At 32.7% G+C, this 72,089-nt stretch overlaps 3 protein-coding genes across 5 annotated transcripts; all 3 read left to right on the top strand.

The window, feature by feature from the left end:
• The first annotated feature begins 26,079 nt into the window (after positions 1 to 26,079).
• Positions 26,080 to 33,140, top strand: LOC132716673 (uncharacterized). 3 transcript variants are annotated; one of them, XR_009623850.1, is made up of 5 exons: positions 26,080 to 26,723; positions 28,031 to 28,269; positions 28,833 to 29,041; positions 29,757 to 29,916; positions 30,408 to 33,140. XR_009623850.1 is itself a non-coding variant. In XM_060699992.1 (4 exons), the coding sequence occupies exons 1-3, from the start codon at positions 27,933 to 27,935 to the stop codon at positions 29,895 to 29,897; spliced, it is 687 nt and encodes a 228-aa protein (XP_060555975.1). In that variant the 5' UTR covers positions 26,869 to 27,932; the 3' UTR covers positions 29,898 to 29,916; positions 30,408 to 33,140. The 3 variants fall into 3 exon arrangements, 1 of the variants encoding a protein (XP_060555975.1); XR_009623851.1 differs by lacking the exon at positions 28,833 to 29,041; XM_060699992.1 differs by lacking the exon at positions 26,080 to 26,723 and having other exon boundaries at positions 26,869 to 28,269.
• Positions 33,141 to 35,514: 2,374 nt separating this feature from the next.
• On the top strand, positions 35,515 to 57,001 carry LOC132716672 (uncharacterized). Its single transcript, XM_060699991.1, has 18 exons — positions 35,515 to 35,631; positions 39,466 to 39,534; positions 41,492 to 41,848; positions 42,352 to 42,574; positions 43,039 to 43,258; positions 43,773 to 43,857; positions 44,468 to 44,556; positions 45,210 to 45,285; positions 45,532 to 45,773; positions 46,603 to 46,672; positions 47,701 to 47,898; positions 49,029 to 49,160; positions 49,975 to 50,174; positions 50,777 to 50,876; positions 51,482 to 51,680; positions 52,442 to 53,501; positions 54,051 to 54,219; positions 54,675 to 57,001. The coding sequence occupies exons 2-18, from the start codon at positions 39,480 to 39,482 to the stop codon at positions 54,818 to 54,820; spliced, it is 3,621 nt and encodes a 1,206-aa protein (XP_060555974.1). The 5' UTR covers positions 35,515 to 35,631; positions 39,466 to 39,479; the 3' UTR covers positions 54,821 to 57,001.
• Positions 57,002 to 59,468: 2,467 nt separating this feature from the next.
• Positions 59,469 to 71,354, top strand: LOC132716671 (centrosomal protein of 72 kDa-like; the record flags this gene model as incomplete). Its single annotated transcript, XM_060699990.1, is given in 13 exon segments — positions 59,469 to 59,594; positions 61,650 to 61,777; positions 62,043 to 62,080; positions 63,772 to 63,926; positions 64,514 to 64,672; positions 65,538 to 65,663; positions 66,881 to 66,927; positions 67,521 to 67,737; positions 68,331 to 68,491; positions 68,786 to 68,999; positions 69,634 to 69,848; positions 70,494 to 70,608; positions 71,240 to 71,354. Coding segments are annotated over 13 exon segments (1,754 nt in total), but the record flags the coding sequence as incomplete, so codon positions are not given.
• Positions 71,355 to 72,089: the final 735 nt, after the last annotated feature.

The following is a 72,089-nucleotide window of genomic DNA, read 5'->3' as shown; positions in this document are numbered from 1 at the left end:
ACTCTTTAATACAATTCCATCAAAAAACAAACATCATTGATTATTTGAAAGAGATAAACATGTATTCTAGGATCTAATTGGCTCATTTTTATTGTCATTTACAAAGTTTTACATAAAATTTTCAGCCTATTATAGCTTTCGGCACGATATCGCCATTTATGTTTTGACGTGCCGTAAAATTCCAAACGAAAAACTTAGTTAATTGGTAGCGTAGGAAGTTTACAATATTCTAGATTACAAAACTTACAAACCTACTACGGTTATCTCTATACGGTAAAATAGAATATATAATAAAGAGGTATACATATATGGCGCATCCGTTCCATGAACGCAAATGTAATGTCAATAAATCAAGTTTCTTTCTTTATTATTAGTGAAGTTTAATAAGGTTTTATATCCTGATCACGGAACGCAAATGCAAACATATTTCATTTGTTTACAAACTACTGATACTAACGTTTAAAATTAAGCTTTAAAAGCTGTAGTTATGGATTTGTTATGTTGTTTTTATTTACATGTGATAATGCTTACCACATTTGTGAAAGTGTTTCGAATTCCATTGCATTATGATGCAGCGTTATTAAGTTTTAGCTTGTTATGATAATCCTTCAATGTATGACAGATTTCGTTTCAATGTCATTAAATGGCAGTAGCTATACTGTCTATTCATACGGACATGTTATTTGTAAACATATTGACACAGTGGCCTCGTAACACTATAAAGTTTATCTTCATAATGAAATACTTAATAAGGATAGAAATATCCAATAATTTATTTTTAGATCGATTAACCTTTCATCGATTTTTTTACTTGTTATTATATATCCTAAAATATGTTTTGGCATGGTTTTCTTTATAATTATGGATGCTTCCAAATACTGCAATTGAGGCTGCACGCGCTTAACAGATTTCTTTTTGAAATGCACATGTTAGTGTCTACTATATTCTCTAAAGCACGGCATTAATCATTTGTTAATTAGCTTTTGTACTACGTTATATAGAATCAATAATAATGGTTTTATGAATGTTTTATGATTGATGACAACCATTTATAATCAATCTTATATAGTTTTACGGCACCATGAACACCTAGCAAGGAACGCTCTGTTTTGTGATTGCTCAGTATTAATATCTTATTAATAACTTACCTAATTAATCTAATCTGCCTTACGAATCAAATATCATACATCATAATACACAAAAAATAGACGGCGTCGGCATAAAGGTAAATTAATACAATTACAAAGTAATACAATTCCATCAAAAAACATCATTGATTATACGTTGGAAAGAGATAAACTTCGAGTTCTAGATCTAAACTGGTGTCCTCCATTTTTATTAGTCATTTACAATAGACTCTTACATAAATCGATTTTTAAGCCCTATAGATATAGCATTCGCACCGATTATCGCCATTTATGTTTTGACGTTGCCGTAAAAATACCAACACAAACAAAAACTTGTATGCAAGGTCTTAATCAATCACAATTCTAATACATACTGTACTTTGATTACAAGCGATTTCAATGACTCATTTTGAAGTTTTCATCTACTTCTATCTTTAGTACTACATGCGAGGTTTTGAGATTAATTTATCTGTCTATCGCGTTCCATGTAAATGTTTAAAATAAGAAATATTAATATCTCTAAGCACAAAACCATCATTTTTTGATATCCAAGAAGCTTACTTTTTCAACACATCGCACTTGTAACTGGTGTAAATTCTAACATACTTCATTCAACAATAGTGGTTAACCCTCTGATTTCAAAATGTCTCGAACAAATGTTCCAGGGTTCAAAGAATAAAAGTACTGCGGAACAACAGATAAACATATATAAAACCTCCAACTCTATGATAATAAAACGTTCACATATGAATCAATAAACAAGACAGGCGTTTAAAACAATAAGTATCGTTCTAGTCACTCAAGAGTAAAGAGATTCTCCAGTTTGATACGCCCACACCGTCCGTGCTATTGAAACTGTGTCATCTTAGTACAAGTAAAGAACTCAAATCGGTTATAAAAAAAGTTTACCACGCACCTCTAGAAATTCTTACTAGACCTTGCTGCACAACATTCAAAGAATACGATAATAATGACCTTCTTTGGCAAGCTATCAAAATCCATTGCTAGAACAAAAGACATAGTACACATTTTGAGAAAAGACCCGCCAACTCTTCTTATCGCTAAGACTCACTACTTAAGGTATGAGAGTTTCCTATGCAGCGAAATTTTCCAAAATTACTTCGCAGTTGATCTTTACATGGCTAATCCTATTTCTTTGAACTGCACAATATTCTCTACAACGCCATTATAACTCCCATCTACCAAATTGGCTTTTTCGTCCCATGAATGGTATATTGCGTCAATAATCTGGTAGAAAGCGCTTATGAACTGTGAGTTAATTGGATTGTAATAACCATTTATAATTGAGCCTGGTTAATGCACACTATTTACCCTCACACAATAAACACTAATTAAATTTGCAAAAGAGCCGCTCGTTGTATTCGTGACAATTGCTCCGGTATTTACAAAAGCACGGAATCGTTACTATTCTTAACTTACAACAATTGACAATGTTACCAGGCTCGGCTCATTTGGCACTCATGATGGTACTTCTGCAAGTCTATCCTATACTATACAACCGGCTTAATGCAGAATTTCAACATTTAAACACGAAAAACAGTGCACATTTGGCGAATTCAGAACAACTCGTAGATAGAATTCCATCTGGGCCGCGCGTCATCATAGAATCTTCAATGCGAAACGTATGTCCGCGTTCTATAGTTGCCAAAGAAAAGCTAAATAGCAGATGGAATCTTTTGATAGGGGATATCGATGTCTGCATATCACAGACAAGACATCGTAAAATACAAATGTTCTACCCTACTAATGGCATTACTACCAGTATCAAATAGGGAATTTCTGGAACTTCCCAAGTTGGAAAGAAGCGTCAAAATAACTGAAGAATTAAAAATACACACATATTCATCAAACACCAAATAATAAAAAATTATCTCTTGCCATCACTCCCTGCAGGCGCGCACTCTCATGCATAAAAGACGAACGATTCGACTCTCGCATCCTCAGAATAAACTTACAAAAATGTATCATTTTCCCAAGATACTTATACACATCTCCTAACAAGTGACAACATGTGTATACTAAGAACCTTGCGAAAATTTCGTGTTGGTCTTACACTTAAAGTGTGTATTGCTTTTCTTGTTATATTCATTTTGAATAAAAACTCTAAAACTTGACATCAAAATTTTCACCACCAAAAAAATTCGATTTATACGAATACATAAGATACATTGTAACGGTCATAGGTTAACATTTTATTTAATTGTATTTCAATATCGTGCCTGATATTACAGTAAATGCAAATATGATAGTAATAGAACAACGACTCATACATACTCAACTGTCCTATTAAAATGTAGTTCGACATTTCATTGCCAGGTAACTGAAAAAAACGTGTCCGTTTCGCGTGGCCGTCTTAACCTTACGAGCTGGCAATAATTGCACGCCCTTGTTAAAGGAAATTTCCGTCGTGTAGAATCTTACGTAGGAGCGTTTTTTTTCCGCGCGAACAAATAAAAACTCCGGCCGCAGGAAGCTGTATAATTAAGATGGCAAAACTACGAGCAGCTATTTTAACTTTTAAATCCAAAATAAAAGATTTCAGATAAATATGCTGTATTTATCAGATGCGAAGAGTTTTCATTCTGTTCGAAATTTTGAAAATAACTTGTTTTTGTTACTCCACTTGACCTCGACGTCATTTTCGGCACGGGAGAATTTATTAGCCTGCTCTTTTTTTAAACACTGTAAACCCTGAAAGTTGTTTGTATATGAGCGGACTGTAGTTACAAGTTATTACGTTTTCTCTATGCAATGGTAATAAGTCAGGTTTACATCAACGCAAAATCATACCTAGGTATGTTTATATCGTTACAATTAATGGCGTAAATGTAGCCGTTTTCTTCAAATGCAAATTCTGGGACAAAATTTAAGTAAAAAAATCGAACTGCAGTTTAAAGCAGCTATCTGAATTGAATTGGCTGCAAATGCCAAGCGACATGCTTAACGTTCACTTTCTATCATTATATTAACCATCAAAGCGAATTTATTTACTATATGATGTACAGTCAATAAGTGTATGAACAAATAATTTTTACTCGCTGCGCTATAAGTGATTTTAAATTTAGTAAACTTGTTACTTTATTTGCTCTTTCAAAACGGCTTTTCGACAGTCATGATTGTGAAAAATATGTAAGTTTCATGAAGCAATACCACTTACTAATATTGCACCCGTGGACGTCAAATCACGCAGGTTAAATTTGGCCCTATATACGTATATATATAAATCTTGTAGGTACATTTTTGAATTTGTGTAAAGTATCTTCATATTCTACGTAAAACGTGTTTTATTCTATTTCAGACTGGCTGAAATAAATGAGAAATATATGTGCTCTCAATTAAAGAAATCTGAGAACACATGGACGTGCACTTTCAGGTACACTTCCATTTGTATGCTGCAGAACAATTTATGCTTTGAATGCCAGTGGTACTAAGCCACAGGTACTTCTTTCAGTCCAACTTTTTTAAAAATCTTGCGGTACAAAATCCATCGTATTAAGTAAAGGAAATGCAATCGGTTATAAAAAAAGAAATGTTTATTTTAAGTCTACCATGCACTGTAAATCTACCAGGCACTGATTAAAGTTATAAATTATAATGGTTTTATACAGACTATGTAAGACATGTTCAAGAATGTATGATACATAGCGCCAAGGGAAATTCCGTTCGTGAAACTCTATGTTTAATAGATTATTCTATGCTCTATTTCCGAAACGTATTGCTTTAAGCCTTTTTAAAAGTCCCTCGGCTCTAAATAAGATGTTGTTTGTTACAGTACGGCCTCGCAGCTAATATTTTTATATAGTTAAGATATTTTCTAGGCTTCAGGTGTCAAGCTTTAGAATTAAGAAAATTAAAGTAGAAATGTTTTACAGGCGGGATGATAAATACGGAAAAATGTTGTTGACCAGATAGATCACATTATTCTTTTGGTTTATCACTTCACATTACAGTACATGTAACCATTTACGAATGCGTCTGTTTTGCTTAGTTGTTCATTTCTAAGGTTCCTCTAGTGGCTGAGGGGTTTCATTTACGGATTAAGGCATCATAATTGTAGTCACCGTATTACCCTACGTGATCGTAAGACGCGACAAAATGGGTTCGAATTATTGCATCTCTAAGCTCCAGCAGGTGAAGTGGTCATGATCCCTTGTGTTGCTTTGAAGATTGTAACATCCGAGGATAGCCAAAATCATCTTTCCTGTTTCGGTGGCATATGACCTAAACTGTATTAGTGCGCCGTAAAACCAAACAAAACAAACAAGCAATCATTTCTCAAGTATAACTTTCCATTTTACCTCCAATAAAAACCAATATAACAGGTGTAGGAATAATAGCGTAGGAAATTGATAATATTTTATATTACAAAAGTTACAAACATACTGCGGTTGTCTCGATACGATACAATAGAATATATTTAAAGATGTATACAAAATAAACAGCTCATATCTTCCGAGAACGCAAAAATGTAATGTCAATAAATTAAGTTCGCTGTTTAAATCCATACTGTCATTTTCTTCATATCGTTATCACGTTAACGGAACTCAAATGTTTTATTAAGAGTCAGACATATTCTGTTTGTATAATAACTGATAATACGCATTTAAAGTTATACATAAAAAAGCATTACAAATATACAACATATATGGGTTTGTTGTTTTGTTCCTATTTACATGTGATAGTGCTTTTCATATTTGATAAAGTGTCTTTAATCCCGTTGCATTAGGATGCGGCGTTTTTAAGTTTAGTGTATTATGTTAATTCTTCAATGTATGACAGATTCCGTTTCAATGTCATTGAATGACAGTAGCCATACCTTCTATTCATACGAATAAGTAATTTGTATAAATACTGACACAGTGACCTCGTAAAATTCTAAACTTAATCATGATGAAATACTTCATTACGATAAAACATCGATGGAAATCCATGAAAACTTATCAAATCACATGCATTCATTTCCAATCATTCATTTTAAACCGATTAACCTTTCATCGATTTTGCACTTGTTATTATCTATTCTAAAAGATATTTTAGCATGTCTAACTTTATAAATATGGAAGCTGGTGTTTCCAAATAATGACATAGATGCTGCACGCGCTAACCTAATTTCTTTTGAATTGCACATGTAAGTTTCTGCAATATTCTCTAAAGCATGCCATTAATCATTTGTTAATTAGCTTTTGTACTACGGCATATAGAATCAATAATTATGGTTTTATGAATGTTTTATGTTTGACGACAACCATTTATAATCAACTACAATCAACCTTACGTAGTTTTACGGGCTCCATTAACACTAAACAAGGAACGCTCTGGGGTTTTTTCGATTGCTTGGTATTAAAATCTAAAGTGCTCGGTATTAAAATCTAATTAATAACTTATTTAATTAATCTAATCTTCCTTACGACACAAAAGGCGACATGCACTTCTTTTTTACCTGGCACTTTGTATGTTTCCAGAGAGAGAAGCCCATTCGGTTTGATTAATTTACATTCGAAGAGTTTTTTTTAAAAATTAAAAGTTACAAAAAATTTTATTTGGTTTTTGTAATTTTTTGTTTTTTACTTAATTATCAGTTTTGAAAAAAGTAATGCATGCCACCGTATTAAAAAATACAGATACTTTTTTAATTTTCATTTTATTTTTTATCAATAAAAAATTTTTTTTCCAAAATGCTTTCATTTTCCCAAGAAATACAAATTTACCGTAATAATATGCGAAAAGTTTTTGAAATTGGGTTTACACTTTAAAGAATGATTCAATTTTTGTTTTTATTTAAGTTAAAAATTTTCCAATACGCTGAAAAAAAAAAATGAGAAAATGTTTTTTTAAATAAAAAGATCATAAAAATTTTTAAGATAATTTTTTTTTTGAAGCCCAAAGAAATTTTCAATGTGGCAGTTTTTTCGATCTTTTTTCATTCTTTACAGCAGTAACTAATTCAAGCTACACCGCTGTTTATCATCGGCTTTCTGAATGAGAATCAATATAGAAATGCTCGATCCACGAAGAGTTTCTTTCATTCAAAGCATATGGTATTCAAGAATTCGACTTCTTTATTACGTTTTTATTTTTACACTTTTAGAATTTTACTAACCTCTCGAAAGCAATACTGTTTTTCGTTTTTTTAGCTTGTTAAATCAAACGTCAAAGAAAACGTGAGTTGTCTTGAACAAAATGTTAAATTGTTTAGGTCTTGCCGGTAAAGTATTCACGTTAAAATGACTTGAAGGAGAATCAGAATAAAAGCAATAATTCTTGCACTATATTATATACAGTATCATGTGTATGTAATAACATATCTCACGTAAATAGTTTTAAATGTTTAAAGTATTTTAACAGATCACCCTACTTAACATGTAAAATAGACATATCTAGAAACCCTTAAGAAAATCCAAAAACGGCAAAATAGAAAATATTGCAAGCACAGACACAAGGGGAGTGGAACTCAAAACGCCTTAAATAAAAATAAATTGTATATTTGTCAATCCCAGCACATAAACCTATCACATAAACTTAATACGATATAAGCTGTTTTGAAAAAAATATCTCAACGTCTATAGACAATTGTATTATTATAGACGTTGAAATATGATTTTTTTATTACTTTTTAGACGATTTGTTGTAGTGGAATTCCTTGTAGTATGTAATAATACAAATTTTCTTGTGTGAACAACATCAAACAGGCTGAATGTTCTTTCAAAATTCCATTACGTTAGCTTTTTAGAAAAAGTTATCATTTCATTTATAACTAAATGGCTTCCCAAATTTTAAAATGGTTTTGACATTTCAACGGCGATGTGATGTTGTTGCTGAGTCGATTTTTAAACAAACATTATTTTGCAGAAAAAAAACGTTTTTAATTGTGGTTGTTATTTCTTTTGTAATGGTAAACGCGTAAAATAATAATCTATTGCTAAAACTGATGCATTATTTATATAAATTAATAACTCATCTTTATTTCAAAGCCTTTTTTATTGTTTTAGTACGAAAACCATTTTTGCACTAGTTATTAAACTTGACTTCAGTGATATACTGTTTTTTAACTTTTTTATCAATTCTTATAGGCTATGTTGCTGGTTCCAACTTATTAATTTTGTAGGCTTCGAAAATTGGTTCTTACTCAATCACAATTCTAAAAAAAAATCTGGAAACAAAGTGATCCCTCGGAAGCATTAATCACAACAAAATTACAAGAGAATTGCAGACTCGGTTTGATTGAGTCTGTACATGAGGGATAACACATGTCATTATTGTAAGCAAAATAATGGCAAAGCATCTGTAATTAAAATGTTCAATAGCGAGTTCCAGGGTCAAGGCACATGAATATTACAATATAAAAACTCAAACTTATAACATAGAAGTACGCATAAATTCATAAACAAGATAGTATAAAACAATGAGAGGAACTAGGAAAACAGAAAATAAAAAGTTCTACAGTTGATAAGCCGCACATGTGGTATAAACTCCGTTTTTACAAGTCACGCACTTCTTGAATTTATAGATCATAATGACCGTAAACAAAATATGAAAGACATAGTTAAGAATAGCTAAGTATGACATATAGCACCAAGAGTACTTTCGTTCTTGAAAATGTTTCACAGATTATCTTTCACGCTTCTGAGATATAACTCTATTTAAAACGTATTATTTTAAGTATAATTCTTAAATGTCCCTTGACCTTACGGTGTCATGTATGGCTTACAATGTGGCCTTGCAGCTTATATTCTCATATAGAAAAAATACCAGTTGATAAACATTTCTATATTCAATACATTTGTTTAGCTCTAGAATGTGGAAAATTAAAATTATTATTTCTTTCTCTTCAAACATTACTTTAGTAATGCAAGTGAGGAGAGTGGTTCTTAATAACACTTTAGTTTCAATTAAACACCGATGCTAGGCGAACGTATACGGTACATTGCATTTTCAACTGCCATCCATGAAAAAAAAACGATTCTGCAACATTTTTAATTTTTGTCACTTTGGAAGTTTTTACTAGATTTCCATTTTATCTATCAAAAATAAAGCACATACATTTAAATTATTATTACATGTATATGTCACACTTTTGTAAATGGCTATGTCAATATATCCTTTTCCTACTTGCGGTATACTAGTATGTTTATTTAATTGCATCACGCCTACACGTACTGTCACTGCCATGTGACAACTTTGCACTGATCAGTATATAAAGAACCAGTGAATTTCATGAGATAAACAGTAGAGAAATCTATAGACCTCATTACGTTTACGAGGATCCCCCATCTTTAAATATATTGTTCGATCATCAGATGATACTACCATGTGTGTATGTCGCTAAATGCGTCTATGTTTTGCTTTATGGTTTATTAAGTAAAACCTTCCAAATTACCTCAAATGAAAAATACTCTATAACTGGAGTAGGACGAGTGGCGCAGAAAGTTAACAATATTTCAAAATTACACCACCACAAAAATGCTTACTGCATTCAGTTGTCACAGTCTGTCTGGATATGATGATATGAAATCTATTTATAGATGTATACATGTACGCACGACGCATCTTTTCCAAGAACGCAAAATATAATGTCAATAAATCAAGTCGTTAATAATCTCATTTTCTTCATCTTTGATGAAGTTTATTACGGTTTAATATCTTCATTGATCTTGATCACATCTCAGGACACTACTGGTATTCAGGTACTTATTTTTTGCTGGAACAAAGTGTCGATTACATATAAAATGTTAATTATTATAACAAATAGGTACGTGTTTAAAAAGTCCCAAGTAATTCATTTGCCATGAATATGTATATCACCCGCTAGAAAGGAACATATCATTTTGTGTTCTTTTGTGTTTTTAGTTTTTGATCACATTACCATAGATCAAGTACCAAATTTAATTTTACTAAGCGTTTAAAATGACACAAAGATGTTGGCATTTTCATTCTGCATTCATAATGAGGCCTCAGATGTTTTCGTCTTCATCCGGATGATTTAATTAGTTTATGATTTGTGTTTTTATCAGTAAATAATCTTAATTTACGTATGTGGAGTTGTCATACAAAAACATATTGTGTTTTTTTTAATTGGCATAGCCCTCGGTGACAATAACATAACATGAATGCAAGAATGATTGAATATTTCCATAAGAGACAAATGCTGGTCCTATTGGTTGCCTCTCATTACATCAAATGTCAGATTTTATTGGAAAGTATTAAAGTGCAATTAATAATATCAATATATTACAAATAATTGATGAACAAACTTTTTATTTGAGTATGAAACCATTATCAAATTCACGCTAAACATAAAGGTTTCCGTAATAACCCGTATCCATAATATAAGGACTCCTTTTTGTATGATTAAACTTTATGCATTGTTTTAATGTGTCAAGTAGTTACATCCTCTTTTAAAGTTTTGCATTTAATTAATATCCCTCTTCTAATAAAGCATGATATACATTTATCTGAATCCATATAAGTTTCCGCTATGATTAAAATGCGCTCGTCATACATTGATATCTTCATTAGCTCTAGTACTATATTGTGTCAATCAATCACGGTAGCTTGTTAATGTTTTATTATTTGTGGCAAGCATTTATGATTAACCTAACATAAAAGTACTAGTTTTACCGAAACCATTTTCATTAACATCTGTATTATAAAGAAACGCAATATTTTCTAATTGCCTGATATTCAAATCGTCACGTAAACTAAATCTCGCCTAAAATGATAAGTAAGCATAGAGGTTACGTGCTTTATACAGAGCAGTATACAATTTTCAAACATGCAGTGTCGATTTCTTACGAAATAAATTCTTTATTCTGAGATACAAATACAACATACTTTCCACTAATTTACCTCAAGACTGTGCGAAATGTAAAGTTGTAATTTTTTACACTGAAATAGTTATTGATTTTTATGTTCCTTACATACATGTTCTCAGAATTATAAGTAAAGCATTAGACATAAAGAAAGGATTTAAACATTCTTATAAATCTCTTAAACTGTTCAATTGTTCATAGCTGTTCTTTGTTTCAATAGCAGAGAAAAATACCGAAGACTCAATTACACAGTATGTAATTGACGATAAAATATTTCTTTCTGCTACTAACTTCTATTCTGCAAATTCAAAAAATTCTGTGAACAAATAAATGTTTCTGAAAAACAATATAATAGAATAGAAAATGAAAATCGGTTTGAGTGCGGTTGTAAGCAAAGTATAAGACATAAAAAAAGAATTAAACATTCTTATTAAACTCTTAAACCATTCAATTATGCATAGCTGTTCTTTGTTTCAATAGCAGTGGAAAATACCGAAGACTCAATTACACAGTAAGTGACGATAAAATATGTCCTTCCGCTACTGACTTGAATTCTGCAAATCAAAACATTCTGTGTACAGATTTAAGTATCTGAAAGGCAATACAACAGAATAAAAAATGAAACTCGGTTTGAGTGCGATTGCAAAATAACTTATTCCACTGGCACTGTTTTCAATTTTGTATTTAATATTCCGAATTACGGTTTAAAAGATAATCACAAAGCAGCAAAACATTTAAAAGTAAACCAAAAACATAGCAAGTTGGCTGTGTCATAAATACATGAAGTATATACAGTAGTTGCAACATGAATGATATTAAAGTTAGATTTTATCATTTTCCTTTCTTGGGTAAGCGGACCCATAAAAAACTAAATAAGGCAATGAAAACAGAAACAAAGCACCGACTTGGATTTTTTTGTGTTGAATGTCCGGTTTGTATTCAATTTAAATGAATATTCATAACTTGTATTTTGTTTGTTTTGTTGGGTTTCAAAATAGAGATAGAAAAACAAAATCCCTAAGTCTCATTAACATTGAAAAGGTCATAAGGTGACTTTACAGTTTTACTGGTAAAAGAATTTTGAATGCCGTAAATAAAACTTTTATTTTATATGATATTAGACTTCGGACGTTTTAATTTTATTATTTATAAAGATAAAGGTTTCAGTGGCTTAAATGGTATTGATACTGACGTCTAATCAATGGCCCCTAACCGCTACATGTGAGTTGTCCTCTCGTGCTTGAGACAAAAAGACCAATTATTCCTCGGACAAATTGATCCTGACATTGAGTACAACGTCTCAGTCGCAGGCACTCGTTATTATGATTGAAATTCAAATTTATATTAATGTCTGCGTAGAAAGGGCAAATCTTAACCGAAAGGACGACTGTGTCTTCTTTTGCCTTGGCGATTATACAGGCCCATATCTGCACAGTAGTACATGCTTTTTTTTAATCAAATATTCAATGGTCTTATATTTTTGAAACGATTTTTTTCTGTATATGAAGTTAAATATATACTACAACGTGCCTTCTGAATAAAATTTTAATAACAGAATATTAAGGATAATGTAATATGAATGCTCTTTTACATGGTTTTATATAATTTCTTCTTTAAAAAAAATTGGGCAGAGGCCTTAGTCTTTATAGGTATGTAGGACTAAACCTTTTTGTAAATTTGAAGTGATATCATGCCTTTGCAAAATGTGTAGATCCAGTAAGAAACCATATAAGTGTTATGACACTTGGATGAAGTACGGGGTGACTTTAGCACCACCTTAACAACATTTACACTAATTGACATGAGAATCTCAAGCTTTGCGATATCAACTTCATTATGTCTCAAAAAAGAATATATAATAATAATAAAAAGAGTATTACAGATCCATTTGCTGTCACTTATTCCATTAAAGTGTCAGACCGTATTAACCGCTTAATAATTGCAATTTCATTCTCAATAATATATCACCGTACAATATAAAGCTTCAATTGACATACCGTGTCTTAAAACTCAGTGTAATAGATTGCGATTGATATTTGATTCAGATCAGTTAAGCTGATACAAATACTCTATGACAATATTAATGATTCTATCTTATACGCCAATGTTATAATTTCCACGTGGGCTATTTCTTAATATGACAACTTTCGCAGCTAGCAAACATTGAATTGCTATTATTTTAGAGGAAACAGACACTTATTTTAATGTTCCTTATCAAAGAATAGCCCTTATAGCCATGCGAGAAGATTGATGGACATTGTCATTAATTTAGCAACAATAGTGCATTTCATATTTTAGAGATAGATGAGATAAAACATATCAGACTTATGTCTGAAAGTGATTATTGATGTTTGTATTGCGAAAAAGTACTTAAGGTCCTGATACCATTAACTGTAAAGCAAATTCATCAAATGGTAATTTAAAGAAGACTTAAAACGTAAACGTCTTATAAGTCAACAAAACGGCGCACTAGGCATTCATGAAATCACTAACATATATTCTAATGTTATGTAAATATTCAAGTGTCTTAAAGACCGTCGATTATCTTACATTGTTTGTAAGTTAATTGTGTTGTAACCATTACTCATTGTATCAGAATTTCCTTAATGATAAAACCATAGCCTCATTTCGTAAGAATAACTAATTTGCATTAATACTGACACATACTGTGAAAAATTTTCATTTAATCATGATAAAATATTAAACTAGGCGAACTTGTTAAATCAGACACAGACATTTGCAACCGTTCTTTTTTAGACCTGTTAACCTTTTATCGAATTATTGAGTTATCATATTGGTAACGGATGTAGGTTAATTAGGCATATTTCTCTTTTTGTCATGCAGAAGTTGCTGATTCAAAATACTTAGAGTGATGTTTTACATGGTAACCTAATTTCTTTGAACTGCACAATATTCTCTACAACACGCCATTAATCATTACTAAATTGGCTTTTGTATCACGGTATATTGCGTCAATAATTATAGAAGCTTATGAATGTTTAATAATTGAGTGAAACCATTTATAATTAACTTTGTTTATCCACACTAGTTTTACCCTTACAATTACCACTAATTTATGTATTACAAACGAGCGAACTTTTTGAAAGTGCATGGTATTGATATGTCAAATATATTTTATATTCTTTACTTACAAAATTGACAATGTGACAGGCCCGGGTTGATTGACCCGGTTCATGGACGGTGACGGTATTTGCAAGTTAGCACTGGCATAAGCAGAATTCAACATTTCAACATGAAAGTGGTGAAACTTTGATGTGTTACTATGAAACTTTTAATGCAGCACGAAAGTGCCAATCCATATATGTCCTTACATTAAAAAAACGCATATGTCTAAAAATTAGAATACAATAGGTGAAACTAAATTAAATGAAAAGAGGATCAGAGGTTATGAGGTTATGATTATTATACAGTATTCAAGTAGGAATACTGGAACCACCCACGTTGAAAAGGTCAGAAATAAGGAACTAAATTGGTGGGCGTTGATCTTTAAAGAACTCTTTCATTAAAATAATTCATCTTATAATACGGTAATTGTAACTGTAAGTAGGTTAAGATATATGATTTGTAATGAAATGCACAGTTGGTAATAGACGCTGAAATACTCATTGTATTATTGATTGTAGTTCGACATGTTCATGTCATGATAGAAAAGAGATAGTTTATGAGGGAGGGGCGTTTCTATACTATAGGCAAATTCTACGCTTTGTCAAAAAATGTGAGCGGATAATTAACATGAGTGAGAAAAGCGGAAGGGAAATTTCCGTAAAGAGGAATTTTATTGGACAATGAAAATCATTGCGGAATGCTGTTGAAAATAGAATATAAAATAGAATATAACATTGAACGGTTATTAAAATAACAAAATAAAAGGTTTCAGAAAATAGGCTGTATTTATCAGATGAGAAGAGTTTTCGTTCTGTTTGAAAATTTGAAAATGTCTTACATGTTTTTGTTACTCAGCGTGACTTCGACGTCATATTCGGTATAATTTTCAAGATACATATATTGTTCAACTAAAAAAAAAGAAAATAATCGTGATCGAGTATTTTATTCCTACTGTAATGTCTATCTTCCTATGCTATGCAATAAAACGTGTTTTATTTTATTTCAGAATGGCTGAAATAAATGAAAATATATATGCTCTCAGTGCGAGAATGAGCTTAAATATTAAACAGTTTTGAGAATACATTTAGGTACACTTCAATTTGTATGCTGCAAAAACGTTACACTGGTAAGTCACAGGTAATCGTTCAGTCAATCTCGCGGTATAAACTCTATCTAATAAGTAAAGGAAATGGAATCGGTTATTAAAAAGAAATGTTTATTTTAAGTCTACCTAACACTGTAAATCTACCAGGCACTGCTTAAAGTTATAGATTATAATGGCGTTAACCAGAATATGTAAGACATTTTCAAGAATAGCAAAGTATGATATATGGCGCCAAGGGAAATTCCGTTCGTGAAACACTATGTTTAATATATTATTATATGCTCTATATCCAAAACGTATTGCTTTAAGCCTTTTCAAAAGTCCCTAGGCTCTGAATAAGATGTTTGTTATAGTACGGCCTCGCAGCCAATATTCTCATATATTTAAGATATTGTCTAGGCTTCCGGTGTCAAGCTTTAGATATTGGAAAATTAAAGTAAATACTTTTTTACAGTTTGGATGGTAAATAATGAAAAGGTTGTTGACCAAGCAGGACACATTATCATTTAATTAACATTGCACTTTTGGTTTAAATAAAAAACATTTTCAATTTTGCCACATTGTGAGTTCTCGTGTTTACTAAATTTCCTGTTTCGGCGCCATATGACCTAAACTGTGTATGTGCCATAAAACCAAACAAAACAAACAATCCTTCCTAAGGTAAAACTTTTCAACTTACCTCCAATAAAAACTTATTTAACTGGTTTAAAAAGAATAGCGTAGGAAGATGACAATATTCTAAATTGGAAAACTTACATACTGCGGTTATCTCTATACGATAAAATAGAATATATATAAAGATGTATACATATACGGCGAATCTTTTCAAAGAACGCAAGTGTAATGTCAATAAATCAAGTTTCTTTCTTTATTATTAGTGAAGTTTAGTACGATTTTATATCCTGAACACGGAACACAAATGTTTTATTAAGAGGCAAACATATTACATTTGTTTACAAACTGATAATACACGTTTAAAATTATACTTTAAAAAAATTTACAAATGGATTTGTTGTTTTGTTTTTATTTACATGTGATTATGCTTACCATATTTGATAAAGTGTTTTTAAACCCGTTGTCTTATGATGCAGCGTTATTGAGTTTATTTTGTTATGATAATCCTTTCAACAGTGCATGACAGATTCCGTTTCAGTGTCATTAAATGGCAATAGACATACTTTCTATTCATACAGACATGTTATTTGTATAAATATTGACACAGTGACCTTGTAAAATTATAAACTTTAGCTTCATGAAATACTTCATTAGGATAAAACATCGATGGAAATCGATAAAAAAAACTTGTCAAATCATATGCATTCATTTCCAATCATTCATTTTTAGACCGATTAACCTCATAAAATTTTTACTTGTCATTATCTATCCTAAAATATGGCATGTTTGTCTTTATAAATATGGAAGCTGATGCTTCCAAATAATAATATAGATGCTGCACGCGTTAAACGGATTTCTTTTGAACTGCACATGTAAGTTTGTATTATATTCTCTAAAGCACGCCATTAATCATTTATTAATTAGCTTTTATACTACCGTATATAGAATCAATAAAAATGGCTTTATGAATGTTTTATGACTTACGACAATCATTTATAATCAACCTTACATAGTTTTACGGGCACCATTAACACATGACAAGGAACAGTCTGTTTTTGCGAGTGCTTGGTATTAAAATCTAATTACTAACTTAACTAATTATTTTAATATTCTTTACGAAACAAATGAGAAACATCATAATACAAAAATAAAAATCAGACGTCGCCATAAAGTCGACACGACATGCACTTATTTCATTGCACTTCTCGTATGTTTCATCGAGTGTCATCTTTTTTTGCCACTATGTCATAAAAAATGTTATATATAGCGTTTGGATGTGACACTGTTTATTATTTGCGTTCCAAGATACAAATGCATATTTCACGTGAGAACGTTACAAAAATATACGAAATGTTACTTTAGTACGGTTCTCTTACAGTTAAAATGGTATCGTCTCTTCCTTACATGCATCATGTATTAGAAAGATTGATGCATTTTACCTTTATACCACCATTTAAAAATAATACGAGATACTTTTCGATTTGGTTCTGATTATTTATTACGACAAGATCCTTATACACATTCTAAAAAATGACAACGATATCAATGATGTTGCCTTACACTTGAGTGGTCTGATGCCAGATGGGACTAACCCTTATACTTTCGATTTTCAGAAAATTGCCACTGAAGGTTTCCAAATCCCCCAACAAAATATATTTCAGGGAGACAATATTTTACTTTTACAAAATAAAATATAGACAAAGAAGAATTGTTTCTCAACTGTTTATTTGATACTGCTTATGTGGCTTTTTTTAAAACCATGATTTTGTGGAATAGTTCATTCTGGCATTTGTGTATAAGTAACATCACATGTTCATATGCCAAAGTGAACTAATCCAAGCTATTGAAGTTTTAAAAAAATCAAACTAGTAAGAACAATTGAAACTGAACAACATTAATTCAAATCATCATCTGATTCATCACTGTCCCAGGTATCCCATAATGGCGCTTTATTAATCATGTCTATAAATCTTCGAGATCGGAATCCATTTGTCTGACACATATAAACTGCTTGAAAATCCAATCCAAATTCAATATGTTGATAAGCTTCATAGAAAACACACCAAGCAGGTGGTTTCTTCCATTTAGGTGAGAATTCTAAAACCTTCAGGTGGCTCTTACTAAGCAATAAAGTGCACTGGTCAGGCGATAGATATGTACTTCGTTCAATATTAAGTTCTGAGATATTGACAACTTGTGGTAAGTCAACTACAATAGGTTTATTCATCCGAAGGCATTCAAAATTTGTCATTTCAAGTTTTTTTCAGTCCTGGGTGACATGATAAATGATGTAATTCTGAAGAATCAATAAAGTTGCATCCACTTATATCTAAAAAATTTAAATGTGGCATACATTTAACAAAACTTAGACTTTGCACTAACAAATTCCTGCTTAAGTCAATGCATGTTATACTGCTGCAACGACACAACTGAAATTGAAAATGAAGATTTATAGCAGCAGGGTTTCCATTGATATCATACATTTGACCTTTGGCGCTTTTGAATTTCAAAATATTTATATGTTGAGCATGCAGATCAAATAAATGTCCAAAACTGTTGTCATCATACAAAGAATCCTGTGGTATTTCCATTGTGACATTTTTCCACAACTGCTTTTCGTGTGCAACATTGTAAAGAAATTTGCAAGTGACAGCAACCTTGAGCAATTCTTTTGTCGCCAAATTTCCAAGAACTTTCAAGAGCAACTCATTCGGCAAGTCTGTCAGTCGCACTGGAATGAGAAACAAGAAAATTATTCTAAGTTATAGCCAATACTGTTTCCACAAAGATCGTCATTCTCTATAGATCTGTCAACTTGTAATGATTTATAAAAACTGTGATGCACAAGTGGAATGTAAGGCAAAAGTTCCTTAAGGTCCTTTGCCTTCTCTTGACTTTTTTTCTTCCATTTGGATATAGCAAACCAACTTCAACATCAATACCCGGAACTTCCTGTCCACGGCTTCGTCGTTTGGGTGCTAAGTTGACCTCATTAAACTCTGTTTCTTCATGTGTGTACTTGTATTGCATTATGTATGGTCTTGACTTCTGAAACCTTATATGCCTAATCTTAAGCCACTCTACCTTTTCGTTGTTGGCATTCTTTTTTCTGTTTATAATGGATTTTTCTAAATTTTCTGTTGAAAAGAAATCATTGCAAGACATCTCTATGACTTTGAATGGGTGCTTGCTTCTTGATTTACGTACCAAATCATACCATTCAGTCGGATAATACATGTTAGGAGTATACTTAAGGGAACGTTCAATGTCTCCAAAATCACTATCACAAGGTAAATAGGAATGGCCACTAACGAGAAATTTATGGTCAACAGTTTCAAGAGATGTGGTTGCAACTAAATGCATCCATAATAAACAAACCTTTATGTTTCGGTTCTGTCCACCGCACGAATCAGACCAGGCAGTCAGATGATTGATTTCACTATCGAGGAAATTCTTTGTAAAATATTTCAAACATGAAGAAACCTCTTGAGCCCCGCGTGAAGCAACAGCTTCATGCCACATAAACATGTAACTTTTTTCATCATCACTTTGATATGAGTGTATTCTAGGTTATAAACCCATAACTGTCTCTTGTAGTAAGCCAAACTGGTCTGAATTCTAGGGGTTGGTAAAGTTTTTTGAAGATCAAATGTGATTGTGACTTGCTTTTTATCTGTTTTGACTACATTCTGATCAAATTTAAGGGCTTCACGTGCTATTTTACTAATGTTTAAATGCTCAGTATGTCTTTTCAATTTCCTTCCGTTTTTCGTTATCATCTACCATTAGTGCTATTTTATTTGCATCACATGTTTTGCAGGAATCTTTCTCTGGTGTTTTAAAAAAAATAGTTAAAGTTATCATAGAAAACTTTGTTATACATTGACATGCTTACATACTCAAAGCTGTTTTCAGAACACCATTCTCTATAAAGAGTGTACATTTTCGTTAGGTTTAGATCTGGTGAAAGATATTGGCGTTCAGTATCTCTTCTGCAATAATGTGAGGTGTACTTAGAAAAACTATTAATATGGGTTTTGACTAAATCGACTTTATCTTGACTTACTTTATTACTAGGTTCATGCCTCTCTCTCAAGTCTTTCAGGTTTCCGCTTTGCATTTTTTCGATAGCTCTGTGTATTCGAGCACTATCGACCTGTAGAGTGTTCATAAACATATTCTTACAAATTCTTTTCTTGGTACCATTTGAGTCATTAAGGTAATAATATCGAGAATTCTGTCTTCTAGAATTTCTACCTTGGTCAGTATACCTCCTTTCCACACTGTGGGACTTAACATGTGCATTTATGTAGATTGTTTGTATTTCCCATCTACCACTCCCGTAAAATGTTTTAAAACTCTTCTTTCTTGCTTCTGTATTGAGAATAATGCTACATTTCATTGGACAGAAACATTCATAGTCTTTAAAAAAATTTCTCTGGCTTTATTGTGCCACTTACTGTAGTATAGGATTTACCTTTGTTTCGTTTCTCCTTTCTGACATTTTTTTCCCATGTTTCAGGGGCCCTCCTTTTTCTCTTATTGTTATTAACGATAGGTTCACTAACAGAGTTTATTGATCTTGTTTCTTGGGAATCAATACTGTTTATATCTGCCTCAATAATACCTGTGTTTTTACAAGCCGCATCAATATCTGTATGTTCCACTGGATATTTTACATGGTAGTTTTGGTCAACTTCTTTTTCTTCATTGTTGTTATTTATATCTTCCTGTGATATTTCATAGTCAGAATTTTCCTCATCTGTAACAGTTTCATTCATTTCGTTATATTCAACAATATAAAAAACAGAATGATCTTTAAAGGTCCATATACAGGCGATAAAAATGTTTGCACTGAAATGCCCGTATACCCTGAAAATTATAATTTGTGCTCGCTTTAACGCTATGTTTGTATATAACGCAATTGATGTCACGTCAAAATGTTATTACACAAGTGTAATATTGTTTTAATAAAATGTTTTTTTTTTTTCACAATCCTGTGATGCAGTTTATGTAATAGATATTTTCATTTTATATTATACTTATCAATGAAATATTAAGAAATATTGATGAAATAAAATGTGCATTTTCATTTTCCGTATTTTCACTGGTGTCTTGCCAGACTACTTTTTTTCTAAATTCCTTAAAAATACAAAATTAAAAGGGAATTCTTTCTAATAATTACAGAAAATTTAAGTTTTTTCTATTAATACACGATAAATTTTCATCTTGTTGTAGAAAAATAATCATATTTCACTCGTGGCCACAGCCACTCGTGAAATACCACTCGATGAAAATAAATTCTGTATTTGTAGGAAAACAAACTTGAATATCCTTTTTATACCATACAATAATTTAACAAACTTATAGTAATCTGCAGAATTATAATTTTCACAATAACAGATATTATTGATGTAAAACATTTATTTGTGTTCATTAATATAATTTAGAAGTCTTTCCTTTAACCTTTTTTCAATTTTGGTAAAATAATTTTCAATTGGTTTGTTTACAGTACCAAAAGTGAACTAACCCAATAATAAACACCATTCTCTTTGTATTTTGTAAATTTCTATAGTGCACTAACCCATTGTTTTTAGATAAAGCAAAACCAAAGGTTATAAATGCATGATTTCATGTCTGTACACCTTCTGCAAAATGGCACCATTATGAATCATCAAGTTTCTTTATATGTTATACTATGTAATTCATTTAAACAAAACTCCCACCACACCATGCTTTTTTTCATTTTCAATGGACTTAAGAAAACTACTAAATCTTTAATAAATTATACAAAATGGGTTTTACCACTTGGAATATAGTCAGGGTCTTTCACCGAGTCGTCACTCTCCTCTTGAAATATTTCTTCAAGAAGAGTTTCAGTTATTTTCCCATTTTTGCCATTTGTTCATCGAGGCATTTTCTAGTTTCCGCCATTTTGCTGGATAGTTCACTTTGGCACAACAACATACACACTTATCAAGCACTATTGGTTCCTGGTTCGCTCTGGCAAACTTGTATGTAAAGATTTACTGTTGAAGTGGGATAGTTCACATGTTTAAATTTTCCCACATTTTTTACTATAGGAAGCTGGGAACCAGACTAAATAATAGAGATTTTTATGAAGAGTACTCATGGTCAGAGAACTCATTTCTTAAGATTTTGTGGGTTAGTTCCCTTAGGCATAAGACCACACACTTGTAAGGCTGACTTAAAATGGTGGTGTTTGGTTACTTATGTACATTTTCCAAAAAATAGATAAATACAGAATCCCTAAAGAAAGCCCAACACGGCAAAATTGAAAATGTTGCAGGCTCGGTTTGAGTGAGCCTGTTCATGGACGGTACTGGAAAGTGCAAGTTACCGTCCATGCCCCCTAGCACCGGCTTAAGCAGAATTCAACATTTAAACATGAAATAGTAAAATTGTGAATTTAGAAACATCAGCAGATGTGTTCATACGGCGGTTATCATGGAACCTTCAATCTGACACTTCCGTGCCATTCCATGAAAAGCGGCGTATGGTCCCCAAGTAATAAAAAGCGTGTGCCCTAAACGAGAAAACAATGGGCGGAACTAAATAAAATGGAATTTTGAAAGGGGATCAGAGGTTATGAAGCCTGCGTATCACAGATAAAACGTCAAAAGACAAATTTAAAAAGCAGGCAACATATCCTAAGGGTGATTCAATATTATTCAAGTAGGAATATTGGAACCACCCAACAAGAAAATTCCGTAAAGTTGAAACTAAAAATACCACAAGCACAACAATAATGTCGTGCTGAACGATCTTCAAGGATCGAAAATATAACATCATTGATTAAATGTACGGGGAGACATTTTACAGCCGCCACACGGCACAAATAACACGGATGTGATCATAAAATAGATAAATACAGAATCCCTAAAGAAAGCCCAACACGGCAAAATTGAAAATGTTGCAGGCTCGGTTTGAGTGAGCCTGTTCATGGACGGTACTGGAAAGTGCAAGTTACCGTCCATGCCCCCTAGCACCGGCTTAAGCAGAATTCAACATTTAAACATGAAATAGTAAAATTGTGAATTTAGAAACATCAGCAGATGTGTTCATACGGCGGTTATCATGGAACCTTCAATCTGACACTTCCGTGCCATTCCATGAAAAGCGGCGTATGGTCCCCAAGTAATAAAAAGCGTGTGCCCTAAACGAGAAAACAATGGGCGGAACTAAATAAAATGGAATTTTGAAAGGGGATCAGAGGTTATGAAGCCTGCGTATCACAGATAAAACGTCAAAAGACAAATCCAAAATCGAGTGAAAATAAGAAATTGTTAATTAAAATTTGCAAAACAGATTGGTAGCTGTTGACTTTTAAAGAACTCTTTTACCATATTGAACTCATGATTAAGAAAATGTTGCAACGGTCTTGCCGGTAAATTCTTGCATGTCAAACAGGATTATCTACCGTTTACACCGGTGCTAGAAAACCCTGTCTTACACCCCCATGTAAGACAAGTCGCGTGCTTTAAATGACGTCATTGTCGCGCGCCTTTAATGAATGAATTGTGTTCTTAGGATGACGTCACTTAACCGTTATGAATGAAGTTGTGAGTTCATACGCTACTATAAGCAAAAGTGCGTAATGAGAATATTAGTTTTCGTAATTTCTGTTCTGAAAATAATTGATATGTAGAGCCTCGTTACCGCCGTAAACAGTTACCCTCGAGCTAGATAATATTATTCCGGTCTGTACCGGCAGCCAGTGTAAGATTCTTATATTCTTGCATCTCAGACAGGATTATCTACCGTTTTCACCGGTGCTAGAAAACTCTGTCTTACACCCCCCCCCCCCATGTAAGACAAGTCGCGTGCTTTAAATGACGTCATTGACGCGCGACTTTTATGAATGAATCGCGTTCTTAGGATGACGTCATTTTTCCGTTATGAATGAAGTTGTATGTTCATACGCTACTATAAGAAAAAAGTGCGTAATAAGAATATCAGTTTTCATAATTTCTGTTCCGAAAGAAATTGACATTTAATATGCAAGAAAAAGAATCAAACACCGGCTGTTGGTACAGACGGGAATATATCTAGCTCTCGGGAAACTGTTAAGCGGAAACTCGGCAGAGCCTCGTAACCGCTGTAAACAGTTACCCTCGAGCTAGATATTCCGGTCTGTACCGGCAGCCGGTGTAAGATTCTTATAGTATTCACATTTGAATGATTTGAAGGTGGTATAGCCGATATAATAATTCTTTCACTATAATATACAGATTCATGTATGTATTAACATATCCCACGTAAATATTTGTATTGTAGAAGATGATTCCACTAAACATAAAGAGAAAGAATGTTTTAAGAAAATCAAAAACGGTAATTTAAGAGAAAAATGATGCAGACTCGGCTTGATTGAGCTAGCTAATTAAGTCTCACTTCAGTTCTTAATTATAGTCAAAATAACAATACAACATTGTGAGACGTGTTAGACAATTATTTGTTGTAGACTAGTATGTAATATAAAAAGTTTCTTGTGTTGATGTAAACAACATCTAACAAACGGAGTGTTCTTTCAAAATTTCATTACGTTTGCTGTTTAGAAAAAAGTTCTCATTGCATTTATAGCTAAAAGGCTTCCCAAATTTTAAAATGGTTTTGACATTTTAACGGCGATGTGATGCTGTTGCGGTGGCGATTTTCAAACAAAAATGTATTACAGGAAAAACCATTCTATGTTTTGTATTTGAGCCGTGTCACGACAAAACCAAATAGTAGGTTTGCGACCAGCATGTATCCAACGCGCAGTCTGATCAGGATCCATGCTGTTCGCTTACAAACTCTATAACAAGTAGAGACACTGATAGCGAACAGCATGGATCCTGATCAGACTGCGCGGATTTTTCTATGTATAATTTCACGCTCATGACTTTCTTTCAATATATAGCTGGAGTAGGACGAATAGCGCAGGAAGTTGACAATATTTCAAAATCACACCACCGCAAAAATACTTACTGCAGTCAGTTCTCAACGATTGTCTCGGTGTGATGACATGAAATCTATTTAGAGGTGTATACATAATTATATACGCACGACGCATCTTTTCCAAGAACGCAAAATATAATGTCAATAAATCAAGTCGCTGTCTTCGTCAATAATCCCATTTTCTTCAGCTTAAGTGAAGTTTATTACGGTTTAATATATCTTCATTGATCTTGATCACATTATCAGGACACTACTGGTATTCTAGAATCAAACATATTCCATTTGTATAAAAACTGATATTACACGTTTAAAAAAATACGTTTAAAATTAACACTTGAAAACTCTTAACATATACACAAAATGTATGTGGATATTATTTATTTGCGTATGATAATGCACGCATACAAGATTTGATTGTGCTTATAGGCTATTTACTATAAATTAGAAAATTAAAAGTTAATAGGCTTAGACTAAAGTGTTTAAATTGTTTTATGTGCGATTGAATTAGCGCTTGATAGTTATATTTCATACAGCACCTTTTTTCCAGAATCATGAATTTGTAGAACGTGAAAATGACCCTAATTAGAGGCCTATTAAGCCACTGAAATGTTATTATTTTCATTTCTCAAAAACTTTCATTGTTTGTGTCTTCTTGCTCCGCTGTGTTCAGTGTTGTTTTCACTGCTTCCGAGGAATCGCCCCTTACTGCCAATCATAAAGAATCCCACCTGGTCAGTCAGATGTGATCAAAAGACGAAAACGTAGTGTCCAACAAGTAAAGGATTGCAGTATCATGTTTCAATTGAGTCAGATCTCTTTTAATAGCATGTTTGATATTTTTACCCAAAACAAAAGAAAATATATCATTACCCAAAATATAAGAAAAATGATTTAATCCAATGAAAAGGTTTATTGATATCTTGTCGCAAGAAGTTTTTTGATTGCTGCATTTTTTTAGTATTTGTTTTTGGATTTGATTTGCCAAACCAAATGAGGGTAAATGAAATTAGAACTAATAAAAGATTTATAAAAGTTTCCTCTTTCTCAAAAGCACAATTATTTTACTGACAGTCTTTATTATATTTTTTACAGAGATTTGTTTCGCATTTTTTCCGCAATAAATTATGATAATATCTATTTGAAAATAATATAAATTTTGAGTATGTTAACGTTGTTCCGGTTATAATGTGCATTATATTGGCATAATTGTAAAGAACAACATAATATATGATGTGTGATGTACATGTGATAAAATATATGAAATGATACATGATATAATGCTATGTACTATGTGTAGTACTCGTATTTGTTTAGAACATCCCAGCAAACATGCATATATGGGACCCATATGGGCTATATCTAGGCAAGCCCATATGGGTATGCCCATATTGGACCTATATGGGACCAATATGGGCAAGTCCATTTGGGTACGCCCAAATTGGACCCATATGGGTCCCATATTACAGCACTATAAGGAAAAACGATTTTTCGTTTATTTATTTCTTTAGAACTTGTTTACTTTGAGCTATAGTGTGACCACCTTGGCATAAATTGCTATTATCTTTTATAAAAATCGTAGCATTAACATATATACAAGCCATGAGGGACCCATATGGGTCCCATTCGGGCAACCCAATAAATATTAGCATGCCTGAGCAGGTGCGAGAAATTAATTTGTTTAGTTTTTATATTGGTTTTAATTTTTATAATCTAAATATAAAAATGTGTTTTTTAGACTATTAATTCAGAAATAATTTATAAAAATCAGCATTTGATGAAAAATTTATTTCGAGCATGCGCAGACGTGATTTCCGCTGCCGCTTAAAATCAAATTGTGTATTGAAACGTTAAATTGTAAAATTGTACACGAAAACAATATTTCATTTCAATTCGGAACATTTAACGACGATTTCGTATAACGACCTTTCATATTATATCCTTACAGATTTATTGTGTGTGTAGGTAAGTGTAAACGTCATTTATTTTTTGTTTTTGCCTTTGCCATGTAATTTCGCGATAGTTTTTGTCAGTTTAATTTGCGACATTTTCTAGAATTTACGCCCACTATTAGACACTTTAGCTGGCCTATGGATGTGTGTAGTTGTTATTGTTGAATAAATTAACTGTGACGGAGTCGACACTAACATTTTAATAATATTGTTTCTATCTAGACTAAATTTTAAGAGATCCTTTTTTAAGGGACACCATCATTTGAAATCCAGTGACCCCTCCTAGCCTTAGAAGTCCCTTCCATTTTGTACCAATATTTCATTCATAAGCATTTTAAAATATTAAATGCAAATACTTATTATTACAAATACACCAATAAACACTTTCCCCAACTAGCAGACGACAGGCTATTCTTATCAGTAGGTTTTCGAGTAAAGATAACCGGTTGCGTATCTCGCTGTATAAATCGTATGTAAAATGGTCTGACATATGGTAGGTTTAACAGTTAATTTAAATACTTTGGTGACAAAAATATGTAAAATTATATACTGTGGCAAAGCTAAGATCCCAAGCTTTCCATTGATGTAATAATTTTTAAAATCAGACATTTAATCACCACAAACTAGCGGTTTAAAAATGGCTTAATTTGTATTGTTTTAGCGTAAGAGATATCGATTTTACTCGAAGATAAGGGAAACAACTCGTATTTTTTCACTCGATATACCTCGGTTATTTACGTAGTTCATATGAAAAGTGTTTATGGGTGTATTCAAGTATTTTTTCCAAGTACCAACCAAGCCCTATGTTGCACAGGCACGAGTATCGGACAAATATGATATGACAAAAATATGACCCGAAAGATAATTAAACCTGTGTTCATCTTTAAAAGGTCAAAAACCGAAAAAAATTGTAAATTATACCCCCCTTTAAAAACATACTTTAAGTTAAGAGAAGGCTAGAAACTCCAGATTCGAGCCTGCAAGCAAGTGATTCACTTCCGGGGCCGTTGTGAAAACAATTGTCCAGACAATTAAAAAAATCTTTTATCACTTTCACGTTTGTATTAAGCTTCCAAATGGGACCAAGTCTTTAGCCCTTCCCGTTCATGAAATATCTGTCGGGGGAAACAAACGCATTCATGCTAAAAATCCTTGGTAGACAAAATTGCGGCACAACAATTCGGTACGTAAACATAGACTAGTACATGTTTGCCAGCTGATTATGGGTCATAATCATATTGTCACTTGGCGCAATAACTCACTTAATGTATATGTATTTTATAATTACTTATTAATGTATTTTCATTTTATTGTAAATAGGCCATCAAAAAGGCTGTATGAATCGGATAGTGGCACTGATGAGAATGAGACAGACACAGAGAGTAGGCCACCACAAGTTATTGACCAAGCAACAACGCCCAAAGAGTCACAAAGCCTACTTTCATCTCCGCCTCGCTTATCTGCACAGGCATTGCGAGAGGCCAGCAGTGATGTGCAAAGTGCTTCTCCAATACAAGGTGCTTCTGATACACCCTTCCGTGGGCAGATTATTGGGCCCAGTAAGTATAAACTTCGGAGCTATAAATATATTTATTATTACAGTACATACTTATTAAATGTTATATTCTCAAAACAAGTCAACAAATGTAATAACAAGCGGGATTGAGTGACACAGCCAAAAATGGAAAGTTTCACCTTGTGACGCCCCTAGTTCAAAAAATATTCAAAAGAAATTGATGATTACTTGTGTTAGTCTTTATCATGATGTGAATTTGTGCGCATATTCTTGCCTGACCCCACTACTGTTATCCAAAGTTACGGTCCCTGGAAGAGTCAAGAATGTTTATTTTCACCAAATGACATGCCTAGGCTCAAAAATATGTTAAGTTTAATTCATGATTTCATATCATTTTCACATTTTGTGACCTTGCACACTCAACAATCCTTTTGAGATTTTAGCGTTAATTACTGTTAAAGCCAAGGAAAAATTTAAAATACTGGATTTTTTTCATTTGAGCCGGGTCATGACAAAACCAACATAATGGGTTTGCGACCAGCATGGATCCAGACCACACATAGCTCTAAAAGTATATGGCCTAGAATTATGAATCCTTTTTTTCAGCTGCTGTTACACAGATTCTCCGAGTCTTTGAGACAATGCGAGAGAAGAATCGTGAAATTAAGAGGATGGTGCAGCGAATGCTGTTAAGGTCAGCAGCAGATGACCAACCGCTGCAACTTCCGAAAGATATCTCATTCCCTATTCGTTATCCTGAGCAGATGGAAGCATTCGATAAGCTTCTGGGAGATCAGACAATACTCTCATCTGTGGTAAGCATAGTGTTAGTCATGTATGTTGCTCCATTAGTAACTGGAAAAAGTATACCCCATATCCACTGGCCTAAAAGCGAAATAACATAATGGTCTGTGGTGAGCACTTGATGATAATGTATAATCATTCTGCTATATTTATGTTGGAAAATATTGCACAGTGGACAAACACTTTGCTGCATTAATTTCAGAATTAAAAACTGGCATGTTTTAATTTTTTGATTCATATTGACACAGTTTTGTTATTTATATATGCTATAATAGCCATGAGCACAAGACATGGGCAGTTGGCCTCGTTTTCAACATTAATTATTAATTAGGACAAGACAGTCAATTCATTAATCAAAATGCTGGCAGCTTTCAAAATACCAGGAAAATGACTAGTACCCACAAAATCCAGGAATTGAGCTGTTATTTTATTATCAACAATTATTCTGTTGATATTGAATAAACTCTTGTATAAAAAAAACAATGATAATGTGCCCCATATTACTCGGTGGAGGGGACAAACATAAAGGCACAAGTCACTAAGGTGTTGTCCTAGGCTGTAAATATATGAGGGAAGATCTTTTAATTTGTCAATCCAAACAGTTTTCTCGGCAGATTATGTTTTTGAGGTCCAGTTGACAATTATTTGTCATTTGGTGACTTGCAGCCCATCACTTAGTAGTGTTAAAATTAACGTTAAAAAAGTTTATGTTCTGCTTTATTTAAGGTGCGGTTCCTCTCAATGTTTGGTATGGCAGATGTACGGGAAACTGTTGACCGCTTGATGAAAGAAACCATGTCAAATGAACTGGCAAGAATGTACAATATGAAGTGGCTGAAGGGGAAGGAAAAGTTTGTGGGCCTCTAGATACTGAATGTATTGTATAGTAAGTGATATTTTACAAATTTGCAAAGTGGTGTCTTCAAAATAGATATATTATCCAAGATCTTGTTATTGTGTCTTCGGGTATTGCTTTAATGAAGGAAAATGCTTGACTAGCTTTTATGGAAATTAATAAGAGAGAATATTTTACATGCTGTGTGGTTTTGATCCCATGCATTGTGTTGTGATGCATAATATAAACAGAAATCACCTTCCTGTAAAGCAAGTTATTTGCTTACCTTAACATTCTTTACTGATACACCGATAAGATGATCTCAGCTTACAACTGACTGCAGCGATATCACAGAAATATTGTTAAAAGCTATGTAAAACCAGGAAACAAACATCTATATTTGGTAAAACATACCAGAATTAGTTTATATTCCAATTTATACTGCTCAAAATGCTACAAGGTGGCTTATGACCTTTGAATGGTTTCAATACCTTCATTTCACTTCATTTCATTCTTTAAGGATAAGAATGCTTGTTTTGTAGAATGTGTCCAAAGGAACTTGCCGACAAAGGCTGCAACGAGGAAGGATGTTGAAATAGAGGTTTCAAAGTGGCTGGCTGGCACGCGGGACCGCGATGGGGGAAGAAAAGCAAGAAACAAAGTGTCAGAGACCTTACCTGAAGAAAATGAAGGAAGTGACTAGACATGTTTTTAATCTAAAAATGCAAATTTATAGAGGATATTTGTTTGTTTGTGTGTAAGATGAAATTTTATATCATCAAGAGAGCTTTAAAAACAGTATTCTCATGAGTGGCTATGCGCTCGTGAGAACACTGTTTTTTAAAGTTCCTTCAATGATATAAAATTACATCTTACACAACAAACAATAAAGTGTCTTTTTATTTTATGCTAATGAAATTTCCTCAATATTAACGTTAATATTAAATCTGTTTTCCCCACTGTTAACATCAATTTTAGTTAAATTTAAGTCCCATTTCTCATAAATACAGGAAGTCTTGGGCTGAAAAATAAGTTTGACAATCAACGTTGAATAGCCATGATATTATTTATTGAATTCAAAAAATTTGAATGATGATAAAATCTTTAAAAAGTAGTCTCGTCATAGAAAAGTTTGAAATTTTAATCATTTTACTGTGAAATTATCAAATATATTTTTCACGGATACATCAGTAATACACTCAAAAGCATAAAATAAATGACTTTTATTTTACATTTTCAAACCTTTACTTCATCTGCATATAAGTTATTCCACTGATTGAAAGTCAATATGTATCAAGGTATTTTTAAAATGTGATAAGGGTCAGAACTACAGTAAGCGGCTCATTTGTTTATCTTGTTATACTTTTTGTTGCTAATTTTAATGTTTGAGGTCATCAGCATAGCATGTCTTTCTTGTAAATGCAAAATTCTTGTCTAGTCAAATTTTGCCTTCTAGTCAGTATATTCTGCTGCTATGTTATGTTTGTTGTTGACATTATATGCTGTTTTTCTGTTGTCTATATGCTGTTGTTTTTTTTCCATTAAACATTGTTACTGCACGGAGGAAGGTAGTCTAGTACTGGTGTAACTCTCCAGAAACGATGGTTAGGAAACTACCCGCCTATATGACGTAAAAGGCGTAAAATGAAACAAACAAACAAAAAACATTGTTACTATTTAAATCAAGACATTAAATGCTTGGGGAATGTTTTTGATACTGATCAATACAATTATAACATCTTGTCAAAACTTGACACTAACAGGGAACACATGTATTGATATGGTATTAACCTTTAAAATAAAGTTGGAATACTTTACAATGATGATTCTTGTAATCTTTATTGTTGTTATTGTTGAAACTTTGATAATATCGGAGAAATTACTGAAACCAACTATTTTTACTGACAATTTTTTTAATGAATTTCTTCACAACAAATTTGATCTTTGTGTAATATCACATTTTAATTATTATTGATTTTTACAAACTTGTACAAACTATTTTTTATTTTTCATCAGCTGCATATTTTGTTTACATGTCTATAAACAGTATTTCAATGTGCCAAGATTTTGTGTATTATATTTGTTACTTTTCATTAGCTGCATATTTTGTTTACACGTCTATTAACAGAATTTGTAACAACCGTGCCAACCTTTTGTGTATCATATTTGTTACTTTAGCTGCATATTTTGTTAACACGTCTATATAAACAGTATTACAACCGTGCCAACCTTTTTTGTATTACTTTTTGTTACTTTTCATTAGCTGCATATTTTGTTGACAATTACAACAGTGCCAACCTTTTGTGTATTATATTTGTTACTTTTCATTAGCTGCATATTTTGGCCACACGTCTATAAACAGTATTACAACCGTGCCAAGGTTTTGTTAATTATATTAATTTTTTTTTTCATCAGCTGCATAATATTTTGTTTACACATCTATGAACAGTATTACAACCGTGCCAAGGTTTTGTTAATTATATTAATTTTTTTTCATCAGCTGCATAATATTTTGTTTACACATCTATGAACAGTATTACAACTGTGCCAAGGTTTTGTTTTATTATATTTGTTACTTTTCACGAGCTGCATAACATTTTTTTCTTCAGCACTACCATACCAAAGTGTAATACATGGTTGTTATGAACAACTTTTTATATTAATTGATGTAGATCTATATCATTTGAAAATGAAAGTAATTGGTAGATAGAAATTTGTAATGAATTACAGTAAATGTATAATACTTTTTCTATGAATTATGTAGAAAGTTAAAAAGACATTTAGGGTCTTACTGTTGATTTACTGAAATTTAAACATTATACACATATATTTCTTGGAGTTCCAAAGACCTTCTGTAAAGTTTTACCAGTGTCTAGCATAAGTTTCATTTTTCCTTATAGTGATCTGTAAGGTATCTAATGTTATAAAACTGCATTTTTAATTATTTTGTTCGTACATTATAAACAGTTTTCCATTACATGTTGCTTATTTAGTGTACCAAAGTAATATTTACTACCTGGGACTTTTTGAATAATAATTAATATTTCTGTATTTTTGAATTAAAAACTATGTAGTCAAAATGAAATTCTGTGGATTTACAAATATGTACAGTTTACTTGGATTTTTATATTGTACACTTTTCTAAGTTTATTTACATAAGTAAAGGTTTCTTTGTTGACATCAGGCGTCCACAGAATGTATTGAGAATCTGTATATATATGATATACACTTACCATAAGTGAGATTACTAAATAAAGTTACATTGTTAAAGCATATACATTGTGTATTGTTTTCTTGCATGATCATAAAGGCTTTGTGCCATAATCTGTCTGTTCCAGGAAACAGAATGAGTTAAAACATCACTTGAATATTTAACGCAAGTACAAGAATCATGCTCTGTAGCAAGCGGTTGCTATCTAAACGCTCAGCAAACATATAATTGAAGTAATTGAAAATAGATCTACCCCGGAATTCAAAATCTACCCATAATGGAAGTATCTGGGCTGCCCATTTGAAACCCATATTTAGTACAAGGGCTGCCCAGGTGGGGCCCATATTGTGTACATGGGCTGCCCAGATGGGGCCCATGTGAATCCCATATTGAGTATAAGGGCTGCCCAGATGGGACCCATTTGGAACCCGGTTGCACTTCCTATATGGGGCCCATATGGGCAGCCCAAATGGGACCCATATAGGTGCCCATATGGGCCCCACATGGGTCCCATATAGAATGCTATCTGGGATACTATAAAACAAGACTATTACTTTTGCAGGCCTTTTGTGTAATTCAAACACAAATTTTCTGCATAAAAGTAAGAAAACTGTATATCTTACAAAGTTCCAACAGGCCTACTGATGATTTCAGCCAGTCATTTTGGCCTGCATGTGGCCTGCTGTTATTGAGAACCCTGCGTTTAACGCTGGCGATGCAATTCTCTTTTTTTAATTTATACTTTAATGAAACTTTATTTATTCATTAAATTGCACTTAAAGTAACATTTACAAACATTTCACAACAATTTAATTCAGATTGAATTGGAAAACATGTAATACAACACCTCTCCAGCTAAAGTAATTTTCAAAATAAAGATACAAAAAATTGCGGATAGTCTGTAAGCTCTTTGAATGTACAACGAAAAATTAGAGAATAATTGATTGTTGAATTATCACTATAGAGAGACTTAGGTAACTTACTATGGAGAATTATTAGAAGAAAGGAAGAATGTAAGGAAAAACATGATTGAAAATATCCGATTTTTTTAGAAAATAAACATTTTTAAAATAAACATGTACATGTAAATGAATATGAGCGTTCTGACATGCCAAATTCATTCACACTGAAAGTAATTATTACAATTGTGAAATAGATTTTTGAACATTCTAACACTACTTCGCGCGAAATAGTTCATTCAAATTACAAAAATGTTTGATAATAAAAGTTCTTCGGAATTCTTTTTTTTACATTACTGTAGGTAACGTACTTATTGAGTTACTGAAGGTGTAAGTTTGCTTTGTCTTTACTTTCTTTATATGTTTGACTTCACGTAAACAGTGTATTCTATGTTCTATATATGTTTCACTAAGGTTTTCATTCCATAAAATCTTATTGAGAAAATGTATTCGACGCTGTTTGTGTGACATTAGATATTTCATCATCAATTGGTATTTAAATACCGATTGTGCGGTGTATAGGGGTGCATTTAGTTAATGGGGTTCGATCTTGTTGATCTTTGTTTTCATTATTTTCTAATTATATATTTAGACAACCTTATTTTGAATTTTGAAATTTTGATGATTGCTTTAAAAAATTGCATAAATTTGTTCTTTTTAAATGTATAGTTCTGGATTCATATATTATTACCCAAAACTATATACGGAAAAAAAGCTCTTTTTGCCAAAATGTCACAGTCGCTTTGCGTTGAGTTAGTGATATAAGTATGGTCACTCATCTTTAAATTGATGGAAAAAATGTGACCAAAATTCAGCAAAATTATGAATACCCTTCCTTCAGAACATGCCTTAACATACCCCAGAATGCAGCTATGGCAATGTAGATTTTCAAAATTTTCCGGGGGAGCATGCCCCCGGACCCCCCTAACACAAGTGCCTACACATTGGTTTCTTTCAAGCTACGCCCCTGACTATGGCCAGAAAACGACAAGAACAAAACGGGGGTCAAGTGTATCAACACAGATTTATATTACATGTAATATAAATCCGTGGTATCAATTGATCTACAATATATATTAATATAATAATTGAATTAACATTGTTGTCAACATAACGAGTATGTTAAAGCATATATCTTAAGATCTTTTCCGATGATAAGTTGTTCAAAATAATAATGATGATGATGATGATGATGATGATGGTGGTGGTGATGATGATGATGATGATGATGATGAAATACATTAACATAAAACTTACTGCTAATTGTGTATTAACAAGAACTTTGATTTTACTATTTAGGCACAGATCAATACGTGATTTCCGCTTTTCATGTTTGTTAATAAATAGCTCTACACATATTTAAATCTTAAGTTTAAATCAATATCCTGGTCATAAAAAACGATATGATAAAAATTCTAACGTTTTATTGCCTCTAATAATAATCAACACGTAGTTTATTAGCGTTCCGGATCTCGAATCCCGGGATTTTCCCAACCATCCATTAGGGTCCGGCATCTTACGGACTTTATTCTTTATAAGCAAAACAAAGATGGCGCCTGAGGCATGCGTAAAAAATTAGAATTTGGTTTTGCATAGGTTAGTAATGGTTTAAATGTGTGATGAGCCACGAATATTGTTTAAAGTATTTGTTAATTAGTATTTAAATTATACAGTATCTATTTTGGAGACGAAAATTGCATGCATAATCTGACAAATATTTTTTCCCTATTTTTTTTTGTCTATTTTCAGCTTTTAAATTGCAAATTATGAAATAAGGTGATCACTGATGATCTCGTTTCACTCTCAGACGCTTAAGGGTCAGACCATATCCGCTGGCTTGAACGGTCCCTGTTATCTGTTATGAAGATTAGTGTTTACATAAGTTGTGGAGCCTGCAATCTCTCCCCCCATCCCCCCCCCCGGTAGTCAGACTATTCTCTCCCTTACCAGTTCCTCCCCTGACGTTTCCTCCCTGACGGTTCTCTCCCTATTTTGGGGGAGAACCGTCTGTATCTTTGCAAATAAGCAGACAGTTCCTCCCCATTCTTATTTTTATTATTAAATTATTATTAAATTATTTAGATGATAAATAAATGGGTAAGTTTATACATAATTGATATAAATTAGAAAAAAAAGAAGATTTTATTGAAGTGTTTAGATGTTAAATAAATCATTAATGGGTAAGTTTATTATAGAATGATATAAATTAGAGATAAAAAATACTTTAATGAAGTATTTAGATGTTTAATAAATTGGTTACCTTTAATATTATCAATTGATATAAATTAAATTAGAAAAACTTTTTTTAGCCAATTAGTTAATTATTCTGATTTTTTAAATTAGATGTAATGTATACTTTTTAATGTGTTTTGCCATTGAAAATAATTAATGAATAATTTACTTGATAAGGATATTCATAAGATATTATTATTATTATTTTAATAAATAAATATGAAATTTATAAGCAAAAAATGATGAATGAATTTTAATTGTTCATACTTTTGTATAATGAAAAGGGGGTTCAATACACACATGCCTTAAGTTTGCTGTCAGAGATAATTGAGATGTTTATTAAAAATCAAGGTGTTGATTAGATTAAGATAGCTGTGAAAAGGTATTGATGAATAAGTATTTACAAGCTAGACCTTAACATAATTACAGGTGTCCAATCATTGTCCAATAATCTATATCTCTCACGATGAAGGTGTTGATAGGATTAAACAAGGGTGCCATAGTCACAAAATACGCCCGTTTACGAAAGCTTTAGATGGAGATGGGGGCATTATGGATAAGTGTTATCTAGCAAGCAAGTTTTTATCCTTGGCACTGTGTTGTTAAATGAACCTTAAAACAAATCAGTAGGGAAGATAAAAAGTACATGTAATTGTAATTTAATAACTAAAAAATTCTGATTTAAGATTTTATTCTAGGGAAATACATTTCATTACAATTCTTAATCTTTGAATGAGCTGAACTGATATTTACTTGAAAATTAAAATATAATTAAATTTCTATGAGAAAGTATTTACATTTGATAAGGTAATTACTGTATGATCTTTATGAACAAATACCAAGTCTACAGAACACCATAGTTATCACAGTTAAGAATCTTGACCAATGAATGAAACATGTGTAAATAAATGTTACATTCTTTAGAACATACTCAAGTCCAAGAAAGAGGATTATTTTATGCCCTTTGATTAAATTCTATTTTTAGAATTGAAAGTGAAAGTAGATCAAGGGGAGTAATTGTGTAAGTCATTTATGAACAAAGTAATAACTTTGTTGTTGCCCTTTGATTAAATTCTATTTACAAAATCTGGATATTTCATCATCTTTAGTGACCTTGACCTTGTATATATTGACCTAAATTATATGTATCACAGCCATAGTCTTGATAATGACCATTTGTGTTACAATCCCTCAATAAATGATGACTAAATGGTACATATACACATCTTCATATTTTTATCTGAACTTTGACCTCTATGTGTGACCTTGACCTTGGACGCAAGGACCTGAATCTTGCACGCGACACTCCGCCTCACAATGGTGAACATTTGTGCCAAGTAATATAGAAATCCCTCTATACATGTGGAAGTTTTGCTCCGGACAAGCATTTTTCAATGACCTCTAAGTGTGACCTTGACCTTTGACCTAGAGACCTGGTTCATGTGCGCGACACTGCTCCTCATAGTGGTGAACATTTCTATGAAGTTTCATTAAAATCCCTCCATACATGTAGGAGATATGCTCCGGACAAAATTGGACGCCGCCCGCCCGCCCGCCAGGGGCGTTCCCATAATACGTCCCGTTTTTCAAACGGGCGTATAAATACCGAAAAAAGGTGTTAAATTTACAAACACTTTTCAGCTGATAAACATAAAACATAAAATGCAGTTAATATCAAACACATTATTTTAATAATCTTCACTAAGAAATATTATTAGATTACATTAAGTCAAAACTAAATTGATAACCTATAAAAAAAAATGGGGGAGAACTGTCTGCATATTTCAAATTTGGGAGAGAACCGTCAGGGGAGGAAACGGTTAGGGAGAGAACCGTCAGGGGGAGGAACTGGTAAGGGAGAGAATAGTCTGTCATTCCCCCCCCCCATGCATCGAGGTATAATTTGTGGAATCCGGGTCAGCTCGGCCCTAAAACATACTCGGCCCTATTCCAACTCGGCACGGGTCAACTCGGCCCACTTTTAAAAATGGGTAAAAGACATCAAAGGACTCGTATTGTCACGGGCTATTATTATCAATCAATGTGTATGTTAAAGATACCGATTAATCAGATGATAATTATGATTGACTCATTCATTCAAATTTGATTAGTGACCACCTGCAATTAATTAGAAGCTTATGCTATTAAGTAAACACATTTTTGTTTCATATTTTTTTGAAAATTACTTTACAAACAAAACGCATCTAAGGAAACACATTTTTATTATATCTATATTCACAGGCACAAGTATCGGACCTGGGAAGAAAAAATATGAAGTTATTTTATCAATCTGTTCATATTTTTTCTTCCCAGGTTCGATAATCGTGCCTGTGTCTATATTAATTATATCGAATCTGCTAGACAAATAAATAACCTTTTTTTTCTAAATATACTTTATTTCAGCAGAGGTACAATGTATAATTATATAATAATAATAAGATATTTCTTATTATTCATTTACCTTAACAACATGCAAAGCAAAGTTAATACGTTATAGGCCTATATATTTTTGTAAAGTGGGCCGAGTTGACCCGTGCCGAGTTGGTATAGGGCCGAGTTGACTCTTTTCCTAATTTGTGCTATTTTGTGTATTGACAATATCTCCACTATTCCAAGGTCATTATTTGAGACTGCACGTGAAAATTTGCAAGGAAGTTAAGAGTTGTTTAAAAGAGGATAAAAGAATATTTAAAAATGTTAAAAACAGGGGCTGATAACTAGGGTGAGATATGTTCGATGCAAGCTATGGCTGCACTGAACTACTCTTGGGTAGGGAGTAGGGCAACTGCAGGGGGCAGGTTGTTCCAGTGGTACACTGTTCTAGGAAACAATGAGAATTTATAATAGTCTAAGCTTGCTGTGAATAGCCTATAACATTTTAAGGGATGGCCATGGCATGATGATGTTTGGGAGAGGGGTGTCAAATATTTTGCTATGGGGATAGCAACCAGACTGTGGTGAATCTTATAGAGAAGGGATAACCTAGTATCTACACTTCCATATTCAAGCTGGGGTCTGATAACTCTCTGATTATGATTGCCTGCATCACCTGACACTTTTTTTTTAGGACATGGCAAAGTAAGGATAACATTTTAGATTTTGGCTCATTCACTGCTTTAATTTTTGCATTATATTGATTCAAGTTCATTTGTTTGTCGGTTTTCTTTTGAGAAATATTTATGTTTTACTTTAATGCAGGTTAAAGAAACAAAATGTCTGAAGACACCAGCACAACAGCAACGCCTATGGACACAACAGATATAACTGGTTTGTACATTATGTATATTATTTGAAATATATATTTTAAAGCAAAACATCTTACAATGTAAATTTCATCTTGATCTTTTTATTAAGTTAAAAATAAGTATCAAAATGGCAAGGAGTGACAAAAGATTTTATTAAAGGACTACTTTTAATAATAAATATGGAAACATATTGTTACCGTTGTCACTGTTGAAATGATTTTGTCAGGATCACTTTTAAGGCTACTGAAGTTAAATGGTACGGTAATTTACCATAAAACTTAATCAATTAAAAAGAATATAAACACTTGAAAATACCAAAACGCTCAAGTACAGTTAATCTTATTTATTAAGATCTTCTGTTAAACAAATGCATAAAACAGGATAATTAAATACTTTAAAACATGTAAATTATTGCCCTTGCCGTTGGTATTATTATTGTAGATCTAATGAGTTCGTCAATGTAAAGTTGTTAAAGAAGGGGTTATATGAACGTGTTTCGCGTAAATTACAGTAAAAGTCTTCTAGCGGAATATTTATTTAGCGGAATGTTCAAGTTTTGACGGATTTCCGTTGTTTGGCGGATTTTTAGTTAGGGTTGAGCTACTGTTCAAATAATAACCTTGTTAGTCCATGTTTCAAGGTTGGAAAAGCTGCTCAACTGAATTGAGCGTCTGTATTTATAGACTTTGGCGTGTTAATTCCGAAATGAAATTTGCCCGCCGCTAAAACATTCAAAAGTACTCTTATCCAATAAGATTCGACAACGGAATTAGTTAACCAGTCACAGCGTTCCGCTAAACATAGCACAGTCATGGCTCATACGCCGTCAGACAAAATAGATCCGTCAAGGATCCGCTAAAATGTTATTATTCTTTTATAGAATAATAAAGACATAAAATATCGACAGATTTTTATATAATAGTCACTCTTTCCAAAATATGATTATGGTAGTTTCGTTGCATTACAGTACTTTCTCGGAATTTGGCCGGATATGGAACTTATTTCCGCTGAATCCGTCAGCTAGAAAATGTAAATAATACACATCTTTGTGTTCTAGTGACACTTTTAGTGTATACTTTCTGCATCTATTGTAATGGAATAATAGTTCAGGTATATTTCTACATATCTGATCGTTATTATTGTTATTCTTTGGTCAGTTGAGTATCTACGCTCAATTGTCAGGTTATTTCGCGACCCGGATCATGTTCACAGTTCTGAACGATATTTCAATGGTTCTTTAACTCGAATCATTGAATATTTATACTGTCTACTGTTATATATATAGTTGATAAACAACCACACAAATCACGGAAATGACAGAGCAGAATTCACGTAAAGGAAAGGTAAAATCTCGTCACACTGTCAAATTGTTTACATGTCTATCCATAACAATATATTACCATTTCATACTAGATGTGGACAGTGATAAAGGTTGTCAGAAATATTCTAGTTATCGATAAACAGAATTATACAATACTTGTATGTATTGTAATGATTGAATTTTGGGGGGGAAAAACAGAAAACTTTGGTTCTTCAACACAGCACGAGAACTAGGACTCATAAAATCTATTTGAGTGACATACCAGTTCCAGATCAAAATACTCCAACCAACACTTAAATATTTGTTAGAAATTTGCAGGAATGGCAAAATCATGTGTCCCTATTGCCCAGGTTGTCACACAGCCTGTATGGACAAGTGGGAATGTTCAATAATTCACTATATAAATATATGGACAAATAAAGAAAAATAATTCAAAATCAGAAATTTGATGGCCCTTCAAAAGCAAGTGGTATACTTTTTCTTTTTAATTTTCCAAGCTTACAATTAATAACAGATTCCTGCTGTTAATAACTTAATGCTTTTAAAAGTGAGGGGAAAATGTAACAGAAAGACAGACTGTGTGAGTGGCAAACTGACATTTTCACATGAAGCCATCTAGTCTTCTAGACATCAAAATGATTATTTTTGTTTCTTTTAGATGACAGTTCAGAAATGTTAGCCAGCAGTCATTTTGCTACTAAGCCAGATGGTAGCCTTATTGATCCTGTTAATTCTGAGGGAGATTGTTTAGTCAGTGAATTAGCAATGCCTGATGGGACATCTCCTCAGGACCCTCCAGATTCTGTACCTCAGCCTGCAGCATCTAGGGATCCCGTTGAACCAGCGGTGACCGGAGATGACAGTCACACTACTGTTCCGAGGTTTACTCTAGGTGGAGAAAGTGCAGGAATTGAAGGGGAGGTTGTAGATGGTCAAATGGTTGATCCTAAAAGGGAGGAATCATTGACACCAGTGAAAGATCATTTTGATGTTCCTAAAAGTTTGCCAGAATCAGGTAAGTCAATTCTTTATTGTACACATGATTCCATATGATTATGCTGCTATATTTATTCTTTTGAGTATGTTTTTAAGATTAACAAGTTTGCTAAAGTTACGAATATGACTAATTTTAAATTAGCAAGATGTAGAAAATTAGTTTCCAAGACCTTATTTTCACAGTGATATAAATTTCAAGTATTTTTAACAAAATTTCGCTACTTAACAAATCAGTTTTTTTAACACTTAATTGGGAAAAGGCCTTAGTCCTTTGATTTTAAGGAAAAGTGTCTCTAAAAATGCTAATTTGGAAAGCTTGTGTAAGTTAAGATCATTCGGAAAACTGCATGATTTTAAAGAAAATCCCATTGGAAAGAGACCTTTTATAGGCCCCTGTGATATTTTGTGAAAAATCACTGAAAAATTAAGGTTAAAACCTGGCATCCAGACTTAAACATGTAAAGTAAATTATACAAAATCATATCTCATGTTAATTATTAATATACATGTATAATGTTACAGGTATGGTGACACCTGCCAGTCAAAGTGACCAGTCATTAACATGCTCCAGCTCAGAGAAGGGTACACCTAACACAAGATTTAAGCTTGGTGATCTCCGGCATTTAGACTACGACAGTATGTCATCATCATCGGGCTCTGTTAAAAACCTTCAGCTGCCACAGCGGTTAGGCATCAGCTGGAGAAAAGGTGAACGATTAGAGGCCATGGATTACCTCAATTCTTGGTATGTGTGCCTATTCAGGTGGGGCTCAGTGGTTCAAACACAGACTTTCATAATTTATGAAATGAAGTACCTCATTTTATATTGTCTCAGTTAACAGTATAATTATTGACAGTTTGTTGCCTTAATATCAGTTTATTCTCCATGCATTAGATATCAGGGAATCCCATGGCTAAACCTCATGTAATGCACGTATAATGCCACTACTCTCTTATTCTCTTACTTACACTCACAACTTTGTTATATATTAGTAAATTTCATGGGTTTTACAGTCTTTTTTCTTAAACAGCTACTGAACGTTTTTTATAAAAAATAATGTAATTTTTTAGTTGTTGTTTGGGTCTGAAATAATGCATATAAATGCACTATGCTTAATAACACTTGAAACCTAATAGGAAATAAAGATTGTTTAAGAGTGAAAATAAGACTTAAGACAAAAGTACAACTGTCCAGTTTTCCTTGTCCAGGTTTCCTGCAAAGATTCGTTCAATTAATGAAGATGATATGAAGGTGCTAATACATTTTGATGGCTGGAATCAGAGATATGATGAATGGATTGACATGTCATCAGATCGTATCAGACCCCTGGTGAGACACTCCGAACGCAAAGAGAGAAGTAAACGAGCTAGATCAACATCGGGTTCAGGCCGGGGCTCTGCCAAAAATGTTAGCAAAAAACCTCTCAAGGTAAATAGAATCGTATTTGTATATGTATATTTGCACATAATGTTTTAAGAGTGAAGATATAGTGATATTAAACTTAGAAATCAGTACATTAATTGACAGCTGCTATCATATTAAAGTTATTTGATCAGTTCTGATTAAATAGGTCTCTACCCTTAATAAAATACTACTTGTATGTGATTTTGATAACTTAGAAATACTCTAATGCATAGATCCCTGAGTGACCTGTCCAATTCTAATTATCAGATTAGTGGATACAATAAGAATTTCACCACAACATATTTGTTAACAAAATAGCAAATGTTAGTGTTTGTGGTTAAATCTATTGTTATTCAAATAAAAAGACAGAGTAAGGGATCTGTCAATTGAAGCTGTGAACAGAAAATTAACTATTTTGTGAACAGATAAAATTAACTGTCTTGGTCTTTGTACATAATATTATTAACAATTAAAGTTTGAATTAAGAATGTCTCAATGTATAAGATAATATCTAACTGATATATGAATTATGAACTAGGAGCACAAGATAGGGGATGCAGTATATGCCAAGTGGACAGATTGTAAGATGTACCCTGCCAAGATAACTAATATAATGCCAAATGGTAAGTTTATAAAGTAATTTAGTCTATGTATATACCATATGTATATATCCATCAACCTAACTTAAGGGAGTTTAATTGCAATCCAAATAATCTTAGTATGGTACACTTATCTGTTTTGAAAACAAAGTTTGAGGTAGAAAAATATTTGCATCATTGACAACATGCAAAACATGTTAATTTTTTTTGAAAAAAAAAACCCAACCCAAAACAGCAACAACATAACAACTATTTAAACAGTATGGTGTCTTAATTGTAAGATTTTAATACCAAGTTTGTTACATCTTTATTGTAAAATGTTTCATATTTAATTAGGAACTGAAAAGGGCTTTTTTGTTCTTTATAAAAAAAATGCTATATTGGAATAAATTGAAAACATAAAACAATGCATTTCACTTTATGGTGATCATCTTATTTAATCATTAAGTAATAACTTATAGTGGCTAATAAAATTAATGTAACATGACATTGTCTTTAATGTTTGTTATAATTCATTGAAAATGTATTGTTTATGTATTTTGATCAATGTATTATCACATGATGTATGATAATCTACTATGTACAAATCAAAAATAAAATTATGTGCCGTTTATTATTTGAATGTTTATTTCAGGAGCGTATGAGGTTATATTTTATGATGGTTTCAAAAAACTTGTACAGCCTATCAATGTGAGATCTATGCCAAAAGAATATAGACAAAAGGTAAGTATCTAATTTTAAAGAATATTACTTACTGTCAAGGTATTGTTCTGGCATGGTATTTTTTATTGATTTACATGAACAAGTCTGCTATTCTGATTGTAATTGGTATATCAACATCTTTATCTTCACAATTATCATAATTTTATGTAATATCTGGAAAAAAATTGATTGCTATTCAAGGGAAATAGATTGTGTTCTGTAAATGTACTATCGAAATACTCCAAGTACACACTGGGTTAAGTACAATAAATGAAGAGCAACAACTTTATAGGATCATGCCTCGAGATGAATTAAACCCTTTCCTGAGTTCTGTCTGAAATATCAGAATTTTCATTGGTCAATTTTTATTCTGTACTGGTGTCTGACCAATCAAAGATCTGAGTTTGAACTCTAGAAAAAAAAACCATATAACCCTGGATTCATGTTAAACTTAAACAGATTATACAGGTTATATAAATCTACTAGTTTTCAGAGTAAATATCAACAATCAATATAAGTGAATAAGAATTGTATATGAAATCCCTACTAAAGAAACAGGAAACAGTTTCATTTAACAGATTTATAGTTGCCACCTGTCAAAGAACAGATTGAGTATAGCTTGCGGTTGTGTACCATTTTCATATTTATCAAGTAAAATGTTGTCTTATTTTCAGTCGTTTGAGATCGATCCTGTTCCAGAGGCTGTATGTAAAAAGGCTAAACTGAAGCTGGACTGTACAGACCATTCATGTAAATATAAAATTATTGATATAAAATTAATTTACATGTACTGCATAATGATTATAACTTGTGGGGCACTAGTAGCGGCTCGGGTTATATTTACAAACAACCGTTTATATAGGGACATATAACCTGCCAAAAATCTTTATAACTAATAATATATTAATATGAAAGCATTTTCGGTACGAAATATTTGCTAATCAATATGACAACTATTTAAACTTTATAGAATGTTACGTGTTTATATTGTTGTAGTAAGCCAACCAGATATTCAAGATGTCAGGTCAGGTGAGAAGGTAAAGTTGGAAGCAGGTGGGGGGAGAGAATCCTCCACAGACAGTGAGAAGAAACAGCCTAGAACAAAGAAGAGACGGCTGATAGTACCGGGACTGTTCAGTGATGCATCAGTGACGGGCCTGGGAGAATCTGTCACACCTGATGTACAGATCAAGTCAGAACCTGTATCTACACAGACTGACTATGGTGAAGGTAGTAAGGTAAGTTCAGATCTATTTTACATGAGGGCCTTATCTATTGTGATAGTCTGATTCATTGTTAGAGTTTGATCTGTTGTGAGAGTATGGAGAGAAACATATTTTTGTCTTTAATAAATGAAACTTCTACATCTCTAAACAACATGTCTTTTTCGTTGTTAGTGTGAGGGTCTGAACCAGTTTGAGGTTCTGGTCCATTGTGAGGGTCTGAACTATTGTGAGGGTCTGAACTATTGTGATGGTCTAAACTATTGTGATGGTCTGAACTATTGTGATGGTCTGAACTATTGTGAGGGTCTGAACTATTGTGAGGGTCTGAACTATTGTGATGGTCTGAACTATTGTGAGGGTCTGAACTATTGTGAGGGTCTGAACTATTGTGAGGGTCTGAACTATTGTGATGGTCTGAACTATTGTGAGGGTTTGGTCCATTGTGAGGGTGTTTACCATTGTGAGGGTCTGAACAGTAATGCGGGTCTGATCTGTTGTGAGAGTATTAAGAGAAACATATTTTTGACTTTCAATGTAATGTTAATACAAATGAAAATACAAATGAACATTTGTAATCGAATATTAAAACATGTGATATAAGGAATGTCCATTGGAATTTATTGTGTTCATTACATTTGCAAGTAAAATTGCTTCACATGTTTATGCAATGTTTCCATACTTATACTGAATGTTTGTAAGTCTTACTGTTAAGTATAACTGCTTTCTTTAAATAAAAAAGATAATATACCATTTATTTTCAAGTGTTTAAACATTTGTCCTAAGTTTTTGATATACTGTTCTGGAATGGTTATGAATAGTTTTGATTGTTAATATGTTGTAGATTGACAATATAGGAGTGCCAGGAACCAGTGCTGGTCAAATCATGGGTCAACCCCAGGTGCCAACTCCAGGTAAAGGCCTTAATTATTTTTTTAGATCTCAAAGAAAGTAGTAAGAATAATTTTTAGTCACATACCACGCGAGATGAGTAATCTTATTAAATCATTATAGTCATATTTTATATATTGTGATATGTCAGTGCTAAGTGTCAGTTTGAGAGACCAACTGTATTGCATGTGTATGAATAGTAGTTATTTCTTTAAATGGTTTGCAGAATTGTTTGTTAATATGAATGCAATAATGTATTTGAGTTTTGATTAAAATTTGTTAGTTGAAGTTAAGGGTAAAGGTTGCCTAGTGCAGGGCATTCCAAAAATTGGAAGTCACATGATTTAATAAAGACGGAAAAGCATTACATTTTGGAAGTCACAAATCAAGGAGTAAATGACTCTCTAACTGCCACTAACAGAAGCCTTGCTAGTGGTTACGTGCCTGCCTCTAAATGACGGGGCGTATACATATTTTAATCTTTTTGGGGTAACTTCAGTAATACTTCATATAATGACACCAGGTGTAATTTCTCTGTGAAATTGACCAGGGACATTGGGTATAATGGTTATTTGTCTCTCACAGCTGAATCAGAATTCATGATGAATAAGGCAAGCAGTCAATTACTTGCTGAGAAATTAGTAATTATTGATGTTATCACCTTCAGGTGGATAGTTGGCAGAGATATGACCAACAAATTTGTATGAAAACCAGCATAGAAATAGAAAAACAAGCAAACAGGCAGACTTGATAGTGGTTGAAATATTTTACAAACTTGATATATTTATACGTCATCTCTAACCAGGCCCCAAGGTTATAATATCTCTTCCTGAGACCAAGCTCAGATATCAGGATTTTCATTGGTCAATTCTCACTCTGTGCCTGTTTCTGACCATACCTGAGATCTGAGTTGAGATTAGAATATTTCTTTATAATATTGGCCCCTTGTAATAGTAATGAGCATTGTAACTTTGCATTTGGGGCTCTATGCACTTTGGGGTCCTCACAGGCTAGCTAAATAAATGTTTCAACTACTACTATTGAATTGCAGTTGCACCTATTGGAGTGCTCCCACCAAAAGCATTTGTGGTGGAATCGGATCACAATCAGTACAAGTGTCAGTACCAAGGCTGTAATAAAAGCTTCAGGAAGGAACATCTACTAGATTATCATATAAAATACTATCATATAAATGGTGATACCCCTCTACCAACACCTGCCAAAAGGAGAAGAAAAACAACTAGCACATGTAAGTTGTGGAATTTTTTTGCTGTTGTTGTTTACATTACCATACATTATTCCTTTTAATTAATACAGTCTAACTTGCTCATGCGACCATGTGTATTAAGCGACTTTTGTCTTATGCAACCACTTTAAATGCGACCGTTTTGGGTGTTTCCCTTGCACGGTTGCTTAATACACGTTTGACTGTATAAGCACACATCCATGTTTAACTTAGTGGACAGGTAAACTGCTTGTTTAAATCAGCAAATTTATCCTGAATTCATTTGCACTGCAGAGAATTTTGCAAATATTTTCCCAAAATAAAATCACAGGTAATTTAACTAATTTTGAAAATGATGTAAAGTTTGCATCAATACAAGCAACTTATGGATATTGCTGTTCATAGAACTGTTGATTTTAATAAACACAATCAGTAGATGTTATCTGGAACTCAGCAAATGTGGGATTATAAGAATCTTACACTGGCTGCCGGTACAGATTGGAATATCTAGCTTGAGGCTAACTGTTAATGGCGGTAACGAGGCTCTGCCGAGTTTCCGCTAAAACGTTAACCGAGAGCTAGATATTCCAGTCTTCACAGACAGCCAGTGTTTGATTCTTTTTCTTGCATATTACATATCAATTATATTCAGAACAGAAATTACGAAAATTGATATTGATTTTCATTGCGTACTTTTTTCTTATAATAGCGTATGAACTTACAACTTCATTCATAATGGTTAAGTGACGTAATTCTAAGAACGCAATTCAATCATAAAAGGCGTGCGACAATGCGTCATTTAAAGCGCGAAAACTTGTCTTACATGGGGGGTGTAAGACAGAGTTTTCTAGCACCAGTGTAAACGGTAGATAATCCTGTCTGATATGCAAGAATATCCAATCTTATCTCCCAGTACAAAGAAACTTGCTGTTAAAGCTTCATGGTACCCTACTGGTCACAATAGACTAGTAACCCTGTTTGTGCTTATTTTCGAATCTGTTAATTTAAAAGTTTGTTTGTACCCCCTGGTTAGCTGGGAAAAACTCTCAAAATATTATTAATTCCGGAGTAAGTCTATTGCCATAAGAATATGTAAATTGTTCCTTATTTTGCTTATTTCACTTAAAGAGTAGTCTGTTCTTTGACTGGTTCAGGTTCTACAGAGTCTGAGAGTATTGTTGGTGGTAAGAAATTGGCTGCAAAGAAGAACCGTAACTTTTCAGCAGAGGGTGCCATGTTTATGCCAGATTTGAAGCAAGAATTTCCTGAGGTACCAGATATCGAAGGTAAGAAATTTCTAATACTTAATCAGTACTTATTTTGCTTAGTGATTAAGCTTCTGTTTATTTGAATAGTTTGTCTGTTATTTTTACCATTTGCCATTGACACATAAATTGAAAAGATTTTGTGGGGCGTTCATGGCTGAGTGGTTATGGTCATTAACTTAAAACCACTTGCCCTTTACCAATGTGGGGTTCGATTCTCGACAGGGACTTTGGATTTGTTCATGTGAGGAAGCTATCAAGCTAGATTATCCTACTCTGGTTCCCATTCCTGCCTGGCTTCTGAGGTCTTCCTCCACCAGTAAAGCTGGAAATTTACCATACGACCTATACTGTGTTGGTGCAACGTTAAACCTAACTAAAGAAAAGAAAAGGTTTTTTTGTTGCATTCTCATTTTCTTACAACATTTAGGAATTGGGTCATAGCTTATGTCCTCTGTTGAAGTTAATACATCATGCTTGCTATCCAGCTTCTTCTGCCAGTTCAGCTGGAAAGTCGCCATTTGACCTTTTTGCAGTGTCTGTGAGACATAAGACCAAACAAATCATGCTTGCATAGTCAATGGCTAGACTACTGTGTACATTGTGTCTTTTGTAATATATGGAAGATTTTATAATGTCTGAAACAATTGAAAATTAGAAATTACCTTTCAGTGACTTTTATCTAACAAATTAAATAGATTGATTATCTTTAAAGAAATATGTTAAATACTGTAAAATTCCTATGTAAATGTATTTAGTGATGTAAGATTCTATTATATTTTCTTGATTTTTGAGAAATTATATCAAAATATGTGGTGTTATAATTATATTATAGAAACAGGTGAGATACCTACTCAAACATCACATAGTAAACACACGGAGTCCTATGCCAGCGATGATTTTGTACAGGTATATGGTATGAAACAAGACAGCCTGGAGGAGTCGAGTGTGACTGATGCAGAAGAATTCCTGAAACCAGATGAGCTTGTCAATTGTATATGTGACTTCCAGGAGGAGAATGGTCTAATGATACAGGTATATACATGAACTATACAAAGGGTTTACACACACCTTAAAATATCATTGGAAATTAAGGAAATATGATACAGTTTCAAATTTCCTTTATGATAGAATTTAAGATATCTGCGTTGAAAATTTTCTGAAGTGTTAAGTTACCAGGAGATATAAAAATCCATTATTAAATAGAATTATTTCATTTTCAGTGGTTAAAAGTGTGTGTTTTCTGTCAAAACAAATACCAGTACTTTTAAGGTTGAAATAAACATTTTTTGTGGCATACAGTTTTCACAGTAATTTTTACTATAACGAGCCTTGTTAAAAATATCATAGTTTACCACCTCAGGTTATCATGGGTAATCAATGAAGATCTTGGAAATATGATGGGATGAGGTAGAAAATTTAGTGATTAAATCCCCCGGCAAAGGAAATATGGGCATATATGTATATTATGTGTCAGCTTACGTATTATTGAGGATAACAGCAGTGTTAATAATATTGTATAAACATACTTTTAAAGGCAATATAATACGTTTTAAAATGTTTAGTTTATTTTACAATATGTCCTGGGAATTTGTCCTATAACAAATGCATTTATATGTTTACTTGGATTAATTCAGTGTGAAGTGTGTATGTGCTGGCAGCATGCTGCATGTTTTGGTATAACAGAGAGGACTCTGCCAAAAACATACATCTGTTTTGTCTGTGAAAACCCACCTGGTAAGTAAAACTTATGTATAAATTTATAAATTCAACTTTTTAAAAAATAATCATAACATGTAAGTTCATTTGATTTTTATGCTCTTTATAGGGAGAACATAGAATAATGTTTGTTACATTTTTACTTGGCAGCAGTATTAACTATAACAATGTGCACAGTGGAGGGTTGTCCTTCCTTAGGTCAAGGTCACACTATTGTCATTTTGTCTGAAATTTTAAAAATTTGTTGTGCACACTGTATCTTTTGAACCAACGTTTTTGGCAGAAATATTACTTATAATCAGATGATGTGTAGAACACAGGTCTGGACTTCCTGAGATCAAAATTGGTGTCAACCCCTAGGTATACTTGATTTATATAAACTTATATCAGAAAACATATTTAAGTTTCATTCTGTGAGCTAAGATCCATAATGGCCCTCTTGTTTACTTATAACAAATTAAATATACTTGCAGATTTAAAATTTATTTTAAAATTATTAGATTAAATTATTCAGCATGATATTGATTTGTATACATTTATATTGATGTTAATAATGAAATAATCAAGACTTGATTCTCTTGTATTGCTTATAAATTAAAAGCTATATGTTTGTACATCACTAGGTGTTCGAGAGAGTAGCAAGTATATACATGAGCAAGACTGGTTTAAGACTGGCGAGATACCATCATTTAGTTTTCTACCATTACCACCAATGTCTGAGGAGAGATGTAGTACAGTGAAGTCTACGCATACACTAGTGGTGGAGTTACAGCAGCTTAATGCTGTATTACACAGCCTGAAACTCCAGCTTAAAGTTCTCAGGTATATATCTTATACTGTAATGTTGTCTTTTTATTTATTTTATATTAGAAACTTGCAATTTGTCAGAAACTGAAATATTTCTAATATAAATGTTATATCTGAAAGTTAAAAATTGAAAATAAATCTTATATCGGAAACATAAATATTTGAATATAAATCTTATGTCTGAAACATAGATATTTGAATATAAATCTAATGACTGTAGCATAAATATTAAGATATTGAATTTCTTTTGTGAAACTTACGATATAAATCTTGTGTCTGAAGCTTTAAATTTGAAACTTAAAATGTAATTCATATATTTGAATCTTACAGTTTAAAACCTTTGTCTGAAGTCTTAGCTATAAATGTTATGTTTAAAACTTTAAATGTAAATCTTATGTCTGAAACTTTAAATTTGAAACTTTGAATATACTAGAAAATATAATGTCTAAATGAAAGTTATATAAATCATGCCCCTGGAATCAAAATTGGTTCTAGCCCTGAGGGTCACTTAGTTTATATAAACATACATAGTAACACATAATTAATTAAGTTTCTTTCGTGGAATTTCAATGCCAAGAGCTTAGATATTTGTCATGAATCATTTTGTAGCAGACATCTACAAATATTTCAAAAATTACTTGTATGCAGCTTGGATTAAAAAATGGCAAACCCAATGTAACCTCATTAGCAGCTTAAACATTAAAAAATTGTGACCATTTCTAGCAATGTATCTCGGGTGAGTGATGTGTTTTGACATATATTTTTTCTAATATCAGAACAAAAGATGAATCAAAGTTGAAGATGTGGAGAGCTGACTGGGATGTATTGGAGTCTGAGACTTTTGAAAGTTTTGCTTTGACAACAGATGATAAGAATGGTTTTATTAAAGATGGTATAAAAGCAGTGGAGATAGCTGAGCCACAGGCTGGTTCCAGTAAAGATTGTATAAAGGAGCCACAGCCAGGTTCCAGTAAAGATTATTCCCAGGAGCCACAGCCAGGTTCCAGTAAAGATTATTCCAAGGAACCACAGCCTAGTTCCAGTAAAGATTATTCCCAGGAGCCACAGGCTGGTTCCAGTAAAGATTATTCCAAGGAGCCACAGCCTGGTTGCAGTAAAGATTATTCCAAGGAGCCACAGCCTGGCACCAGTAAAGATTGTATAAATGTAGGAGAGACAGCTGTGCCAATTGCTGGTTGCAGTAAAGATTATTCCAAGGAGCCACAGCCTGGTACCAGTAGAGATGGTATTAATGCAGGGGAGACAGCCATACCACAGGCTGGTTCCAGTAAAGATTTTATAAATTCAGGGGAGACAGCTGTGCCACAGGCTGGTTCCAGTAAAGATGGCATAAAGGCAGAGGTAGGGGAAACAGGTGTGTCACAGGTTGATTCAAGTAATGGCGATGTGAAGGCAGAAGAGACAGCTGTGTCAAAGGCTGGTTCCAGTAAAGAGTGTTTTGAAACAGAGGAAACAACTGTGCCACAGAATGGTTCCAGTAAAGACAGTATGGCGGTAGGGGAGATAACTGTGCCACAAAAACAAATTATTAAAATTGAAAATGAAGAAGAAGTAAAAACAGAAATTAAAGCAGAAACTTCTTGTGATACAAATAAAGTAATTGAGACTGTGAAAACTGAAGAAGGTGTTAGTGAAGTTAAAGTTGAAGATAAGGAAGATGAATCTCAAAGTTCTACAACAACTGGAGATGTATTGAACAATCCTGTAAAATCTGGTACAGAGGAGAAAGAAGTTCTGACTACAGATAATGGGCATGAAGAAATAAAGGATGAAGCACAGTCTATGATGTTAGAAAACAATACAGGTTTGGAGCAGGTAGTCATCGCTTTTGTTACATTTAAAAGAAAATTAATTAAAACAATTGTCCCAATCAGACTGAAGTTCAGATCTACTTAAGTTATTTCTTGCATGTAGATCTGATTGCCACTGTATTTGTTTCGCCTTCATTGTGATTCGGATTTCTGTGCAGATAGGCATAAGATAAAGTATCAATATATCGCTGTCTGTGGGAGTGAAACAAATTTTGAGCATGCAATGTATAATCTGCTTTTAACATCTTTGCTATTCTTTCATAAAACAGTATGAGAAACTTACCTAAGCTATATTATTTAAGAAATAATATATCCCAAACAGTGATTTTATTGCTCAATGAAATCACTGTTTTGAGTTTGGATGTAAGGAATTATATCACGAGGGGGTAGCGTGTTAAAGGTGTGAGTAAATTTACTTGAGGAAAGAAATAGTTTTTTAATGTTGACTCACTTCAATTAAGTGGTTATTATGCTTTCCCTCCACTCACAAAGGGAAGTGCTATAACTGTATTTGTATTATACATGCAAACATTGTGTTGTTATATATCTACAGGAAGTAATAATCAAGGTAGAGGAGACAGGTGAGGAGAATCATTCCGACAGTACAGAGAGTGTAATAGAAGATCCTATAGAGGTGTGTGAGAGGAACCTGTTGAGTCATATACTTAGAGTACAAGCAGAGATCAGTGATAGGTTTGACAAAATACAGGAACAGATTGAAAGTAATTATCATTCTAAAGTTAAGTTAGCTTGAACATTATTTATTTAAAGATTGATTGTGAAGTAATCTTGCAGCTTATTTTGAAGTAATTTTAAGTCTGCTTTCTAGAACTGAACAGTACTTGTGTTGTCTGAGAAAATACACTCATGCCCCCTGGTGAACTCAAACCTACAAGCCTTAACCACTAGCCCACTGCTCTCCTCATAATTTGATGTTCTCTAAAAAGAGGAAGGTACATGTATATTGCACAAATTTTGTAAGATAGTAATAAAGTTTCTTTCTTTCAATTAGATGAACTTATATTGTACAATATCAGCTATCATGGCTATCAATCTAATAAACTGATATTGTATTATTTCAGTACTTAATGTCATGGCTTTAAGTTAGATAATCTGATGTTGTATTATTTCAGTGTAGTCATGGTTATCAGTTAGATAATCTGTTGTATTATTTCAGTGTTGGAAGCTATGGAGGCAATGCAGAGTAGGAGAGAGCTACCTAACCCACAGAACGTGCTCAATGATATGCCTCAACTTAAACGATCATTGAGAAACACGGAGAATGATCTTTGTAAAGTCAAGAAGATGTCTGTGTTCCATTAATTATATCCTGAATTTAATTAGCCCGTTAATTACTGTATTGTCTCCAGTTAATGCCCTCTTGAGCATGCATTTTTTCAAAAGCGGGCGCTAATTAGAACTATAAGAATGTGCTGTAAAATATGTTTACTATAGATACAAGTCAATTATAACAATCATTATTCATTATTATGATCTGAAAAACAAATTTACAATGCAGGTTTTTTTTTTTTAATGATTTATAAATCTATCAGCCTATAATCAGGTAAGATTGTTTTTAGTACAAAATGTGGTGAGGGTGCACTAATTAGAGGGAGAGGGGTGTTAATTGGAAACAATGAGGTGTATGATAAATTTGAGGTTAATGTTATACTGGTTAAAGATGTGATTATGAAATGAAACTATTCCAGAAATATATTTGTTTTCCTTTTATCCACCTACTTTGCAGAAGAACATTGATGTACATGCATTGTGTGACAGAGGGCATTGTTTTGTTTTGTGTATATATTAAAAGTTTTGTTTAGGGACCAAATAAAGATAAACAAAAGCATTTTAAAAGTGCTAATTTGTATTTGAATCTCTTTGTAAATCTATTTTTAGCTCACCTGTCACAAAGTGACAGGGTGAGCTTTTGTGATCGCTTTTCGTCCGGCGTCCGTCCGTCCGGCGTCCGTCCGTCGTCCGTCCGTAAACTTTTGCTTTAAATGACATCTCCTCATAAACCACTGAGCCAATTTCATCCAAACTTCACAGGAATGTTCCTTTGGTGGTCACCTTTAAAAATTGTTCAAAGAATTTAATTCCATGCAGAACTCTGGTTGCCATGGCAACCGAAAGAAAAATCTTTAAATATCTTCTTTTAAACAACCCTAAGAGCTAGAGCTTAGATATTTGGCATGAAACATCTTCTAATGAGTGTCTACCAAGTTTGTTCAAATAAAAGCCCTGGGGTCAAAATTGGCCCCGCCCCAGGGGGGTCATTGATTTTCCCTATATGCATATAGTAAAAACTTAAAAGATCTTCTTTTAAAGAACTGTAAGAGCTAGAGCTAAGATTTTTGGCATGGAACATCTTCTAGTGAGTGTCTACCAAGTTTGTTCAAATAAAAGCCCTGGGTCAAAATTGGCCCCGCCCGGGGGGTCATTGATTTTCCCTATATGCATATAGTAAACACTTAAAAAATCTTCCTTTAAAGAACTGTAAGAGCTAGAGCTTAGATATTTGGCATGAAACATCTTCTAGTGAATGTCTACCAAGTTTGTTCAAATAAAAGCCCTGGGGTCAAAATTGGCCCCGCCCCAGGGGGGTCATTGATTTTCCCTATATGCATAAAGTAAAAACTTAAAAAATCTTCTTTTAAACAACCCAAAGAGCTAGAGCTTAGATATTTGGCATGAAACATCTTCTAGTGAATGTCTACCAAGTTTGTTCAAATAAAAGCCCTGGGGTCAAAATTGGCCCCGCCCTGGGGGGTAATTGATTTTCCCTATATGCATATAGTTTAAACTTAAAAAATCTTCTTTTAAAGAACCGTAAGAGCTAGAGCTTAGATATTTGGCATAAAACATCTTCTAGTAAATGTCTACCAAGTTTGTTCAAATAAAAGCCCTGGGGTCAAAATTGGCCCCGCCCCAGGGGGTCATTGATTTTCCCTATATGCATATAGTAAAAACTTAAAAAATCTTCTTTTAAAGAACTGTAAGAGCTAAAGCTTATATATTTGGCATGAAACATCTTCTAGTGAATGTCTACCAAGTTTGTTCAAATAAAACCCCTGGGGTCCAAATTGGCCCCTCCCCAGGGGTCATTGATTTTCCTTATATGCATATAGTAAAAACTTATAAAATCTTCTTTTAAAGAACCCAAAGAGCTAGAGCTAAGATATTTAGCATGAGACATGTTCTAATGGGTGTCTACCAAGTATGTTCAAATAAAAGCCCTGGGGTCAAAACTGGCCCCGCCCTGGGGTCATTGATTTTCCTTATATACATAGCAAAAACTTAAAAATCTTCTTTAAAAAAACCCAAATAACTAGAGTTTAGATATTAAGCATGAAACATCTTTAAGTAAATATCTACAAAGTTTGTTCAAATAAAAGCCCAGGGGTCAAAACTGGCCCTGCCCGAGGGGTGTCATTGTTTTTTACTCTATGTGTATAGTAAAAACTTAAAAAATCTTCTTTTAAAAAACCCAATGAGCTAGAACTTAGATGTTTTGCATGAAACATCTTCTTATGGGTGTCTACCAAGTCTGTTCAAATAAACAAATAAAAGCCCTTGGGTAAAAATTGGGCCGGGGGGGGGGGGGCTATATACAGGTGAGCGACCTCAGGGCCATCATGGCCCTCTTGTTTATTTACTTTTTTTTGCATTGATTTTTTTTCTGCATTGCTTTGTTTTTGTTGGGGTTTTGGGGGGGATGTGAAAATATACTTTATAGCATTGTTTTGTGTTTTTGGGGATGTTAATGAAAACTTTATAGCATCTTGTTGTGTTTTTGTGTCGCCTTGAAAAGGTGACATATAGGGGTTACTTTTGTCGGCGGTGTCGGCGGCGGCGTCTGTGTCGGCGTCGTTGTCGGCGTCCCCTAAAGCTTGTCCGGAGCATAACTCAGTCACTATAAGTCTGAATGACTTCAAACTTGGTATGCATGCTTCTTTCAATAACCCGAAGTGCAGTGCACATGGACCGGTACTCTACAGTTCTTATTTTTTGAGTTATTGCCCTTTGTTAATTTTCATACTTTAATTTTGTCCGGGCCATTTCTCTTCAACTAAAAAAGCTATGGACTTGAAACTTCATAGGATGATAGATCTCATTATTAAGAAGTGCAGTGCACAAGAACCAGTACTCCGCACTTCCTTATTTTTGAGTTATTGCCCTTTGTTTATTTTCATACTTTATTTTTGTCCGGGCCATTTCTCCTAATGTATAAAAGCCATGGACTTGAAACTTCATAGGATGATAGGTCTCATTAAGAAGAAGTGCAGTGCACAAGAACTGGTACTCTGCATTTCTTTTTTTTTTTGAGTTATTGCCCTTTGTTTATTTTCATACTTTAATTTTGTCCGGGCCATTTCTCCTTAATTATAAAAGCTATGGACTTGAAACTTCATAGGATGATAGATTTCATTATTAAGAAGTGCAGTGCACAAGAATCGGTACTCTGCATTTCTTAATTTTTGAGTTATGGCCCTTTGTTAATTTTCATACTTTATTTTTGTCCAGGCCATTTCTCCGAAAGTATAAAAGTTATGGACTTGAAACTTCATAGGATGATAGATCTCATTAAAAAGAAGTGCAGTGCATAAGAACTGATACTCTGCATTTCTTATTTTTGAGTTATTGCCCTTTGTTGATTTTCTTACTTTATTTTTGTCCTGGTCATTTCTCCTCAAGTATGAAAGCTATGGACTTGAAACATCATAGAATGATAGATCTTATTGATAAGAAGTGCAGTGTACAGAAACTGCTGCTCTGCACTTATTATTTTTTTAGTTATTGCCCTTTGTTATTTTTCATATTTCATTTTTGTCCTGGCCATTTCCCCTAAACTACATTGTTCACAAGGCGACACATCCGACTCGCGGAGTTCTAGTTGATGTTAAAGCATACTTTATAACTTTTTTCGGCTTCAGTGCACATTTTGTTAATTGACAAAGCACCAAGTCAAATTGAGAGTTTTACAGCATAAACTGTGTCAAGGATTGTGTTCTTTGTAAGAATACAGTACAAGATACAATATAATGTATGATGAAATAGTTCCCTATTGATTGGTATTGATTTTAAGAAGTTACTGTACCTTGATAACAACATGAAAAATATTGTTTGTTGATATAATAATATACATGCACATTATAATTAAGTGGTTGTAGAAAAAAATGTATTTGCCTTTAAAAGAGAAAAAATAGATACATGATAATATATTATGTACAAATAAGTATAATAAATTTTGTTATAACAGACATAGTGTTTTTGTCATCTTTATTGATACCACTAATGTTTAAAACCAAACAGCTTTGCACCTTGTTGTTCTAATGTATTAGTTTTGAACAGAAGCTTGAAGTTAATTTATACGTCCATTATATTGTATGTTTTGTGAAAGACATTATGACATTATGCCCAATATATATCATGTGATCGATTATAATTGAGAGATTTCAGATGCTATAATTTGAAAATTAATTGCTTCAAAACTTATGTATGTGCCAAGATGAAACCGGTTTGTATATCTGAAAGACTTAGGTTGGAAATCTTATTTCACTGGTTAAATTTTCTTGATTTACACTTTGCCTTTTCTAATGATGTATATCATTATTAAGGTGGGTAAAAGTTTTATTGAAATTGTCCGAAACTCGGGATTTTACTCTCCAGGGACCTACACTTTTCTGCATTTCTAAATGGATTATGCTAGATCTATCTTGTTTCTACAGATTATGCATAATCCAGGTACATTTACATAGTATGTAAGTGAGAAATAAGAGTTATATCTGCTGTCTTCTTAATTAATAACACATTCTAAGTAACAAAGCATTATTTTATTACAATAGATAAGCAGATTATCAAAGGTAATGCAGATTATCACCATGTTGCGCATTATCCAAGATAAATCTACGATTCCCGCCAAAAATAATTTAGTTGTGTTGGCCAGAAATAGTGTTGTGCAACCCATACCGACTTCGGAATACCTTTCATTTGTCGGATAGTGCACCTGTCCGAATTTGTTTTGAAAACATGGCGCTGACACTCACCGAGGACTTGATACGGAATCGTGTCGGCTTGCAGCATGATAATTTAGGTAAAGTATTTATTTGTTTTGGCAGTCATTTCACAAATTATTTTGAATATTCATCACCAGATTTTTATTATTCGATTATTTGCATTTCATCATGAAAATAATTTTGACAGACGATTTTAGACAGGTTTTTCATGAAAAAAATCACAAAAAAATGTACCTATTTTTTTTGGTTGTGCGTGTTGTTATGTATTATTTTTCAATTAATTTGAAATTTCGTGTTCTCTATTGAATGCATGCATTAGTTAATTTCTAAAATGAATAATCTTGTAGCAAACCTAATGGCCTCCCTAAAATTTCGTTAGAGATGCAAGTCCAGACTTGTTGACCAATTGTTGGTAAGGAAAGGCTATAATCCTGTGTATTGATATTCAGTGGCGATAAATAGCCATAAATTACTGATGTGCAAATTTATTAAAGCCAAACCTATGAAGTTGAAGCACATATTTATTTGTTATAATAGATTAGTTGGGTTGTCTTCAAACAATTTGTGATCCTTTTACCAAAGTAGGTGATAATGAAACTCAATAAATGAAAACAGACAAATTTTGGAATTTCAATACCCTAGCACTTGTTCAGAAATTTAATATATTTTTATAAAACTGATTTGAAATTTAAATGGTTAAAGAACCCAAAAGTTTAATATCTGGATACATTATAGTAAAGACTTGATTGTAACAAAAAAAACAGGTTTTAAAATGAGAAGTTAAATTTTCACACAAATAACACAGTATTAAAGAGTATTAGCCAGTCCATTAGGTTATATTTGAAAACTGTGGTTTAACAGTTAAATGCTGGGTAATCCAACTGTATTTGTCTGCGGACAGAAGTTTGGATCACATTATTTTCAATGTGAGGTATTGCATGCATATGACTGCATGGGAAGTCAATAAGACGTACGTGTGGGTGAAAGGGCATTTTTTATTGCAATTAGATTTCAGTTCATCAAGGTGTTCATACAAAATGATGGAAATATTGAGGAAGAAATTATTGAATTGGCCAGAATCAAAGTTATCTATTATCAATCTGTAAAAGAAAATATAATAAAATATTAAGATGTTATCACCAATAAGAAAAAGATTTTATGTCCAGATAATTATGATACATGAAAATAATTGTCAAATGATAACACTGAGAGTTAATACTGTTGATTTAATAGAAATCCAGCCTTATAAAATATGTCATTGTAAATAAATCTTCTTTTAAAAACAAATACATTTATGAGCTGGTGTGAGGAAGTCATAACAATTATGGGAAATTTATTTAAAAAATGAGGACATTTTAACAGTTTTGTCAATCGGGAAACTGATAAAAAGACGAATATAGAACAGGTAAGCGCATATTAGGGTCAGTTGTGACCAAAACTATATATCAAAGTCACCAGTGTTTTTTGGGTCTGGACTTAGTTTTGGTCGCAACTGACCCTAATATAGTCCTGGCACTATTACAACCTCCTTTGTTTGGAATAATTTAGACAAAAATAATTCTAAAAAGATTAACATTATTTGGCCAGGAAATATTTTTATTTAAAATGGAATTTGAAAGCCTAATTTTTTCAGACACTCAGAAAATAATGAAATTTACATTTCTTTGGTTCTAAACTGATGTTTGAATAACTATTGTAAATAATTAACCAATTTGGTACTGTCAGTTAGGGCCAGTGTACAATTTCATTCTAGTATATTTTGAAAACCTAGAGCTGGATTTTAAGTGCTCATCATGCACGTTCAGTGTTCACCGGGGAAAATTTGATTAAATGTTTGTTTATGGCTTTAAACATGTAACTTCAATTATAGCATCGAAGATATTACATTGAAAATAAATTCATTGATGAGTTTTACCTTCTTTTGAAAAGGTCATGGGTCATATTGGATTCGTGGCAGTTTAACCTATGACAAAGTATAAAACTAGTAGTCATAAAATAAAATGATTAAAAAGCATTGACAAAGAAGCTTCAAACTGTGTATATAGATGCACCTTGATGAGTTCTACCTCCTGAATCATTTTCAGATTAATTGCACAATTATTGTCCCACAACTGTCATTGTTTTTATTTCAGAGGATGTTAAATCATTGGCCCTGCCAGGTACATATCATGAGAAAGTTGTCAGCCTTGGTTCATCTCTACGAAAGTTTTCCAGACTGAAACATCTCGATCTTTCTAGAAATAATATATCTAGCCTTCAGGTAGGTAACATGTTTTGATGACCAGGTTTAATTTCATTTGACTAATATTTAAGGGACCATCAGAGATAAATGAAAAATCATTTGAGTTCGAACATTTAATCCTGTGAATTAATGGATAGTACTACAGCAAACATTAAATATAGCATTCTTTAACTGAATAAAGATTGACTGTGATATACTAGTATTTGTCATCCTATTGAGAAATTCATTTTAGAACTTCATTTTAAATCTCTATTTTAATTGAAATTTTGTCTTGATTTTTCAGGGCTTGGAACACTTAAAACTTTTGGAGAAGTTAAATCTGTATCCTTTGAAATTTAAATTAGTCATTATGACACTAAATAACCACACAAAATCTATTTACGAGGGTTGTCCACAAAATTTGTGCACTACAGTTATGTCGCGAGAGTTTCTGATAAAAAGGCATGAATTATATATCACTCGAAGGGAAAAACTGTCGCAAATAAGAAAACAAAAGAAAAAGCTGTGTAACCGGTGTCGTAAAAAAGAATCGTCATACAGTTACCATAGTAACGTAATACCGGCCCACGACAAAAATTTGGGTTAGTTCATTAATTTGATGCATCACACAATCCTTTAAATACTACATATAAATGCTAAAATTCAGGGGAAAGTGTGTGTATGTATTCCTGACATCACTCGAAAATATGATAACATTTGCTCAATTGTAACGGTCATAAACAAATATTTCCGTGTGGTTGTCAATACTGTCATTACATGAAAATGTCAATAGCTAAACGTCTGGAAGTACGGACGATCATTAAATTTTGCACAAGCATTGGTAAAACACCAACAGATACCTACAAAGAACTTAAAATGGCAGGGGGGACCAGTTCATTGTCATGATGGCTGGTTTATAAATGGCACAAACGCTCTGTAGAATGGAGAGAGTCGGTAGACGATGAAAACCGATCAGGCAGACGTCCGTCCGTAATGCCGGCACATGTGACGAGGGTTGTCCATATATTCGTGCACTGGTGGAATATGTTACATGTAGGTTGCATAACAACAATAAAAACTACAAAATACTTTGCAATAATCATTCCTCTACTGGCAGTAAAACAAGTTATGACATAAAAAGCAAATACCACTTTACAAGCAACAAAAATTAATGCAATCAAAGTAATGAACTAACCCAATTTTTTGTCGTGCGCTGGTATTACGTTACTAAGGTAACTGTATGATGATTCTTTTTCATGACACGCCGGTTACACAGATTTTTCTTTTGTTTTCTTATTTGAGACAGATTTCTGCTTCAAGTGATAAATTATAATTGATAACTTTTTATTAATAACTCTTACAATAATAACTGCAGTGCAGGAATTTTTTGGACAACCCTTGTATTTAAGTTTATTGACCTACTGCGTTCTTATTAAATACAATTCTCTGTTTTGGGAATATCAAGATGAAAATGTGAAGTTGGTCACCCAACAGTACAATGAGCCTTGTCAAAGTGCAGACTGTGGATGTGCAAACTGGCTTGGTCCTTACTGCTGGCAAAGACTTAACACAACAGTTTTATCAGTCGGTCTCATCAGGGTAAAAGTTAAGGTATGTCAAGTAAGAAGTGCTGTATTTCTGGATGTCTTAGCATGGACTCTTATTTCTTTAATGAAGCATTCAGAATGAAATCAATCCTTCCTGATACTGTCCTTTGAGAATCATTTGTAATACTGTTGACTGCAATATGGATTTATTTGTAGATTAAATATTGAAGAAGGAATTTGTAACTTTTATAATTGGGTACAAATTTAGTCATAGAATTTGGTTTTGGGTTATTGTCATCTTCACATAAAAATGTTGCAATTACATTTACTTTCATACTTGAATACTTCAATTAGGAAAACAAAAGCAAAACAAAAACAATATTTAAACAATTACATGTACTTTACTCATAGTCTCACATTTATTTATTCTTATAAAGTGAAACTTATTGTGCAGATTTGAAGTTTTGTCCTTAACTCATTATTCAGTTACTATAATAACATAGAAACATTAGATGAGTTGAAGAAATTAAAGTTCAACCCCAATTTGAAGGAGTTAGATCTGCGTTTGAACCCAGTGACTCGCACAGAAACAGATTATAGGCTGTATCTAATACACATGCTGCCTAACTTGCAGAAACTTGGTATAGTATTTTATAACAATTTAACTTTACTGTTTCCCAAATACACTCATTTTTGGATATTTTACTACAGATATGTCTTTAGTACCCCAAGGTTTTACATGCAAAGAGACAAGTTTTCAAGCATTTATCTAAATTTAGGCTTTTTCTATATAAAACCAATAATGCTGAATTAAGGGTTTGCAGTTGTCTGACATCTTGAACTTGTACCTGTGTTACTTTTGTGTTCTACTTCTCTTACTGATAGAGTTCTGAAGTTCAGTATTACCTAAATGAACCAGAGTCTACACTGACCAAATGCTGCGTCAACAAAATCTGAATTCTAGTTACTTGTCTGTTTTCATCTAAAGCATTTCTTAACTTGTTCATATAATATTTATATAGTAAATTATTGAAAATTTCCACTTGTCTGTACAGTCTTTGGGACAACTTCAGCAATACGGACAGTTGATTTTGCCATTCCTGAAATGTTAACATTCTTAGTGACATTGATGATTCAACTTCAAAAAATGGTTAAGCTAGACAATGTTCAAATAATTATTTTTGAAAGTCATTTTTACACTATTAAAATGTTATTATATTACTTACAGATGACCGTAGTGTGCGGGACAGGGAGAGACAAGGTGCTCTTATACATTACAGTTCTAGTCAAGCTACTGAAATGACAAACCACCCAACCAGAGAGGAACCTCCGTCCAGAATCCCTAATCCTAGAGCAGAACATGTTAAAACTATGGGTAGTGGAAGAGGTATTTCAAACTTAAGACATCTGTAAAATTAAGCCTCCATATTTGCAATTTTCAGCCTTTTTTTGTTACATGTATGATAAAATAAACCATTTATTACTCAACTAAGTTTGTTGTTTGAATATATGATATAGGAAAGAGTATCAGAGGAAAGAGTATCAGAGTAACGGTTTATACAGTCTTATTACATTTATATAGATAACATAACATCAGATATATACTAAGATAAAGTCTCACTGCAAAACAGTGTTGTCAGTTTTTAGTTTCATTCTTACCTAATTGTTCAGCATAATAATTTACTAATATTCAGGGCCAAAACACCATTTTTGGGGAAGGGGCCTCAGCCTTTTTCTTGGGGAAAATATGCGTGATTTTGGCATACTTTGGGATAGGGGTCTCAAATTTTAACACAAACTTTTAACAAGTTTTTCAAAATAGAGAAGCAAAAAGCACTGGGAAATACTAATAAGGCAGTAAAAGACCTTTTTAAAATTCAACACCATCATTTAATTTTGTTCTAAATTCTATGGGAAATTTCTAAAGACTGTAATGGGGAATTTTGAGGACCAAACTGGGGAAAAAAAGAGGCTAGTTTGGTAAGGGAAGCAGCCTATATTCGGCCTCTACAAAGAAGGGTTTTTTTGGCCCTGAATATATATATATAAAAAGAGGTCATTTCAATATTATACATCATAGGGATATATCAAATATAAATATTATCAATAATCAAATGTTTTTTTGCTTGCTTTATTTTGTAATGTTTGATTTTGTCAAAGTGTTTCCTTGATGCAGTCTATATAAACTGTAAAAGTATAATTTCAGTTTTTAAATTTGTTATTTTGTGAGTTATTTGATTGTATGTATACAGTTTTAGATGATGATGATGTTGAGATACTAGATCTGATAGCTAGAACCGGAGGTGATTTAAGTAAACCACGTCCATTGACAGGGTCTAATGTGAAGGAACCTTCTGTAGAAGATTATTCCATTGTTGGTAAGTGTCTGTATTATCTTAGTCCAACTAAGTAATTGTGCCAATGTACTATGCTTTGAGACATTGTGATATTTTGTGTAAGGGGAATATCTCCCCTCTAGAAGCAAGTTTCTGACCCAGAACAAAAATATCCCAGAAATTTATCTTTGGCACATCAAAATGTTTTGACTATGTATTATCTTAAACTTAATGTATGATAGCCATTCATGTATATATTTTTTATCCTCCATTTGAAAATTATAAAAGTTATGAAAATAAGTGCATACTAGATGACACCATTCTTTTCACAGTGTAGAAATTGTCACAAAATGTTTAACAATTTCAATTTGTAATGTAAAAAAACAACTTTTTTATTTTTATATTGTAGTATTTTCTATCATATTGTATTTATTATATATAATTAGGGATGGCAACGAGTAACCGGTTAACCGAGTACTCGATCGAACGTCCGAATATCGGTTAACAAAAATGATATTCGATTACTCGGAAAAAATGTATAATTTCCATTTTATTTGCTTTTTAGACAGTTTGGTGTATCCAATTAGTTCAAAAATTCGGAGATGTGCATATACCTTCATAAATACCTGTTAAATGCAATCACAACTTCCTTGCAGAGGTGCGAAAATGATACCATAAATTTAATGAGGCGATCAACAGTTTGACACGCGCACATGTGTCGCTTACGTCATCCGGCCTCTTATGATATTAAGTAACCTTTAATTGTGTAACACAATGCAGTTTGTACCAGAATCTTGTTTTAAGGTAACATTTTTGAAAACAACAAAGGGCCGTATTGCTATTATGATATGATAATTAAGGTAGTATTTAGTCCCGGTTAAACTTTTGTTGCCGCCGATCAGTCTATTTTATTACAAGAAGAAAAAGATGTTTCAACTGCTTAACATGTTTTAAACCTGATATTTCATTAATTAAAATGTTCTAAAGCTAAGTATAATGTCGTTGATTTAATTTTAGTTAATTTGTCTCCTTTGCAGTCCTATCTATAGTTACGAATTCTATGAATGTAAATAGAAAACGAAAGTAGCATACGGACGGTGTTGATAAATGTGTGATAATCTTTGAAGATCATTGGAAATCGTCCGAGTAACCGAGTACTCGATCGGAAAAATGACCGAGTACTCGAGTATTAATTTTGGTATTCGTTGCCATCCCTATATATAATGTACATTGACTTTAAATGTGTTAAATATTTTCAGGTCTGAAGAAGCTTTCCCGTCAGCCGGATGATTTACCGGAACAACGGGTAAGTTTATCCCATCAGGTTTCTCTGTAACAATTTATTGTTGCATGGTTTTATTATACTCTTATCATAATAGTCAGCCATATGTTCTTCTAAAAATTATTAATATTTTTGCTTTTTTAATGCAGATTATTTTTGATACATACTAAAAGTAGTCGTAAAAGATAGCAAATGTTTTTAAAAGTACATAATAAAATTTTCCTGATTTATCATTTGATTGTGAGTATAGTGTGATATTGTTTGTTTTAATTGTGTTAACTTTTGTGAAGAGATAAAATGTAGCAATACTTGATTTTCGTGATAATGTTGTGGATAAGTTTGCGCATAGGACCTCCACATGGTTTTTTTAAGGACCATCACTTTTCTCAGTTTAGGTGTCTTTTCATTCAAGTTTAAAAGCACTAGTGACATCAATGTATATCATTTAGATATAATTATGTCATTTGTTGCGTATGTTTAATGCAGTGTTTGGTTACAAGCAATAAAACTTAACGGTTCTGATAAAGGACTCTGGTGTAGCATCCAACTCAACTCCTCTGGCTTTTGTAGATTATATTATAGTTAAAGACCAATTTATATGATAAAACTACCAACAGTTTCAGCCAAAGAAGAATAAAGTACCAACAGAGATGGATGATGTTATAGCAGCTTATAAGAAAAAGTACCCAAATATACCTGATGTTGAATTGTTCCCACCCTCAGATAATGATGGTCCAGCCAGGAACAGAGATCCTAACCTAGAGTTTGATGATGAGGCAGATGCTTATAATAAATTCAAAAGTCATGGATTCTTTACTCCAAACCCTGAAACAGGTGAGTGACTTACCATGTTTATAACCTATGACTCTAGGAGCATTGTCAGACTGGAAATAAAACCAAGTTAATTTCACTAAGTTTCCAGTAAATTGGTATAGAAATTTGAATCTGTAGAAGTAAAGAGCATAATTATGATTTGATGTAAAAATTGTTAACCACTTGGTTTAATGTGGTCATATTGTTCAGTTGTCTGATACTCAACTGGGTGATCATTACTTGAAGCCATAAAAAGGTCATAACCCTGTTTCTTTATATGGAAACAGAACTGGTAATTTCCAGAAAACAGACTTGACGATATAAGTTTAAACCTAAGTCTGCTTGCTACAACTGAAACTACCTTATTGATGACTGCGGACCAAGATCATGGTCCGCACTGTTAACTCTTCATTCTGTTCTTTTTTTAAAATGATGAATGGTTTTGAGAGATTTTAAGGTGGACAAGCCTATTTAGGGCAGTTAATGTGATTAAGTTGAATAAACTCTAAGCTAATATCACAATCAAGCTAAAAAAGTATAGTTAAAATAACCATTTAATTATGTAATCTAAAAATGTGTACAAACATATTGATTTGTTTTGGTTAAATGAATAGCTGATGATGTTGAAGATAATGGTGCCAGTTTTATTATGGCTGAGAGAGACTCGTACCCAGCACCTCCCTCCAGGATACAGCTAGAGAGAACCAGAGGTGCTGACCCTGACGAGGATTTAGACGTGGAGCCAGGACAAAGGCAGTCATATAGTAGGAGTAGGGTTAGTTTATTAACTTTATTTACAATGTTACTATTTATAGTATTGCAAGAAAGACAAAATATTAGCATTGGACTATAGCTTTTCTTCTTCCATACCTGTTTTCAAAAATGTAATATGTTAGATGGCTGTGTTAATAAATTATATTTAATATCACCATGTACATAATAAATTATGAACTCTCAACTCTCCCAGAAAAGCCCCTCACAAAATGAACATGAAATGTGTTGAACCCAATACCAGGTGAAGTGCAGAAAAATATTCAGTGTTCAATTTATCTCTTATATTATCTTTCAGAAAGACAGTTATGATCAACCAAGAGCAGAGAAATATGAAGAAAGTGAGCAGCCAGTACAAAGAAAGGCTCCTGAAGAACTTTCAGCCAGTACTAAAAATGTGCCTTTAAAATCTGAGAACCCAGAATCTAGATTGTTCCTCTTCCAGATACTAGACTTGGTTGATCGATACTGGAACGGATCCAAATCTTTACACAAAAATAATAAATTTAAAGGTATGGTAGAATTTGAACATTGTTTTATTTACAGAAGTTTGAAATTTTTACCCATTTATCATGAAAGATTTAATTCTCAAATTGGAACCATGTCTTCTTATACAGAAAAATAGCTTGATATGCAGTGTCAAGCTGGAGTTAACTGGAAAGTAAAGGCTCTATATTTGTTGCTTATTTTTTTCGTGTTTCCATATTGAAATCCAATAAATTTTGAATGGCGTGTTCCAAATTCATAATAGGAAACTGAACAAGTTACAGTAACATTATGCTTATATCTTTTTTATTGTCAAGTTGAGCTGAATTGGTAGATATTAAAAAGATTGACTTTTCAATGTTCATTGACTTATAATTGATAATGAAAGATATGTAGGATAGAAATATAACAACTGCATAAAATATTAAAAGACTCTTCTTTGTCACTTGAACATTAATGAATTATGATACATTTTGAAGGATGACTATAGCATTTTCTGTGAGTCAGGTAGGCTATTTAATATTAATTACACACATGAACTGGACTGTAAAATTAAAAACAATTAAGGGAAAATCTAAAGTTATTTTGACTTTGACCTGTGCACCCACTATTTATGCTTGGATGGGCATAATGTAACATTAAAACATTCATATATTTCAGCATTAGCATATGGAGCTGTAGATGACTATTTTAGATCACAGGCTGAAGACACGAGTAAACTTGAAGTAAAACAGTTAAAAGATGAGCTGGCTGAAATACGTAAAGAAAATAAGCGATTACGACGCAATGAGGACTTGACAAAATCCAGTCTCGAAGATAACATGGCAACTGAGGCACATTTGAAAGCATCGTTACAGAAAGCTTTCACTGATGTTGTAAGTCTGGAAGTTAATACTTAGAGATTTTGTTAAATAGATTTTAGGTTTTATCAAGTATGAATATGTTAACTTAAAGTATATTGTTTGAGGCAAACAAATACTTTATACTTAACTTAAGGTGAATACTTAACTCATTTATGTTATAATCTTGTATGACCTTTTATGGTCAATTGCCTTGAAACCAAACTCTATCATGCGCTCATTACTTTAACAGATACATGTTCTATTGAAACGCAATATCCATAAAACAGTACTGATGTGTGCATACTATTAAGAATGGAGTATAGATCATATTATCCTGAAGCCATGGCCATGAGTGTAATAAACAATATAACACTAGTGTAACAACACTTTATTAATGTGACATCATTTGTGTTATATAGAAACATAGCGTAAAGGCGCGATATAATGTTAGCGTTACACTATAGGTGGGTCAATGAAAAATTACTCTTAGCTGAAAACCTTTATTATTATTTTCCAAAAGCTCGCATAATATGATTTTATTTAATAAATTGAGTATTAAAATTAATACTCATTCAGTAACACCTACTTAAAGAATGGTTCAGTAATATCATATGTAATACGTATGCTTATCTGTAGATTGAATTGTAATCTAACTTGTTTATACTTTAACTATTTCAGGAGATGTTGAAAGATAAAATTCAGTCATATGCTGCTGAAAATAAAAGATTACAACAGAAAGTACAGAATCAAGACTCCTATGGTAACACCACAAACTTAAATCAAACACAGCTAGGTAAGACCATGTTTAATTCAACAGTAAATGATATAGGATTATGGAATAGAAAAACTTAAACTTTAGGCAACTGACAGATATAAAATTTCCCCCTTTTGAAAACAGGGGTTTATAAACACTGTTTTTTCTTGCTTCTATCATGGTCTGATTTTGACTATTTAATTTAAAAGCATATTTGAAACTTCCAAAAATGAAAATTTTTTTTCCCAAAAAATTGAAAAATTTACATATCCATTTTAATTTAGCATGTGGGGTTAAAAAAATTGTTTTTATCATATATGGGTTTTTTGACAGACACGGGCATCAATACATGATCCCTTTTTTAGTCAAATGTAGACACAAAAACTTTTAACGGGTAAAAATTTTTTGCACACAAGTTTTGTCATAAAATTTTGGAACATTAATCTCAAAAAATTATTTCCAGTCCTGTCATGTCTAAAAATCTCACTGGTGTCCCTTTCATAATTGGCTATTAAAATTCAAACAGGAATATACTATAGCATGAATAAGACTATACCAACACTGCAATTTCGCAATACTATTGATTGCAATAAAATAATGGTTATAGTATAATTTCAAATGTGTGAAAATAATAAAGTATTAAAAGATTTTATCATGATTTGTATTTTAGATGAATTACGTAATCAAAATGAAAAGTTAAAGAGGGAGATAGAGAAACAACAATTCCAGGTAAAGCAGTTTAAACAGCTCCAGGAATTGTCCAGTATGCTACAAGAAAGTCACAAGTATGTCAAAGCTTCTTTTCATTTTCTTTTGCATAATATTTTTATATGATAAATATAGTAAGTTCAAGAAAATTGTTTTATTTTAGTTTAATTGTATAGGAAGGTATATGCTAATAAACACATTGTTGAGTCTGTTGCCGGAACCAAACAGAACTGAGCAAAGATTGTTAAGTTTCTTGCTTTTGGTTATATTGGCCTCTGTGGCTGAGTAGTTAGGGTTGCAGGCTTTGAAACTCTTACTACTTAACTGTAAGTCCCACCAGTTGGCTTACAGAAGATTAGTTGTTTTACTTGTGAGCCCATTTCTGCATGGAGGGGACATTTACATCCTTGTTGGGATACTGCCATATTTCCTTTACATTGTTGGTGTTACTTAAAGCTCATGTTCATCTTGTGAGTCCTTTTTTGCATGAAGGTGACCTTCGTGCAAGGTGTAACTTAAACTAATAAAGCTTGGAAACCAATATATTTCCTTTACAATTTTGGTGTTACTTAAAGCTTAATCAATTATTTGTATGAGGGTGAATAAAAAAACGTGGACTTTCATTATAATTTAAAAACTACTCAACGAAAATCAATGAGATTTTGTACACGTATTAAAGTAAAACAATTAAATTTTAAAAGAGTAATATGGTTTAAATTGATGTATTTTATTGTGTTTAAAAATTAAGTTTTATTAGTCCTGGGTAGGTTGTATTATAAGTAAAGATTATTTTGGGGTTGTTGGGATAAGGG

This window comes from Ruditapes philippinarum, unplaced genomic scaffold (genome assembly GCF_026571515.1).
Source record: "Ruditapes philippinarum isolate M1 unplaced genomic scaffold, ASM2657151v2 ctg4415_1_1_1_1, whole genome shotgun sequence".
NCBI classification, from domain to species: domain Eukaryota; kingdom Metazoa; phylum Mollusca; class Bivalvia; order Venerida; family Veneridae; genus Ruditapes; species Ruditapes philippinarum.
This window is presented reverse-complemented; position numbering and strand designations above follow the sequence as displayed.

Excerpts from the sequence above, each read along its gene's own strand:
- LOC132716673 (XM_060699992.1), top strand. The coding sequence starts at position 27,933 with ATGGGTCATAATCATATTGTCACTTGGCGCAATAACTCACTTAATGTA. Across the intron at positions 28,270-28,832 it reads TGGGCAGATTATTGGGCCCA|CTGCTGTTACACAGATTCTC; the intron begins GTAAGTATAAAC and ends CCTTTTTTTCAG. Across the intron at positions 29,042-29,756 it reads AGACAATACTCTCATCTGTG|GTGCGGTTCCTCTCAATGTT; the intron begins GTAAGCATAGTG and ends GCTTTATTTAAG.
- LOC132716672 (XM_060699991.1), top strand. The coding sequence starts at position 39,480 with ATGTCTGAAGACACCAGCACAACAGCAACGCCTATGGACACAACAGAT. Across the intron at positions 43,259-43,772 it reads TTAGCAAAAAACCTCTCAAG|GAGCACAAGATAGGGGATGC; the intron begins GTAAATAGAATC and ends ATTATGAACTAG. Across the intron at positions 45,286-45,531 it reads GGACTGTACAGACCATTCAT|TAAGCCAACCAGATATTCAA; the intron begins GTAAATATAAAA and ends ATATTGTTGTAG.